The sequence below is a fragment of the Gigantopelta aegis genome, chromosome 3 (assembly GCF_016097555.1).
Source record: "Gigantopelta aegis isolate Gae_Host chromosome 3, Gae_host_genome, whole genome shotgun sequence".
In the NCBI taxonomy this organism is placed as follows: Eukaryota; Metazoa; Mollusca; class Gastropoda; order Neomphalida; family Peltospiridae; genus Gigantopelta; species Gigantopelta aegis.
In genome coordinates, this window is record NC_054701.1 from 25,340,640 (window position 1) to 25,392,853 (window position 52,214).

Genomic DNA, 52,214 nt, shown 5'->3' on the forward strand with positions numbered 1-52,214 from the left:
TAAATAAATCAATGTGTTCCAGACTGGAACAGACAGAGTGATGTCGTTAAACAAAACAAACTTTAAACCTTTACAAAATAAATATTATTTCATTTAATAATTACGTTATGCACACAATTGCTCAGTAAATAAAGTAATTGTTTTTGGGTCCAGCTTCCGTTTGCAATTTACAGTTTGCAAATGCACACCTTAAATCCTGAATAAAATGCTCTAACCTGGAAAATAATGCATGCGTATAAATTTCGCGACTTGTGATTGGGCGCGAACGACGCGAAATTAATACGCACGCGATTCTTTCTCGTTTTACAGTACTACTAAATATAAAATAAATACTCTGTTTTGTCCTATATTAAAACTACTTGAGGAAAGTCTAGGTCACAGCACAGTTAAGAAAGTTGTTGGACATCCATGACACTATATAGGCCTATAGCCTCTGTGTAGATAGCAAGCCCTATTTAGCCAAGCCTATATACATGGCCGCGGCTTATAATACACGTGTGTGCTAAGTAAACGTTATGGCAGCCTCCATTACTGTTGTATTTATGAGCTTCATCTTTGAACGCAATATTTAGCAAGATGTCGACTGGCCCGAACGCAAACAGATCCTTGAAAATGCGAAATCGGGTAAATACAAAGAAGTCTATCGGCAATAGAAATGAAAAGAGGGGGAAGCAGCTAGAATGATCGGAAAGCGACGAACACTGTTAAAAAGGTCTTGTATTAAAGGTCTTATATTATAGATTACAATTGTGTGTGTGTGTGTGCGTGCGCGTGCGTTTGTGTGTATGTTCGTGCGTGTGTGTGTATGTCGCGCGCGTGTGTCTGTGTGTGCGTGCGTGTTTATGTGCGCTGTTTGTGCGTGTTTATGTGCGTGTGTGTGCGTGCTGTGTGCGTGCTGTGTGTGTGCTGAGTGTGCGTGTGTGTTTGTCGCGCGTGCGTGCGTGCGCGCGCGCGTGTGTGTGTGTATATGTGATATTACTAGAGTGTTGTGTTATTTGTCAGACTGTGGTGGGAAGCTGTGCCTTAACGACGGGACGCTAGACGTTGGAACCTGCAGATGCCAGTGTACACCTCTGTATAGGGGCCCCATGTGTGAAAACAGTAATAAAGGTTTGTCTGTTTAACGACACCACTAGAGCACAACTATTAATTAACCATCGGCTAGTGGGTGTCAAACATTTGACTACATTTGAAGTATAACTCGTAGTCTTCAGAGAAAACGCACTACATGTTTCCATTAACAGCACTTTCCCACAGATAGGAAAACACATGTCACGGTCTTTGACCAGTTGTGGTGCACTAGTTGGAACGAGAAAACCCAATCAGTTGAATGGATCCACCAAGGTGGTTCGATTCTGCGACGCAAGCACCTCAAGCTATCGCTCAATCGATTCAGCAAAATCCCGCCCCTTATTAAATTATGAATATTTTTAACTTCTTAATTTAAGCGCTAGGTCAAATTTCGTATAAAAATATATCTTCTCCAAGGTGATATTTTACGTTTTTAAGCCCGGAACTTAAATACTGAAAGCCCTATATGTATCAAAGGCGATACCACCTATAGACAATATAATAACTGGATTTCTTGAATTTTCTTCAATACTTTTGTTCTGTATTGCCTATACCTTTTCCACCGTTCAACTTTAAAACGTGATGGTTCCTATGAATCACAGCATAAACATATTACATAGCTCACAGTCCGTATGTTTATTAAAATGTATTATATACTGAGAGGCCTGCCCCACCAGTAATTAAGACATTTAGTCAAGAATCCAGGAAAGCGATATTTATCCTCCCTGCATCCCTCTTCCTGGATTTCCTCCTGTCTTGGACGAAAACCCAGCCCACGCCGGAACCTTTTCCCATGACAGGTGTGCGCTACAGCATCTTGCTTCGAACGTGTGCACGTTAAATAATTTCCAATACAATCCAATCTTCTCTGATTTAATGTTTCCCCCATCTCAACCAGTGTCCAACGACTGGTGATTCAAAGGCCGCAGTATGTGCTGCCCTGTCTGTGGAACAGTACATAAAGTATGAAAGATGAATCCTTGCTGCTAATGAAAACATGTAGCGGGCTTCCTCTAATACTACATGTGAAATATAGCCAAAGGTTGCATATCCAATAGCCGATGGTTAATAAACAAATTGTATGGGTTAAACAGCAAATTGTACCCTCTTTTTATCTCTTGCCCTCGCCTTGCCTGTCTCTCGGTGTTTTTCTATATCTATATCTCCTCCCTCTCTCCCTTCTCGGTGTGTCTCATCTCTCCCTCTCTCTGTCTCTGTCTCTCTCTCTCTCTCTCTCTCTCTCTCTCTCTCTCTCTCTCTCTCTCTCTGTTTATCTCTCCGCTCTCTCTCTTCTCTCTCTCTATGTTTATATCTCCTCCCTCTTTGTTTATCTCTCCTCTCTCTCTCTCTCTCTCTCTCTCTCTCTCTCTCTCTCTCTCTGCTCTCTCTCTCTCTCTCTCTCTCTCTCTCTCTCTAATGTTCTCTCTCCCTCTCTCTTTTATCTCTCTAATCTCTGTTTATCTCTCTCTCTCTCTGTCGACTCCTCTCTCTTTTTCTCTGTTTATCTCTACTTCTCTCTATGTTTCTCTCTACTCTCCTCTCTCTTCTCTCTCTCCCGTCTCTCTTTCTCCTCTCCCTCTCTCTCCTCTCTCTCTCATCTCTCCTCTCCTCTCCCCTCTCCTCTCTCTAGTTCTTTTCTCTCTATCCTCCCTCTTTATCTCTCTCTCTCTCTCTCTCTCTCTCTCTCTCTCTCTGTGTTTATCTCTCCGTTCTCTCTCCCTCTCGTCTCTCTCTCTCTCTTTTCATCTCTATGTTTCCCTCTCCTCTCTCTCTCTCTCTCTCCTCTCTCTCTTCTCTCTCTCTCTCTCTCTTCTCTCTTTCTCTCTCTCTCTCTCTCTCTCTCTCATGGATTTTGTAATATGTGTTTTATTGTCAGTAGTGACGATGGTTGCGTGAAGACTGAAATATGTGCATTTAATATGCGTTTTCACCATCTGATATTTTCTTTGTCTCTGTGTTGTTGCGGTTTATTTTTCCAGAGTATTGTCCACGTCAAGATGCATACTACTGCAATAAATATCCAGTGTTTTTTTGTCTTCACTCCACTATACATGACTCTTGTCCTAAACACTGTGGTGTCTGTCCGAAAGGTAAGTACAAGCGAACAAACAGGGCGTGTAGCAAGGCGTCAGATGTATATGGCCTTTCTGTGACAAACGGTCTGGCGACACTACACAAACAGTCAATGACAAAGTTAAAACATCAAGTAACATAACATGATATATAACTACAAATATATATATATTGATTGTCTAATAAATGAACTTGTGGTTGATAATTCGAGTGGCCACTATGCTATCTTATGAAGAAACATACAAAAAAAACACGAATCTGTCCTTCCCACGTCTGGCTTAATCTTAAAATCTGAAACATGTCCATCACTATTGTGTGGTGTGTGTGTGTGTGTGTGTGTGAGAGAGAGAGAGAGAGAGAGAGAGAGAGAGAGAGAGAGAGAGAGAGAGAGAGAGAGAGAGAGAGAGAGAGAGAGAGAGAGTATGTATGTATAAATACCTGGCTAAATTACGAGTATTATGTAAAATGCCTGAAATTTTCAGAACTTATACGTAATACCTGAATGAATCAGACTTTACCATATATCATCTGAAAATGTATGGCATTATCGATAATCCCTGACCCAATATATTTCGCTTGGTTGTTAATATATTTCTCTTATCCTATCGAAAACACTTAACGTCATGATATTTTTGTTCCGTTAGAACTTTTGCAGAAAATATACTTGACAATGGATTTTAAAAAAAAGAAATGTGAATATAACTTACTTTTATTTATTTGACGACAGGACATTGCGTCACCATTATGTGTGTTCGTATTCTATCAGTTTTAGATAGTTTACCGTCATTGTACTTCATGTCCATTTTTATACATGTAGGTACAGTTGTTCATTTTGTGTTTCAAATACCATCAGAATGAATGAATGTTTAACGACACCCCAGGACGAAAAATACATCGGCTATTGGGTGTCAAACTATGGTAATGGAAACAAATAAGGTGATGATCAACATCAACAGAAAAATTGAAGATATAAATAAAAACAGTGTAAAGAAATGTGCAAAATACAAACACAAATATTACAGAGAGATACTGACTTTTACTCTAAACTTCAAAGTGTGCTGTATTGGCCATTCTCAAAGAGAATGTTACACCCCTGCACCACAGTGAGGTTACAGCACGCGCAGGGGTCAAATACCATCAGATGCATTGGCAATCATCAAACTGAAAAACGAAGAATCAACACTGACCTCAATCATTAGATCGTAATGACTTAGAAAGGAGATAATTGAATCATGAACTTGTTCATAAAAATATCAATATTTAAAATACAGTTAAAATATGACTTCACCGAATATCACTTTTATGGTTTATAAGGGGTGAAAAGTAGCCCAGTGATAAAGCTTTCACTTGATACGAAGTCGGTCTTGGATTGGATGTCAAACATTTGGAATTGGGACATACAGTCTTAGAGAGGAAACCCGCTACATTGTTTCATTAGTAGCAAGGAATATTTTTTTATGCACCATTCCAAAGACATAATAGCATATACCACGGCCTTTGATATACCAGTTGTGGTGCACTGGCTGTAACGAGAAATAGCTCAATGTGCCCACTGATGGGGATCGATCCTAAATCAACTGCGCATCAGGCGAGCGATTTACCACTGGGCTACTTTGCACCCCTTATAAACCATAAAAGTGATATTCGGTGAAGTCATATTTTAACTGTATTTGAGTTAAATTGAACATATTGAAAGCATATTTATATGTTTATGAACAAGTTCATGATTCAATTATCTCCTTTCTAAATCATTACGATCTAATTACTGAGGCCAGTGTTGATTCTTCGTTTTTCTAGTAATGCATAATCGAGGTTTGATCAAGTTTGACTGAATATTTTTGGTGTCACGTTAATTTTGATTAAACTGGATGCCAGTTTTTCTTTTCTGAACATTCCATTCTTAACCAATTTAAAAAAAACCAAGACAGCTGACAAATTATCCATTAAATATTACTCCATGTATCTGAATAAACTGATACGATGTTCAGCTTCCAGCAACGTGAACACTACTTTCTGGTCAAGCATTTATTTCATTAGGGTCAAATTCCGTTAAAAAAGGTGTCCTTTCCTGAACAACTAGATATAATAAAATGATGGCTAGGGTACAAGATTTAGTGGCTGACTATGCATACATAGACTACATAAATATGATTTAATGAACAGTGTGGCACATAGATTATCTGTTAATAGAAAGAAAGAAGTGTTTTATTTAACGACGCACTCAACACATTTTATTTACGGTTATATGGCGTCAGACATATGGTTAAGAACCACACAGATTTTGAGAGGAAACCCGCTGTCGCCACTACATGGGCTACTCTTCCGATTAGCAGCAAGGGATCTTTTATTTGCGCTTCCCACAGGCAGGATAGCACAAACCATGGCCTTTGTTGAACCAGTTATGGATCACTGGTCGGTGCAAGTGGTTTACACCTATCCATTGACCCTTGCGGAGCACTCACTCAAGGTTTGGAGTCGGTATCTGGATTAAAAATCCCATGCCTCGACTGGGATCCGAACCCAGTACCTACCAGCCTGTAGACCGATGGCCTGCCACGACGCCACCGAGGCCGGTTTTATCTGTTAATGATATTATACTTTAATTACGAAATGAACAACAGCCTCCAGAACCTATGGGTCGTTCAGCATTATTAATCAACATTTTCACAAATATAGAAGTATTGTGCAAAAAAAAATGCTTAATTTTAAATATGTTTGTTTTGTTTAACGACACCATTAGAGCACATTGATTTATTAATCATCGGCTATTGGATGTCAAACATTTGACATATTTTGACATATAGTCTTAGAGAGGAAACCATCTACATTTGTCCATTAGTAGCAAGACAGCTGTTATATCCACCATCCCACAGACAGAATAGCACATACCACGGCTTTTCATACACCAGTCGTGGTGCACTGGCTGGAACGAAAAATAAATTTTAAATAAGATACAGATCTTTTGAGTATGCACATTTGATTAAATATGATATTGTTTTTAACACAGTATATGCTGAAGGTGAACTTATTTATTAAATGTATTATTTCCAAGATTATATAGAGAGTAATACCGGTTATCTTACAAAGAGTTGTTTTAAAATGTATCTAACGAGCAAAAGCGAGTTTGATCAATTTTAAAACAGCGAGTTCTAACGGACACGAATGTATTATTCTCTTTCTTACATATCCTCAAAAACCAGGTTTAAAGCAAATTTTACCATCTTTTTCAACTAAAAGTTATTTACAGCCATTGGACTTCAAACTAACATATGCGTCACCAACAAATGATTGTCAGGTTAACTATACGTCACAGTATTATCGATTTGGATAGTGCTGTTTTTTCATTGTATGCATGTCATTGGTGACCTGGTCATTACCTAGGAGCGGCCAGTCGTATGTCTTGAAATTGTTAACACACGTACATGTGTAAACAAGTATGTGTTACCAAAAATAACGAATGATGTTCCCACCAATGAGTGTGTAAGAAATTGGTTTACATTACAGGGCATCAAGCACACGTAAACTGATTAAAGAATATCGTTTAAAACATAGTAAAATGGTTGTCCTTTTCTGATCAAACATGGCCGAGTTCATTACAATGACACGCATACAGATAATGTATATATCGCTTCATGACACTTATGTTGTTCTATCGCCACTCTTTCAGAATATCGGGAATTCTACACTGACAGTTTGAGATGTAGGTATTAATAAATATTCTTTTATACCAATGTACCAAATATATTATGATGAGTATTTTGTATCTCACAGACTGTCTATTGTACAAATTAAACTCACCAAAAGATGAGTAAATATTCCAAATAGACAAAATAGGTCATTGAGATAGAATAAAATGTTTGAAACAAATGGAACTTTTATATGTATTTAATTATACTGTGCTATCTGTTTTACTATAAATATGTCCATTGCTGTGTTTAAAATATAATCATTATAGTTCATTTAACATTTTATATATATATATATATATATATATATATATATATATATATATATATATATGTATATATATATATATATATATTGCAGATTGAATGACTTGACTCGACCAGAATCCAAATCCATTATACTCAATAAATTAGAAACGTTCAAGAAATAGGAAAATAATTTTGTTTTTCTTTGTTTTTGGTGTGACTGTGTACATATATGCTTGTTGATGTGTTTCACGGGCAATATCTAAAATGGTATGATAGATTACTGCTCAATTATTCCATTTTCTAATTCAGGGTCCTCGAATGGGGTCTCAAAATGGTAAAAGGAACAATTTGGGCTTGTCGAAGGCAAATTAGCTGAGCTCTCAAATGGAGCGAAATCTGTGTTGGTTTGAGGGCATGATCCTAGGAAAGTTCTGAAACAAAGTTAAAGTTTGTTTTGTTTAACTACACCACTAGAGCACATTGATTAATTAATCGTCGGCTGTTGGATGTCAAACATTTGGTAATTCTGACTCGTAGTCATCAGAGAAAACCCTTTACATTTTCCCTAATGCAGCCAGGGATCTTTCAAACGCACTTTCCCACAGATAGGAAACCACATACCACGGCCTTTGACCAGTTGTGGTTCACTGGTTGCAACGAGAAAACCTCACAATTAGGTGAATAGATTGAAATAAAGATGCCCAGAGAAATGTTTTGAGGAAAACTTAGTATATGTTGGATGATGAATTTAAAAAAACCCAAAAAGTCATTAAAATGGACCCTTCATATGGGCAAAGATTGGGTCACTGGATATTTGTTCTCACACCCACCCCTGCAGCCGCCAATGAAATTGTTTTGTTATATATTTGCTTCTTGGAGAGATTCTGAGGTGTATCTGCCCACGTACGTTAAATACAAAACATGCAAACTAATAAAAAGAAAGCTATAAAACAAAACATTTGTAAAAGTATTACTGAAAACTTGTTTACCGCATTTAAGTCTTTATCAACTAGAGCATGGTAAACACGATTTACAGTTTTGTCAATTAGATGTGGTAAATATTTAAAGCTTAGCAACTAAATGGCACTAAAGATCTAAAACCTCTCATCTAGCGATTTAGGTTTTTTTAGAAATCATTCATTTCAATTGCTGCATCCAAATTGATTTAGTCGAGCGTGTGACACCGCAGTGTATGAACGAAACTGCATAGTTTGTTCATTTTTCCGGAAGCTGTGACTATGTTAAGCGACAAAGCACGTACTTTCGGTTCAGTTGGACGTTTTAGTCCGAGTAAATTTGAACATATTTATCTTCTTTCTTGGTATAAACATAAAATAGCAAAAACAATCCATCCCAAATTAGCACAACCAAATGTTATACATATAAATAAAAAAAGAACGGACGTATTCAAACATTATATTGATCACGACCAGGTAAAAGTCATTTTAAAAATCCATTTTGACTGCTGTTGAAAGCAGCTTGTGTACACAGTTTCGAAATATACTCAAAGGCAAAAGTTATTGTGACATGAATTGTTTGGAATAATAAATTTGTGAATGGATTTATGGATATAAACCAGAGAAAATGTGCACGAAACAGCTCAAAGAAATGCAACCAAGCAGTTGTTGCAGCGATTGCATGGTTTATGCAAGAAACATGGAATATTCGGGAGAAATGCTGTCCAGTGGTCATCATAAAAGGCCAGACATTCAGTTGCAAATCATTGCCACTCTGTGAAGCCTTCAGAAGTCCAGAAGTCAGAAAAACACCATTAGTGAACTGTTTGATGCAATGTGGAAACTCTATATCTGAGGTCAAAGCAAGGATCAGCAAGGCAAGAGGGGCTCTTGCAGCACTGAGGAACATCTGGAAGACCAACAGGATCAGCAAAAGAACCAAGATTCGCCTGTTCAAGAGCAACGTCCTGAGTGTGCTGCTGTACGCAGCGGAATCATGAAAGTTCACCAAAGGCATCTATCAGATGCTGGAAGTTTTTCAGAACAAGTGCCTCAGTAGAATTCTGCGCATCTACTGGCCAAACAAAATCACCAACAAGGAACTCCAAGAAAGGAGAGGTATGCAGCCCATCTCTCTCGAGGTTAAACGCCGCAGATGGAAATGGATTGGACACGTCTGCAGAATGCCACTGACATCCATCACAAACGTGGATATGCACTGGACTCCTGGTGGCAAGAGAATGAGGGGGGAGACCCAAGGAGACCTGAAGAAGATCGGTGGAGCGGGAGATGAAGGCTCTTGAGTGGAGTTGGGGCCAGGTGATGAAGCTTGCAACGGAGAGACAGCATTGGCGTTCTTTGGTGTCGGCCTTATGTGTGACCGCACACGAAGAGGATTAAGTAAGTAAGTAAGTAAGTAAGTTGATGCAATGTCGTCGTGCCACGCCTCAGTGAAAATGACAGATGACGAGTCATAGGGATGCTTGAATCTGGGACCTCGCAGTGTGACGTCGCACGTCAATTCAACTTATGGCAACGATATCAACAAAACAACCAGGCCAGGGACCGGCCCCGTAGCGGCCAACCATCCATGACAACCCCTCGCCAAGACACAAGGATTCGAACAACGCATTTGCGAAACAGGTTCAAGCCAGCCTAGTGATGTGGCTTAATTTCATATAGCGGGTGCGCCCTTTTCATAGACTATTGCTCGTTTCCATACCTTAGGACATTTCTCTTTCCACGTTATAACGTTTCATACACGGCAGTAAAAACTTATCATCAATTATCTTTGTCTTTTATATGTCACAATAACTTTTGCCTTTTAGTACATGTTTGCTATATTGAAGATGTATGGAAGACATTAGTCATACTAAGTTGAGAAACATGTTTAAAAATAATATACTTGTTATAAATAAGACTTTTACCAGTTTTTCTTCAAATCTGATTTGTATAGTCACTGTCTGGTATTCATAAAAAAAAACTGAATAGTTAATTGTGATCCGATTGCGTGTTCTTGTTCTGTGTAAACGTCGTTAAGCCATGGTTTTTGGTCATCTAAACAAAGTTGGAAGGTGATATATAGGTATCGTTGTCTTTGAATATGGATATCTGTTACATTTTTTACCATAGAATGAATGGAGTAAAATGTGAATTGCCATTGATACCATTTATCTTACGAGTTGTTTAACGATATGAATATTATCTCAACGACACCAGTATTCTGTTTCTTAGAGAAATGTGACACACGGAATTGCCTGTATGCAAACTGACCACGCTTCCAAGTGACCAGTTTCATTCAGCATCGCCCTCGTTCTGGTATGCCGAAATTATCATCATGTCGTGAATACCGTATTTATACACGACATTACGGACCAACTGAAATTTAATAGGCACACAGGTCTCTGACCAGACAATTGGGATAGTCAACGAGCCAACATTTGATCTCGCAAGCAGTTAGACCACTTCTTCTCCCAGCTTTCGGACAGCACTTCAAGACTGGTGTAAACATCACACACGCTAAATACTTGCTGAATAGCGGAAGACGTCACACACGCTAAACACTTGATGAATAGAGGAAGACGTCACACATGCTAAACACTTGCTGAATAGCGGAAGACGTCATACACGCTAAACACTTGATGAATAGAGGAGGGTACTATTCACAGACGGGGTTATGTGTTCCCTGCATTTCAGCAACATCAGAATCAGTTTCTATCGTCCAGGTGTGAGATTTGTAGATGTCAAGGTCAAACAGGGTCAAATATAGCAGAGTAATATTAATTATTGATTATATGCGGTAGAATTTCTGTACACTATAGGGCTCCTCTGTACATTACCCATGGAAACCTGACGAAAAGTATCAGGTATAGCGACAAGATGTTTTAGCCTTTAGTTCTTTCGTCACGTCGCCAAATTAACCTTGGTGTTTATTTTGCACGACAATGCCAGACCCCAACATGCCAAGGTTGTAACATATTTCCTCATACTTAATGGTATCCAGCGTTTGAATCGGCCAGCATCCTCACCAGATGTGTCACCTATTAAACAAGTCTGGGACGAGTTGGGCCCAGGACTGAGAGACAATCAAAGGAAGTAGATGATCCCGAATTGGGACAATTCCACTAGGCAGAGGTGGTAGGCTACACAATAGGAGTTCGTTATTGAAATAGGGATGTTTTGTGGGACTCTGTTTTTATTACCGCAGGCTACTCACAATTGGTCTAACGTTTTCCTCACCTGTCTCCAGTGCTGATTTGTTTTCAGACCTGACCAAACGATAAAGGGACATTCCTGAGTTTGCTACATTGTAAGATGTTTCCGACTAATAAAATATTTCTGTGATTAAACTTACATATTAAATATATTTTCTTGTTTAGAATATCATTGTCTGTATATTCAATGTGTTTCTGGTCGTTTCAATATTTGTAAGAAGCCCAAACTGCATTTTGTCTTCAAATAATTTCGTACGTACAAAAAAATATATTTTAGGAAATAAAATGAAATTTAACCTAGTACAAATATTAGAACGATCAGAAACACGTTTAATATACAACCACTAATATATTATGCAGAAAAATATATTGGACATGTAATCACAATCGTTAAAATGTCTCCATTAGTCGATAACATCTTAAAAATTGCAGCAAACTCAGGAATGTCCCTTTAAGCTATGGATTTCGTACTATGGTAATATTTAAAAACAATAAGTGTCAGTTGGCAAGTTTCGAACATACCATATCACAATAGTAGCACAAGAATTCTTATAAATTTACGTTCCAAAATGTAAACATTCTGAAAATAAATTACAAATTGTTTTGCATAAATTGTTTAATTAAATTTAGTGGCTAAATTATTTGATTCACTTGAAAAAGCAAAAGCAAAATCTACCAAATGACTATACAGATACATTTGTACAGCTAACAAGTGACTATACAGTCATCTTGCAAGCAACTCTACAGATGCATTTGTACAGCTAACAAGTGACTATACAGTCATCTTGCAAGCAACTGTACAGATACATTTGTACAGATACCAAGTGACTATACAGTCATCTTGCAAGCAACTATACAGATACATTTGTACAGATACCAAGTGACTATACAGTCATCTTGCAAGCAACTATACAGATACATTTGTACAGATACCAAGTGACTATACAGTCATCTTGCAAGCAACTGTACAGATACATTTGTACAGCTACCAAGTGACTATACAGTCATCTTGCAAGCAACTGTACAGATACATTTGTACAGCTAACAAGTGACTATACAGTCATCTTGCAAGCAACTGTACAGATACATTTGTACAGCTAACAAGTGACTATACAGTCATCTTGCAAGCAACTGTACAGATACATTTGTACAGATACCAAGTGACTATACAGTCATCTTGCAAGCAACTGTACAGATACATTTGTACAGCTAACAAGTGACTATACAGTCATCTTGCAAGCAACTGTACAGATACATTTGTACAGCTACCAAGTGACTATACAGTCATCTTGCAAGCAACTGTACAGATACATTTGTACAGATAATAAGTGACTATACAGTCATCTTGCAAGCAACTGTACAGATACATTTGTACAGATACCAAGTGACTATACAGTCATCTTGCAAGCAACTGTACAGATACATTTGTACAGATACCAAGTGACTATACAGTCATCTTGCAAGCAACTGTACAGATACATTTGTACAGATACCAAGTGACTATACAGTCATCTTGCAAGCAACTGTACAGATACATTTGTACAGATACCAAGTGACTATACAGTCATCTTGCAAGCTACTGTACAGATACATTTGTACAGCTACCAAGTGACTATACAGTCATCTTGCAAGCAACTGTACAGATACATTTGTACAGCTACCAAGTGACTATACAGTCATCTTGCAAGCAACTGTACAGATGTACATTAAGTGTATACAGTCTAAGTAACTGTACAGTGATAATAAGTGACTATACAGTCATCTTGCAAGCAACTGTACAGATACATTTGTACAGATACCAAGTGACTATACAGTCATCTTGCAAGCTACTGTACAGATACATTTGTACAGCTAACAAGTGACTATACAGTCATCTTGCAAGCAACTGTACAGATACATTTGTACAGATACCAAGTGACTATACAGTCATCTTGCAAGCTACTGTACAGATACATTTGTACAGCTACCAAGTGACTATACAGTCATCTTGCAAGCAACTGTACAGATACATTTGTACAGATACCAAGTGACTATACAGTCATCTTGCAAGCAACTGTACAGATACATTTGTACAGCTATACAGTCAAGTGACAGCTAACAAGTGACTATACAGTCATCTTGCAAGCAACTGTACAGATACATTTGTACAGCTACCAAGTGACTATACAGTCATCTTGCAAGCAACTGTACAGATACATTTGTACAGCTACCAAGTGACTATACAGTCATCTTGCAAGCAACTGTACAGATACATTTGTACAGCTACCAAGTGACTATACAGTCATCTTGCAAGCAACTGTACAGATACATTTGTACAGATACCAAGTGACTATACAGTCATCTTACAAGCAACTGTACAGATACATTTGTACAGATAATAAGTGACAATGTCTCATTCAAACCAATCATTTATTTTATGCTTTTATAGAACAGAACCCAAACCAATTATCTTTTATGTCCATATCCACAAAAGGCAAAAACCATGTTTTTAGCACTACCTTATTCTGTCTCTCTAGAATTTTGTAGTATCACCCATAGCTGACAGACATAACGCGTTTGCTTACAACACTGGAATGTGGTGGGCTGTAAACTGTCTGAGAAGATTGAATCCTAGGTGCCATACCGCATGACAGGCTAATGACATATGCTAGCTCTAAGTGTTTACATCCAGCGAAGGTGTTTTATGTAAATTATCTCTGGCTGGGTGTTTTGGCTTGCAAAGAAATAACAACTCTGGCTGAGGTAGCGAGAATTGACTGTTTACGCATCACGATGACCGGTCCGTTTGTGATAATCTGAGATGGACTGCCGACAATGGGGGGTGGGGTGGGGGTGGGGGGGGGGGGGGGGGGGGGGGGGGGCTGGAAGTGTTTAGTTCTTAGACATCTGGAATGTGGTAAAATGTGTGTGTTGTTAACTAATTGCTGAATAACTGCTGGTTATGTAAATAGTTTAATACGAAGTGATTGCAGAGTTCATTTAGTTCTACAGAAGAAACGCGCAGTTAAAAAAATATTAACTGAACAGAGACAGAGAAACTAGTTAAACAGGAAAGTTGTTTTCCCTTATTTTAGTCTGAATTGAATAGTTACTATGTGTATTAGAGGAAAAAAATAATATGATTAAATTAATTTGCCGGGGGCAGGACATAGCCCAGTAGTAAAGTGCTGGCCTGGTGTACGGTCAGTCTAGGATCGATCCCTGTTAGTGTAATCATTGGACTATTTCTCGTTCCAGCCAGTGCTTCACAACTGGTGTTACAGACCATGATATGTAGGCCTACTATCCTGTCGGTGGGATGATGCATATATTAAAGACCCCTTGGTGCTAATAAAAAAATAGTTACCCATAGTTTCCTCTCTAAAATATATTTGTGGTCATTAATCACATGTCTGACACCACATACCTGTAGTTGTGTTGAGTGTGTCATTAAATGCATTAAACTGTATTTAATGGCATTCACTGGTGCATTAAAGACTGTGATATGTACTTTCCTGCCAATGGGGAAATGCATATAAATGATACCTTGTCGCTGTTTTGTTGGAGCAGCCACTATGCCGGTAACAATTTTCCTTTTGCATTTTACAGACCAGTGTCGAAATACCTCACAGAGAGGACATATGAACTATGGTTTAAACAACTTCCAGATCAGGTTGTCGGGGTCTAGATTGAAAATTAACGTTGCGGAAAGACACTGGCTTAAGATGTGATAATAATCCAGCACAGATTTCAAGATATCACTTGCCGGATTCGTTTCGAGTTGTGCTGTGTCGTAGCCAGCTTTGTTTTGTAGATCCACATAGTCACGATCACGGGACACACATACCTTCCCACCTGCATTATATTGAATTCTTAGGAGAACAAAAATAACAGTTGAAACTTGATACACAACTATTCACAAGCACCAAACGCCTAGAGTTTGAGGATTTAAAAAAAACACGGGGAGCCATCTCATACACCGTCAGAAGTGAACTTGTGTTCGTACACGGCAACCTGACAGCTTTACGTACGCTACCGGGATGAAATTTTTCGCCGTCACATGCTTTCCATTTTGGATCGACAAAGAGAACTCTTTCAGCAGGACAATGCCAGGCCGCCACATACGGTACGTGTAACAATGGATTTCCTACAGAATGAGAACATTAATGTGCTGCCATGGTCATCAAGATCGCCCGATCTCAACTCCATTGAACATCTATGGGACGAACTGGACAGACGTGTACGCCAGCGTGACCCGGAGCCTCAAACGCTTCCGCAACTGTCACATGCACTGCAGGGAGAATGGGCTAGGATTCCACGTGCCCAGATTCAGAGACTCATTCAGTATATGCCAAGGAGATGTCGCGCAGTGATTGCTGCTGCTGGTGGCAAAAAGGCCTCCACTGCTGTCAGTCCATAGCAGGAACATTGTCACATACTCATGTGATACTCATGTGATACGATCATAAATAACAAAATTATGCCACTTTGTATTAAAGAGATAATTCCATGATTATTTCGCCTATGCGTTTCTTTTTTGACAGAGTATATTATCCGTTGTATAATTATTGTTGCAGTTACACATCACATTTACCAATGTGAAGATACAAACGTTGCAATCCAGATTTCTTTTTATTGTATTGAATTGCATTGTGTTGTGATGTGTTGTATTGTGTGGTGGTGGTTGTATGTGCGTTATAATTAATAGGGCTTTTGTAGTCGAAGAAGAAATATTTCGACGAAATAAAATGTTGTTTTATATTCCTAGAAACACTGTTTGTAATATCTGAAGTTAGTTTTGCAAAGAAAACAAATAAACTGAAAACGAGCGGATTGCCCTTCCATCCCTCCAATAATAAAACCCCCCAAAAAGCAAACCATAACACATTAGAAAAAAGAAGAAAAAGAAATACAGATTGAAAAACCGTCATGCGGATTCTGCTTTCAAAAGGGAATGAGATCAGACAGAACAAACTGCATTTACGTTTTGAATTCTGAATTTAGGATAACACACACACACACACGCACACACACACGCACGCACGCACACGCACACAACTGGTATATCAGATATATTGGTATGTGCTATCTTGTCTGTGGGGTGGTGTATATAAAAGATCCCTTTTTACTAATGTAAAAATTACCAAATGTTTGATATCCAATAGCTGATGATTAATAAACCAATGTGCTCTAGTGATATCGTTAAACAAAACAAACTTCAACACACTAGTTAGCAGTTGGGACCTTTCGGGCTGCCTTGGTACATAAGTTTTAGAATTGGGACATCTTAGGCCGAGTACCGACCCAAGATGTCGCAATACGACTATTGAGTGACAAACAAAGGTAAGGACATCAATGCAATTATTTCGAATACAAAGTGTATAATTATGTAAAACACAGTGTAAGGAACTGTGGGGAAACGTACAATAGAATACAATACAAATAGCAAGGAAAATATTCTTAATAAACGGAACCCAGTGTTTTGGCTATGTAACGAAAGTATATTACAGCCTGGATATATAACAGTGGCGGATCCAGTGTTTTGGCTATGTAACGAAAGTATATTACAGCCTGGATATATAACAGTGGCGGAACCCAGTGTTTTGGCTATGTAACGAAAATATATTACAGCCTGGATATATAACAGTGGCGGAACCCAGTGTTTTGGCTATGTAACGAAAGTATATTACAGCCTGGATATATAACAGTGGCGGATCCAGTGTCAAATAGAACAGTGGTCACAACGAGGCTGTGAAGCTGGCCGATGGTGAAGGCTTGGTGTTAGTATTAAATATTGTAATTTTTTTTATATTATCACAACTGACAGAGGCGGATGCTGGATTTTTCTACGGAGAGCGATGCTTAAAAGGAGCATCTACTAAACACTATACAGAAGTACTCTAACATTTATTTAATTCATTTTAACTTATTTTCGTGATTATATCCAATAAAGTTTCAAGCACGCTGTCCTGGACACACACCTAAGCTACTTGGGCTGCCTGTCCAGGACAGTGGGTTTGTTGTTAGTTGTTAGTGGTTAGTGAGAGAGAAGAGGGTGTGTTCGTTTTACATATACCCACTGAGTTGTTAAAAGTCGCTCTGGGTGGGAGCCGGTACTGGGCTGCGAACCCGGTACCAGGGTTTCTGCCAGAGGGTAAAATGGGTATGGCGCCATACCCAAATTGTGCGGATTTTACTTTTGACAAAATTAATAATCTTATCATTAGTGGATGATTTTCTTAACCCTAACCCTAAACCTAACCCATTTTCTTTCTGGGGGAGGCGCCCATAACCCCTGTCGAGAGCGGTTGCATTTAGCACACACATTGTAAATATTCAATTCAGTAGCGCCATACCCCAAAAACAAAAAGCAAAGTTTGTTTTATTTAAAACGACGCCACTAGAGCATATTGATTTTTTTTATCTTATCATCGGCTAATGGACGTCAAACATATGGTCATTCTGACACTGTTTTTAGAGGAAACCCGCTGTCGCCACATATGCTACTCTTTTACGACAGGCAGCAACGGATCTTTTATTTGCGCTTCCCACAGACAGGATAGCACAAACCATGGCCTTTGTTGAACCAGTTATGGATCACTGGTCGGTGCAAGTGGTTTACACCTACCCATTGAGCTTTGCAGAACACTCACTCAGGGTTTGGAGTCGGTATCTGGATTAAAAATCCCATGCCTCGACTGGGATTTGAACCCAGTACCTACTAGCCCGTAGACCGATGGCCTAACCACGACACCAACGAGGTCGGTTATACACTTACAATGTTAGAAGAGTATTATCTATATGGTAATCTTCCAATGCCTACACACCCCAACTCAACGGTCCTGATAAACACTCAAACAAGCAACAAACAAACAAGCAAACAAACAATCAAGCTCTTACCTCTATTGGTCATATATCCATCGCAAGAGAACCGCACAGTAGTTATATGTCGCCATTTATACACATTTAACATAAATATGATTATTAAATGACAAACAACGATTCTGTTCGTACATTACTGAAGTTAAAACAACAGTCAGAAGAAGGTGCGTAGTATTGCTTTGGCATCCATAAGCATATTAAAACGCCAAAGCATTGTTGACGTCACGTCAAAGGACAGTTGACGTTTTTATGTAACGTTTCCGACTATTTTCGTAACTTAACGGAGAATGTCGAAATGTCACTCAAATGCACACCCCAGCACCTTCTCTTTTGATCAGGCGCCTGATGGAGAATAACGGTAGCGGAGGACAGCGTTCAGTAATAAGCATTGTTATATAATAATAATAATAATAATAATAATAATAATAATAATAATATAATTAATTATGCAAAAGAATATAAAATACATAATAAAGTAAATGGCGCTTTTTTCTGTCTGATTCAAAATCTAGCGTAACTTTTAATAATAATGATAATAATAATAATAATTGGAATAAACTGTTGACTCAAAGGACTGTTGACGTTGTTATGGTAACGTTTCCGACTATTTCTACTATAGACATTTCACGCGCGCGTGTGTGTGTGTGTGTGTGGGGGGGGGGGTTGGTGGGTGTGTGTGTCAAGGCGGGGGACATGTACCCCCCACGTTTCTTGATCCAGTAGCGATGGTTTATATATATATATATATATATATATATATATATATATATATATATATATATATATATATATATATATATATATATATATATATATATATGTGTGTGTGTGTGTGTGTGTGTGCGCGCGCGCTCCCCCCTCGTTATGGCACCTTCCTACACCACTGTACATTATTACTGCTTTATAATGTACAGACATTTTAAAATGACATGCAGTCAACAGAGTGTTCCGGACAAGAACAAGAAGGAAAGTCTCGTATATAAGGGCTCTTTAACCGCTGAACTCCTGTACGGCTCGTTTAACAACAAACTCTGTATATAACAACAGCGCTGGCAAGAAACAACCTTAGCCATTATACTTTATACTGACAATTGACTATAGAGAACCGTGTATGCTTACTGTATTGCACACACATAAAGCTGAAAGATTTCCTTCAAGGCCAAACACAGGACAGGGCACGACACCAGTGAGCGAGTTTTGATTTGTGGGTTAATGTATTTAATGTTGTTTGCAGTATTATCCTCTGTCACTTTGCCGACATGAATTCTAGTATATTTCAAAATGGCTGCCACACTGGAAGCGCTGTACTCTGTGGCTGTTATATTCTGCATGACGATAGGTAAGTTTACAACCGTTTCATTAGTGGAACATGTTTTTGTTTTGTAGTACTACAACTAGCAATACTACTATTAAGCGCTGTACTCTGTGGCTGTTATATTCTGCATGACGATAGGTAAGTTTACAACCGTTTCATTAGTGGAACATGTTTTTGTTTTGTAGTACTACAACTAGCAATACTACTATTAAGCGCTGTACTCTGTGGCTGTTATATTCTGCATGACGATAGGTAAGTTTACAACCGTTTCATTAGTGGAACATGTTTTTGTTTTGTAGTACTACAACTAGCAATACTACTATTAAGCGCTGTACTCTGTGGCTGTTATATTCTGCATGGCGATAGGTAAGTTTACAACCGTTTCATTAGTGGAACATGTTTTTGTTTTGTAATACTACAACTAGCAATACTACTATTAAGCGCTGTACTCTGTGGCTGTTATATTCTGCATGACGATAGGTAAGTTTACAACCGTTTCATTAGTGGAACATGTTTTTGTTTTGTAGTACTACAACTAGCAATACTACTAGTAGAATCACGCATAGCAACAGTATTAATGATATTAATGACAGTGGTAGTAGACATACATGTATATAATGTTCAAAATAAGTAAGGGATATTCAAGTATAACACAATATAACAGAGATGTATTAATTGTTATTGCAATATTAATTAATGGTAAAACACAAGCACTCATGTGACAAGGGATTGGCATTAAACATTATAGCCAGGATAGTGATGTAGGTCCAGAGGAGGCACAGATAGGCAACAGGTGTGGTGCTACTACCGATACTGCTGCTGCTGCTACTACTACTACTACTACTACTACTACTACTACTACTACTACTACTACTACTACTACTACTACTGCTACTGCTACTGCTACTGCTACTGCTACTGCTACTATTATTATTATTATTATTATTATTATTATTATTATGTTGGTGACGAAATGATCTACAACGGGTATCTCTTACATGGGTGTGAGTGTAATAAAGGTAGGTAACGATGTGGACACGTCACTATATTGGAAAGAAGGAAATCTTTTATTTAACGACGCAATCAACACATTTTAGTTATGGTTATATGGCATCGGACATATGATTACGGATCACACAGATATTGAGGAAGGAAACCCGCTGTCGCCACTTTATGGGCTACTCTTTTCGATTAGCAGCAAGGGATCCTTTATAAACACCATCCCGCAGACAGGATTGTACATACCACGGCCTTTGTTACACCAATTGTGGGGCACTGGCTGGAACGAGAAATAGCCCAAAGGGCCCACTGACACTATATTGGATAATATATACCACATGCATTCATCGTTTTTAATATATCAATCGAGCAATGGATAAAAATACTATCCTTACAAACAATGATATGTTGATTAGACCCCTCTGTACACTCACGTATGCATCAATGGATGGATGGATGGATAGATGGATGCATGGATGTTTGGATGGATGGATGGATGGATGGATGGATGAATGGATGGATGGATGGATAGATGGAAAGATGGATGGATGGGGCGATGTTGTTGTTGTTAATACTATTATTGTTATTGTTGTTAATGATGTCTATATTTCAGTGATCTCCGGCCTGCAATGTCGTCAAAACGCGACGACCACCATCGAGTGTAACACTGGCTGTTGTGGCGATCCGCCGGCTCAGCACTGCTGTGTTGATCGCATGTATGTTAGTGGTCGTACTTTATAACATTCCTTGTTTTCTAGGCTCACCCTATCAACAGTCACGACGGAGTTGGCCAACTTAATGGTTGCTTTGTAATTCTCCCCACTCCTAATTTGCGGCTGGTGCGCTCAGATTAACACCTAATTGATCGTAGTCGTTGTATACGACGAGACGTGAGTTGTAAGAGTGCTCAGACTGGATAGTCGTAGAAGTCGTGAGATGTTGGCCAACTTCATCGTGACAGATGGTAGCCTGACGCTAGCATAACAACTAATCGGTCGTAGGAGTTGTATACGACGAGAATCGAGTGCGCAGACTAGCAGCTGGACAGTCGTAGAAGTCGTGAGATCGGCGAGTTGGCCAACTCCGTCGTGACAGTTGATAGTGTGAACCTAGCATAACAATACCACACTCAGCTTGTATACAGCAACCAACCGGGGGGGGGGGGGGGGACAAGAAACGAAATATTTGAACAACACATAAACACATTTTTATCTTCGACTACTTCGTATATGAAGCCAAGTATTCTAGATTTGCAGGAATTTCGCTGCCTTCACACAGGCTACACACACCGACTGGGAGCAACGGTCCTTTAATATGGTTAAGGTTTACCGTAAGGCTCACATAGGCTGGATGCGACGCGTGCGTGCGATCCGAATGTTGCGACTGATGCGTCTGCTGCTTGCGTTTTGAGTATATAAACCATATACGATTAGTCCATTGCGGCTGGTCGCACCCGTTTTGCACACACAGACATCGCACGCATCCAGTTTAGACGATCTCATTGAAACTAATGCATTTCATTTGTTTTTACCGGACCGCACGCACGCGCCGAATCCAATCTGTATGAGCCTTTAAATTGTATTTGCATGCCTATATCTTCCCAAGGTTTTGGCACATTTAGTATGCACTTTCTACAGAGATAGGAGCGTCCTTACTACGTCATTTGATGTACCAGAGACATTGATTTATTGGTAACATTTGGACATATTAACATAATAGTCTTAGAGAGGAAACCTGCTACTTTTTCCCATGAATAACACACAAGTTTGTTTTGTTTAACGACACTGATAGAGCACATTGATTTATTAATCATCTGCTATTGGATGTACTGGCTGGAGTGAGAAGTAGCCCAAAAGCCCACCAACGAAAATCGATCCAAGACTGACCGCGCATCAAACGAGACCTTTACCACTAGGCTACGTCCCGCCTCTCCGTGAATAGCAAGGGTTCTTTTATATGCACTATCCCACAGACATGATAACACATACCACGGCATTTCATATAATAGTCGTAGTGCACTAGCCGGAACGAGAAATAGTCCAATGGGCCAGATTGACCGCTTTACCACTGGGCTACGTTGAAACCAACGCAATCAGCGACAGAGTGGTCCTTTATCTTGATTTGATTTTGTTGTAATCAGAACAGCTAATTTTACTGTTTTTGTAATCTTAAAAAAAAAGAATAATCATGAATGTTTAATGACACTCTAGTACAAAAAAAAAGTTAGTTTGTTTTGTTTAACGACACCACTGGAGCACATTGACTAATTAATCATCGGCTATTGGATGTCAAATATTTGGTAATTCTGACTCATAGTCATCAGAGAAACTCCTTTACATTTTTCCTAATGCAGCAAGGGATCTTTTAAAGCACATACCAAAACCTTTGACCAGTTGTGGTGCATTGGTTGGAACGCGAAACAAACAGTACAAAAATACATCGGCTATTGAGTGTCATACAAAAGCAAATATACGAACGCGTTAACAATGTTAAAGGAAGGAAGGAAGGAAATTGTTTATTTAACGACGCTCTCAACACATTTTATTTATGGTTATATGGCATCGGACATATGGTTAAGGACCACACAGATATTGAGAGAGGAAACCCGCTGTCGCGACTTTATGGGCTACTCTTTTTGATTAGCAGCAAGAGATCTTTTGTATGCACCATCCCACAGACAGGGTAGTACATACCACGGCCTTTGATATGCCAGTCGTGGTACACTGGCTGGAACGAGAAATAGCCCAATGGGCCCACTGACAGGGATCGATCCCAACCAACTGCGCATCAAGCGAGCGCTTTACCACAATGTTAAAGGAGTCTAATTCCCGCCATAATGATGTAAAAACATAGTTAATGGGCCAAAGCAGCGCTTGGTATCACCCTGGAGTCCAGTATCCTATGGTGTTTGCTTAAAACTCCTACACATGTAAAAACATAGTTAATGGGCCAAAGCAGCACTTGGTATCACCCTGGAGTCCAGTATCCCATGGTGTTTGTTTAAAACTCCTACACATGTAAAAACATAGTTATTGGGCCAAAGCAGCACTTGGTATCACCCTGGAGTCCAGTATCCCATGGTGTTTGCTTAAAACTCCTACATATGTAAAAACATAGTTAATGGGCCAAAGCAGCACTTCGTATCACCCTGGAGTCCAGTATCCTATGGTGTTTGCTTAAAACTTCTACACATGTAAAAACATAGTTAACGTGCCAAAGCAGCGCTTGGTATCACCCTGGAGTCCAGTATCCTATGGTGTTTGCTTAAAACTTCTACACATGTAAAAACATAGTTAACGGGCTAAAGCAGCGCTTGGTATCACCCTGGAGTCCAGTATCCCATGGTGTTTGTTTAAAACTCCTACACATGTAAAAACATAGTTAATGGGCCAAAGCAGTACTTGGTATCACCCTGGAGTCCAGTATCCCATGGTGTTTGTTTAAAACTCCTACACATGTAATTAATAAATTAACATGATAGATGTTTCCAAAGAGTAGCTTTTTCGTGTATCATGGCAATATGTTTCTTTTAAAAGTCGAAAACTAGGGCAATAGACAAAAGTTGTTCACTTTCTAGTGGTGGAATGTTAGTACCTGCAAAGTACTTATAGGTTTTCCTACTATTTTCTATTGGTTATGTAAATGTGACATTTTGCTATTGCGAAGGCATTTTATTTTTCGAAATAATTAAACACTGACCCATTTAATTACTCAAAGAGTATCTATCATACCATGAATGTCAAAACGTTAGCATCACCAATATTTCATGACCTTTTAACCCCTGTGACCTAATTATTAATCCAATTTGTATATATTTGCATATATCATTTTGTTGAGGCATCAAAATTGTTTGTGTATCCGTTTGTTAATCTATATTGTTTTAATGTTGAGATACCGCCAATTTTTATATATTTATATCCCGAAATCATTCCGCATAAATTGTGCATCATTCGTTATGTTTGAGAGGTTGTATTTCCAAACCCCTCCCGAAAAAAAGGCAATTGAATATATTTCGAAGCGGTACAGATTCTGAAACGTAATACATATACACAAACTTGTTTATTTTTATAAATACATTCGTTTCTTTTTCACTAATGTTTTTTTTTCTACAGAAAAGAGACTATGATTGCTATAGCTGTATTCATCGCGTCTATTGTTGGTCTGGCGGTGATTGGTACCGTTATCTGTGTGTGCATGTGGCGATTCTTTAACAAGAAGGACCGGCGGAAGCTTGAAAATGACCATGGGAAAACGTGCAACATTGTTACAATGTTCGCAGGTACGTCGCACAGATAATTCGATATACCATTGTTTCGATTTGCCACTTCCAGGCCCGCGAACTGCATACTTAGGTTCTTCCCCATGTGAAAGGTTAAACTGAAACGTAAATACTTTTCGGGGTATTGCTTAAAATACATTTTATATACTTTTTTATTTGCGTATATTGTAATAAATAAATAGTATTGCAATCTGTACTCATCATTTGGGTTGTAAGGAAGTATAGCCAAATCAAGAAGCCTTATAAATGGCTTTGTCTTGTCACTCAACTGTTAAATATATATATATATATATATATATATATATATATATATATATATATATATATATATATATATTATATTATTATTATTTTTTCTTGCGGGGGGGGGGGGGGGTACTTAGACCAACTCATCAAAAGGGCATCCCAATGAAAAAAACGTAAAAGTCACCCCCCATCCCCAGATCCGTCTCTGATTTTTATGTTATTGAAATAATTGAACATCTTATATATCATATCGTATGCGTGTAAACATATTTTGTAATAAATAAAGAGTAATTAATACATAATAGACTTTTGAGTTAACAACATCCACTGTATATAGCAGATAATGTCTCTTTTTTTCAGGTGAGATACAAGAAATAACTCCTCTCATTAAATTTGATCCACTGAGTCCAAGGATGAGCCAATGGCCTTACACTATACACCACCTGCCAATACCACATGACCCGATAGGCCACCCAAAGAACGGTGACGTCATAAACGGAAATGCACCCAATATCCCAACGAAAAATGAAGGCTCTCTTGGATATATTACGAATAGGGATTTTACATCGTCTCCAAAGGATTCGGTCCACACAAGTGATCGCGTTACCACGCCTACATGGGCGGTGACAGTTTCACCATCAAAAGGTTCCACTGGTTATAAGAATTCTTTACGAGAAAGTAAGCAGTCGGAATATGATGGTGTAAAACGCCACGCTGCGCCACGATCAAATAAGGTTTTCTACACGCCTGATAATAATAAAGAGGCCAAACGTGCTTGGACTTCGCCAGATTTAAGCAGCAGAAGTCAACTCTCAACTAAGAAAAACAAGAAACATGGACGGAAGGTTAAATTTGACGATCGTATGCTGAAGACAAATTAGAGATGTGTGCAGTGTGCCGAGACCCCCCCCCCCCCCCCCCCCCCCCCCCCCCCCCCCCCCCGATTATGAACATTTGGTATGTAATGCTTTAATATAATATCCTGTTTGTGATCAATGAATGAATTTGAACATATTAAATTACGTTATCACACATCATGTCAGTTTGAGACGTCATGGACGAATGTTGTTTTCTAAACCCGTGATACTGCAATAAAACAAATTAAAGGCGTGTTACTTAAAGAGACATTCCTGAGTTTGCTGCATTGTAAGATGTTTCCGAAAAATAAAATATTTCTACAATTAAACATACATATTAAATATATGTTCTTGTTTAGAATATCAGTGTCTGTATATTCAATGTGTTTCTGGTCTTAATATTTGTAAGAAGCCCAAACTGGATTTGTCTTCAAATAATTTCGTACGTACGAAAAAAATTATTTTAGGAAATAACATGAAATGTAACCTAGTACAAATAGTAGAGCGATCAGAAACATGTTTAATATACAACCACAAATATTTTATGCAGAAAAATGTATTTCATATGTAATTACAATCGTTAAAAAGTCTCTGTTAGTCGATAACATCTTAAAAATTGCAGCAAACTCAGGAATGTCCCTTTAAAGGTTCGTCGTATTCAACGCTTGGCTATTACTGCGTGTATTTCACGTTCTAGGCAAACTTGTGCATGTGCTGTAGTAATTTCGTATGTGTTCAATATAATCCGTAAAACAAATGCATGTTACGAATACTTTAACGCAGACTTTTACGGACGTATGTGAAGCTAGTTTCATTTAAAGTTTGTTTTGTTTAACGACACTACTAGAGCACATTGATTTAATAATCCTCGGCTACTGGATGCCAAACATTTGGCAATTTTGACATATTGTCTTAAAGAAGAAACCCGCTACATGTTTTCCATTAGTAGCAAGGGAGCTTTAATATGCACCATCCCACAGACAGGGTAGCACATACCACGGCCTTTGATATACTAGTCGTGGTGCACTGGCTGAAACGAGAAATAGCCCAAATGAGCCCACCGACGGGGATCGATCCCAAACCGACCGCGCATCAAGCGAGCGCTTTATCACTGGGATACATCCCGTCCCCCACACCACCCCCCAGTTTCTTTAAATGATATGAACGAATATAATTTGAAGCCTAACCTATGTGGTGGTAAATGGAGTCTTTGACCTCTTACTTTCAAGAGGGCGGGGCGTAGCCCAATGGTAAAGCGTTCGCCTGATGCGCGGTCGGTCTAAGCTCAACTCCCGTCGGTGGGCCTATTGTGCAGTGTCTCGTTCCAGCCAGTGCACCACGACTGGTATATCAATGGTCTTGTTATCATGCCAATGGGAAGGTCCCTACCTGCTAATGGAAAAATGTAACGTGTTTCCTCTGTAAGACTATATATAAAAAATACCAAATGTTTGACATCCAATAGCCGATGATTAATGAATCAAAGTGATCTAGTAATGCCAATAAATAAAACAAACTTTTTTCTTAATCTCTAGAGATGTACCCTAGATGTATTGCAGAGACAGACATACAGACAGATAGTTCGCAGTTACTATAAATTATGTTAGACTCTAAATGGCGTTGGCATATCAATAAATAAACTTTTCGTTGATATAAATTTTAAACATGTAAAGTTTTTTTTTAACGACACCAATAGAGCACATTGATGTGTTAATCCTCGGATATTGGATGTCAAATATTTGGTAATTCTGACATATAGTGTTAGATAGGAAACCCGCTACATTTTGCCATTAGTAGCAACACCATCTCACAGACGGAATAGCACATACCACGGCCCCTTTAATACCAGTTGTAGTGCACTGGCTGGAGAGAGAAATAGTTCACTGGGTCCGCCGACGGGCATCGATCCTAGACCGACTGCGCACCAGACAAGCGCTTAACTTGTCACAGGGCTACCTCCCGCCACTTGTTAATATTCATAATATTGACTGTTCCAAAGAGTTATCTCCCCGAATGTATCATTATCCACAAATCGGCCATGTGTCTTGCTTTCAGCCATGTTTCAGATCTCCCATCCACCTCCGAAATGACATGAGGTCAAAGTTAAAGCTGTATCCTAACCGGCCGCGAGCGACGCGAGCGAATATTTTAGAAATCATTGATTTCAGTTGCCGTATCCTAACTGGACGCGTGCGACGCGACACATTTATTCGTCGCGCCGTACGCGTGCGGTTGCAATACGCCGATTCAAATCAATGATTTCTAAAATAATCGTTCGCATCGCTCGCGGCCGGTTGGGATACAGCTTAAGTGTCTGATTACTCAAACCGTAATGATAAAATTGTAATAGTGTTGGTATAAAGTCCTCATATTAGTATCAACTAGTGGGAATTTTCTTATTAGCTTAGTCGGTAGAGAGCGGGAATCTGATCCTACGGATCCGTGGTTCAAATCATCTGTTATTATATCAAATACACATACGTTTGTAGTCGATTTGTGATGTTAATGAGCATGATCCATATTACTTGAATCTAGGTTTTCATTGGAAAGCCAGTTTGTTTTATTGTTATTCTATTTCAGCTGTTGGCAGAATTGTTATAATGTGTCTAACAATAATTATAATATAAATGTAATGTAATATGATATAGTGTAATTTAATGTGATGTAGTATAATGTAATGTAATGTGATATAGTGTAATGTAATGTGATGTAGTGTAATGTAATGTGATATAGTGTAATGTAATGTGATGTGATGTAGTGTAATGTAATGTGATATAGTTTAATGTAATGTGATATAGTGTAATGTAATGTGATATAGTGTAATGTAATGTGATGTAGTGTAGTGTAATGTAATGTAAAGTGATATAGTGTAATACAATGTGATGTAATGTAATGTGATATATTGTAATGTAATGTAATGTAATGTAATGTGATGTGATGTGATGTGATGTGATGTAATGTAATGTGATGTGATGTAGTGTAATGTAATGCAATGTGATATAGTGTAATGCAATGTGATGTAGTGTAATGTAATGTGATGTAGTGTAATGTAATGTGATGTAGTGTAATGTAATGTAATGTGATGTAATGTAATGTAATGTAATGTGATATAGTGTAATGTAATGTAATGTGATGTAGTGTAATGTAATGTGATAAGGTGTGACGTCACATGACGTAAGGTATGATACTATCGTAGCATACTAATATTATACCTCTATATATTCTACATAATATATTTTTCATTTGAAAACTGTAGTTGTGTATTATTTTAGTTTAGTGGTTTACTGTTATGATATTATATTTTAGTGGTTTACTGTTATGATATTATATTTGACTACCTGTCACGGGGATTCTATAATTCCCGTAACTGAATAAAACACGATTATCAAAATATCTCTCCTAACTGTATATCTATTAGATCTCTCTGTAACAGGCTGTTAAACCCTAGTATGGCTCGTCTCTAGGTATGATCAGAGATACGATCTTATATAAAGTATATATTATTATAGCACGTTAGTTCTCTAGAAAACACAACAAAAACACAATACACTTTGGAATCTGTATTAATCTACGCTGACAAATGTACAGCCGTAGTAGTAAATTAATAACAGCAATAATAACAACCCAGAACTGATCACTTAATTAGTTAATCTCTAGGTGTCTAGTTACACAATATGCGAATCACTTCACCGTTACACCACACCCACACGTGTGATAATTGAGAAACGCTTACAGGAATAGTTAATTAATAAAGGAATTACAACACCATTCCTAACTGGTTAATTTTTAATTAACTATTACTACTCGTTCAGTAACGTGTAATAATTTAGGTACGCTTCCAGGGGAACTTAATTAATAAAGGAATTACAGCTCTATTCCTAACGGGTTAATTTTTAATTAACCCTTAACTACTCTTTCAGTAATCTGTAACACAAAATTAATACTGGTACCTATCACAATAAAGACAATAACCTACAGTTTACCTAGGGTCTTCTAGGATGACTGGCTAAGCTTTATATTACCAAATACTCATATAATGTTAGAACAAAAAGTCTACGATTTACTTCGTCAGATGACCGAAGACACTGTCTAAAGAATATTGGTATAATACAGTATTAAAATATTTAAAGTCACATCAATCACATCAAGGTTATACACAGAGCAGAAATGATATTTACCAAGTACTAACGGACTACGTTCCCAGGAAGCTTCCTAATTCGTTCTGCTAGATATCTCTAAATTCTAGCTATTTATTATAAATCAGGATTTTGCCTGGGGATACAAGGCGGTACCTCACGTATCATCTCATATTCTACCTCGGTATATTTCTCTCTGATCGTCAGTCTGGCTGTCGCCAACCGCGAGCAATCTCCTGGCCATAAACAGCACTACCGGAGATATTACGTAACTACTAGCCACATGGCCTCCGCAGCTGGCTGAGGGTGTGTATTGGAATGTCCGATCGTGCGAAGTATTACGTAACAAGTTGCCCATCTGGGCTACGGGCAATAAACTGCACACGGCCCTCTAACACAATTAAAATCGCCACAGGCGAAACAAATTTAAGAGCATGTTCCGTGACACTACCGATATACGGTACCGTACAGTATTATTGTGATGTCATAATAGTTACTATTTAGAACAAGTTAAAAAATTGTTTAGCGACACCACTAGAGCACATTGATTAATTAATCATCGACTGCCGTATATGATATGAAACATTTGGTAATTGACACGTGTAGTCAGAAGAAACCCGTTATAATTTCCCACTAAGAACAAGATATCTTTTATGTCCTTTTCCACAGACAGGATAGCACATTCCACGGCCTTTGATATACCAGTCGTGGGGAACTTGTTCTATTTAGAAGAAAAGAGATCACATAACTATTTTAATAATATATATTGCCAATAGCGGGAAAGCACATAAAATGTTCGCTATTTATTCACTATTATTCACTACAGTGCATTAAAGTGAACGATTGAGAGCGGTCTCGAGTTGTCGTCATACTGAACGCGTACCCGGAAGTCATAGCATTTTATAGCAGAAACATTATACATTATTTATATATAGTTATAGGATATTAAACAAGCTTCCATTTCGTAACATGTTTATGTCCCGAGTAAAATAATGTTCAATTGTTACAAGCTTTAGCGTGTGACAACGGACATTATTTCATGAGGTGCATAAACATGATACGAAATTGTGGGGAGTTCAATATCTTATTTATTACCTATAGTCGATTTTAATTTATATTACTGAACTCGTTTGACTGACGTTCTGTGGTGTACCTGTAGTTGAAGTGCGTGAATCGTATGACATCGAAGTGTTATACTAGGTTCAGACTACCAATTGCCAGCAGAAAGTTGGCCAACTCGACGGTTATGTTGTAGTTTTTCCCAATCCCGACTTACGGCGGGTGCGCTCAGATTAACAAGTAATGGGTTATACGACGACAATCGAGTTATAAAAGCGCTCCTGAAACGACGTGTTCTTTCGCAGTATCCTGATGATCCATACACTGCCTTGACCACTTGACCGCTACGAGTGCCATATCATCATTCCAAACCTAGAAAACGAAACTATTAAAGCTGAAATCCCGTCTTCCCATCATAGAACAACTTGCACGAATTAATATGCAGATATTGTTGTACCACGTTTAGCCTTAGGTTGTTTTCCCATTGACAAAAAATGTGCAATAGATATGTATAACCGCATACTTTTTAAACAATACCTCTCACTAAGTCAAACGTCCTTATCGCACCTTATAGTCAGGAGCCCACATCGATCAATCGCGCAAAAGGGAGTTTTACATATCACCAAAAGATATACGCTTTTAAAATCAAAACATCACTAGTACCACCATTGGTAAGCAAAGGTGCTTTTTCAGAATGGATTGCCTGATATATAGTACACCATGTTTTGTAGCGGTCAAGTAAGCAAGCAAAAATGTAATTTTGGACAGGGACTGATCGATCAGTAATGCTAAGTCAGGTTTTATACAATAATAATTAGGGAGAACTAATTAATTTGTTGCATTACATTAGTAATTACATGTATGTGTATGTCTCGTTCCAGCCAGTGCTCTACGACTGGTATATCAAAGGCCGTGGTATGTGTTATTCTGTATGTGGGATAGTATATATAAAAGATCCCTTGTTACTAATGAAAACATGTATCGGGTTTCCTCTCTAAGACTATATGTTAAAATTATCAAATGTTTAATAAATTAATGTCCTCTAGTGGTTTCGTTAAACAAAACAAACTTTCACTTCCCAACCACTATGCGGTAGAACACCAGAATTGAGCTTTAAGCGTTGAATATTCAATACCTTCTGATCCACAATTCAAAACAGTATTGATCATCGGAACTCATGAATATGTAAATGAAACTTGAATATTCAAGACATGTCGCCTCCGAATGCACAATTCTAACAAAAATTATTGATCATCAGGACTCATGGCTATGTAAATGAAACTTGTCTACGTTGCATCAGTTAAACATGCAGTTGAAAAATAAATATACTTCTCAACAAAGGTCAAGCATCACTCAATATGTTTCTAATTTGTTCTATTTCAGTGATTAAAATGGAGTAAATTTACTGTTTATTGTTCAAATATCAGATCGGAAATGTGTGTATAAATCTGTCGACATGCCTCAAAATCATATCGGCCACACATTAAACAATTTGCTTCACTATTCAAGGGATCTTAATATACTGAATTTTACATGGATTAATTATATCCATGGAGTACGGACGAGTGGATGGAATAACATAGTGCTGAAAATATTACACCCTAGTATGGTGGTAGAGTTTCACACCTAAAACGAATCGCCATATTTGTCACAATAGGATTCCAGTGGCGTCTCTCTCGCTTTAGTTTCAGCACGTAAATCTTTGTAGTTAATCTACAAACGTGTAACACCTTTGGATCAAGCTATAACACAGTGAAAGAAGAGTCTGTGGCGTTAAAACTGAGAAATATCCTTAAAAAGAAACCAGAACCGCTACTTCTCAGAAGCACATACGTTATTTAAATAAATAAAAAATGCATTTTGTGGTATTAGAAACTCTATGATGGCCAGAAACACTGCAGTTCACTGAAATGAATAATCTAAACAATAACAGATAAGTAATGTTTGAATATTTCAGTGATCATAAACGACTCTAATAGCAAAACATATGCCGTAGTGTTTACAAACTAGGATCTGTCCCTTTAAAACACATATCTGATCATCCTTGTTTCAGCATGTTCTAGGCAGCACGCTCCGGACCTCCCAACAGACCTGGCTCCCTTTGGCAGATCACCATCTGTGTCTTCGGCAAACTTCACTTTGACCTTTTAAGAACTTTGTTTCTCTGTACTTTACAAAATCCGGGGTCATGTGTGGATTCTCTGCCAAGTATGTGTTAGAACTGTTTCGTTGTGAGCAGACAGGGGTCCTGAACCATCGATCCCCTCACTGGATGTGCGACAATGTATGTGTGTGTATATGTCCGTGTGTGTGTGTGTGTGCGCGCGTGTGTGTATGTCCGTGTGTGTGTGTGTGTGTGTGTGTGGCTGTGTGTGTGTATTTGTGTGTGTGTTTGTGTGTGTGTGTGTGTATGCGTGTGTATGTCCGTGTGTGTGTGTGTGGTTGTGTGTGTATTTTGTGTGTGTGTGTGTGTGTGTGTATGTGAGAGAGAGAGAGAGAGAGAGAGAGAGAGAGAGAGAGAGAGAGAGAGAGTGTGTGTGTTTGTTGGTGTGTGTGTTTGTTTATGTGTTTGTGTGTGTTTGTGTGTGTGTGTGCGTGTGTGTGTGTGTGCGTGAGTGTTTCTTTTTATATATGTGTGTGTATGTGTGTGTGCGCGTGTGTGTTTGTCTGTCTGTGTTGTTGTTTGCTCGTTTTTTTCTTTGTTTTTTGTTATTATTATTTTTTGTTATGAAAATTATTCGAAAAAAAATCCGCCGGGCGCCGTGGGATTTTCACAGGCCCCTCTTGGCCACCCTACGATAGCCTCACTGCCCCCTCACGGATCCCGGGCGCTTTGTACAACATCGGCCGGGCGCCCCGCTGGTTCCTCCCCCCCCCCCCCCCCCCCCCCCCACGCGGACCCCAACTGCTACCCCAAGATTATATATATACTCAAAGCGCGGACGCCGGGGGAAAGCCCGACATCAATCGCTAGTCGCCCGGCCGGGCTCCGCCAGGACATCTACCGTTTTGTTCTTTGATCAGGCACGCCTCGCCGATTCATCCATGGGCTCTAAATTCCCTGGTGTCTCTAATGCGATGCGAGAGATGTTTTTTTAGAAACCATTGATTTCAATCCCCGTATCATAACCGTAATCGTACGGCGCGACAGGTAAGTATGTCGCGTCGTACGCGTGCGGTTAAGCTGTATCCTAATCGGACGCGTGCGACGCGAGCGACGAGACAATATTTCTATCCTAACCAGACGCGACCATAACGACAGTCTTCTTTTTAAAATTGTTATCAACAGTTGAAACCGCCAAGTAAAAGTTGTTTGATTAGTTAATATATGTTTGTCGCTCGTGTCGCGCGACAAAATTTAAGCTGCATCCTAACCAGACGCGTGCGAGGCGACTGGTTCATGTAGTCGAGCGCTTGACACAATACTGATAGGAATTGTCCCTGTCTGTGGGAAGGTGCATATAAAAGATCCCTTGCTGCATTAGGAGAAATGTAACAGGTTCTCTCTGATGACTATGTGTCAGAATTACCAAATATTTGACGTCCAACAACCGACGATTAATTAATCAATGTGCTCTAGTCGTGTAGTTAAACAAAACAAACTTTAACTATTTTCAGAACTTTCCTAGGATCATGCCCTCAAACCAACACAGATTTTGCTCCATTTGGGAGCTCAGCTAATTTGCCTTCGACAAGCTCAAATGGTCCCTTTTACCATTTTGAGACCCTTGGAGGCCCCTGAATTAGAAAATGGAATAATTGAGCAGTAATCTATCATACCATTTTAGATATTGCCCGTGAAACACATCAACACGCATACATGTACACAGTCACACCAAAAACAAAGAAAAACAAAATTATTTTCCTATTTGTTGAACGTTTCTAATTTATTGACTATAATGGATCTGGATTCAAGTCGAATCAAGTCATTCAGTCTGCAATATATAAAATAAAATGAAATAAACTATAATGATTCTATTTTTAAAGACAGCAATGGACATATCTATAATAAAACAGATAGCACAGTATCAGACATCTCTTTGACCTATTTTGTCTATTTGGAGTATTTATTCATCTTTTCGTGGGTTATATTTGCACAACAGACAGTCTATGAGATAAAATTTTACATCACAATACATTTGGTACATTGCTATAAAAGAATATTTATTAATACCAACACCTCAAACTTTCAATGTCGATTTCCCGATATTCTGAAAGAGTGGTGATAGAACAACACAAGCGTCATGGACCGACATGTACATTGTCTGTATGCTTGTCATTGTATGAACACAGCAATTTTTTTATCAGAAAAGGACAACTATTTTACTGTGTTTTAAACGATATTCATTAATCTATGTATGTGTGCTTGCTGCCCTATAATGTAAACCAATTTCGTAGAAACCCGTTATTCGTTATTTGAATCCAATGAAATGAAAACAGCATGATCGAAATCGATAATACTGTGACGTATAGTTAACCTGACAATCATTTGTCTGTGACGCGTAAGTTAGCTACAAGGGCTGTAAATAACTTTTAGCCGAAAAAGATGTTAAAATTTGCGTAAAACCTAGTTTTTGAGGATATGTATGAAATAGAATAAAACATTCGTGTCCGTTAGATACCATTTATCTTACAACTCGTTGTTTAAAAACGTATCAAACTCGATTTCGCTCGTTAGATACATTTTAAAGCAACTCGTTGTAAGATAAATATTATTTAATGGCCACTCATGTATTATTCTCTATAATATCTTGGAAATAATACATTTTATAAATGTGACTGGAGTTCACCTTCAGCGTATAATGTGTTAAAAACAATATCATATTAATCAAATGTGCATACTCAAAAGGTCTGCATCTTATTTAAAATTAATTTTTTCATTCCAGCCAGTGCACCACGACTGGTGTATAAAAAGCCGTGGTTTGTGCTATTCTATCTGTGGAATGGTGGATATAACAACTGTCTTGTTACTAATGGAAAACGTAGATGGTTTCCTCTCTACAACTACATGTCAAAATATGTCAAATGTTTGACATCCAAAAGCCGATGATTAATAAATCAATGTGCTCTAGTGATGTCTTTAAACAAAACAAACGTATTTAAAATTAAGAATTGTTTCCAAAATACTTCTTGTATATTTGTGAAAATGTTGATAAATAATGCTGAACGACCCATAGGCTGTGGAGGCTGTTGTAAACCATATTGTTCAGGAAAGGACATTTCGTAGTTAAAGTCTAATATCATCAATAGATAATCTATGTGCCACACTGTTCATTAAATCACATTTATGTAGTCTATGTATGCATAGTTAGCCACTAAATCTTGTACTCTAACCATCATTTTATTATCTCTAGTTGTTCTGGAAAGGACATCTTTTTAAACAGAATTTGACCCTAATGAAATAAATGTTTGGCCAGAAAATAGTGTTCATGTTGCTGGAGGCTGAACTTTGTATCAGTTTATTCAGATACATGGAGTAATATTTTAACGGACATTTTGTCAGCTGTCTTGCCGTTTAAATTGGTTAGAAATGGAATGCTTAGAAAAGAAAAAACTCTTTTTACGGAAAGTCATCCAGTTTAATCAAATTAACATTACACCAAACATATTTGGTTAAACTTGATCAAACGTCGATTATGCATTACTAGGGATACAAAGTGGCGGGGCATATACCGTTGGTAAAGCGCTCGCCTGATGCTCAGTTGGTGTATGATAGATCAACATCAGTAGGCACATTGAGCTATTTCTCGTTCCAGCCAGTGCACCACAACTGGTATATCAATGGCCGTGGTATAGCCTATCATGTCTATGGGATGGTGCATATAAAATATCCTGTCTAAGACTGTATGTCAAAATTCCAAATGTTTGACATCCAATCCCAGACCGACTACGTATCAAGCGAGAGTTTTACCACTGAGCTACTTCCCACCCCTTAAAAAGACAAAAAGTGATATTCGGTGAAAAGTTATATTTTAAATGTATTTTTTGTTAAATTGAAAATATTGAAAGCATATTGATATGTTTATGAACAAGTTCATGATTCAATTATCTTCTTTCTAAGTCATTACGATCTAATGATTGAGGTCAGTGTTGAATCTTCGTTTTTCAGTTTGATGATTGCCAATGCATTTGATCGTATTTGAAAAACAAAATGAAATTTAAACAACTGTACCTACATGTATAAAAATGGACATGAAGTACAATGACAGTAAACTATCTAAAATTGATAGAATACGAACACACATAATGGTGACGCAATGTGCTGTCGTTAAATTAAATAATTAAATAAAAGTAAGTTATATTCACATTTCTTTTAAAAAGTCCATGGTCAAGCACATTTTCTGCAAAGGTTCCAACGGAACAAATATATCACGACGTTACGTGTTTTCGATAGGATAAGAGAAAGATATTAACAAACAAGCGAAATATATCGGATCAGAGATTATCTATAATACCATAAAAAGTCTGATTCATTCCGGTATTACGTATAATTTCTGAAAATTTCAGGTATTTTACGTAATACCCGAAATTTAGTCAGTTACTTATATATATTCTCTGAAATTATTTCATCTATTATTGGCATTGTATTTAGATACACACTATCAGGGTATAAGCTATCGTTAGCCAAATGCGATTTAAGGTTGAATTTGGTGAATATATTACTAATTCACCAAAAAGCTCATTCGAAAACTGTGTATCGTTAATGTGTACACTCACACACACACACACACGCACGCACGCATACACACGTGCGCGAACACACACACACGCACACACACACACACACACACACACACACACACACACACACAAGCCAGACGTGGGAAGGACAGATATTTGGTTTTTGCATATTTCTTCTTCAGATATCATAGTGGCCTTATATGTCGCACTACTCGAATTATCAACGACAAGTTCGTTTAGTAGACAATCAATATATATATTTGTAGGTCTATATTATGTTATGTTACTCGATGCTTTAATTTTGTCAGTGGGCACTATCATAAACTATTTGTGTAGTGTCGCTAGACCTTTTGTCACAGAAAGGTCCTATATATTTGACGCCCTTGCTACACGCCCTGTTTGTTCGCTTGTACTTACGTTTCGGACAGACACCACACTGTTTAGGACAAGAGTCATGTATAGTGGGATGAAGACAAAAAAGCATTGGATATTTATTGCAGTAGTATGCATCTTGACGTGGACAATACTCTGGAAAAATAAACCGCAACAACATAGAGACAAAGAAAATATCAAATGGTGAAAACGCATATTAAATGAGCATATTTCAGTCTTCACGCAACCATCGTCACTACTGACAATAAAAGCCATATTACAAAATCCATATATAGGGTTTTCAGTATTCAAGTTCCGGGCTTAATAACGTACAATATCACCCCTTGGAGGAGACACATTTGTATACGAAATTAGACCTGGCACTTTTTATTAACAAGTTAAAAATAGTCATACTGTAATAAGGGGCGGGATTTAACTCAGTCGGTTGAGCGCTCGCCTTGGTGGATCCATTCAACTGATTGGGTTTTCTCGTTCCAACTAGTGCACCACAACTGGTCAAAGACCGTGACATGTGCTTTCCTATCAGTGGGAAAGTGCTGTTAATGGAAACATGTAGTGTGTTTTCTCTGAAGACTACGAGTTATACTTCAAATGTAGTCAAATGTTTGACACCCACTAGCCAATGGTTAATTAATAGTTGTGCTCTAGTGGTGTCGTTAAACAAACAAACTTTTACTTACTGTTTTCACACACGGGGCCCCTATACAGAGGTGTACACTGGCATCTGCAGGTTCCAACGTGTAGCGTCCCGTCGTTAAGACACAGCTTCCCACCACAGTCTGACAAGTAACACAACGCTCTAGTAATAATCACACGTACACACAACACATGCGCACACACACAGCACTCACAAACACTCACACACACACAGCACATATACACACGCACGCAAACACGCGCGCGCAACAAACACACACATACACACAGACGCACATACACACCCACGCACATACACACAAACGCACGCGCGCGCGCACACACACACAATTGTAATCTATAATATAAGACCTTTAATACAAAACCTTTTTAACAGTGTTCGTCGCTTTCCGGTCGTTCTAGCTGCTTCTCCTCTTTTCATTTCTATTGCCAATAGACTTCTTTTTATTTACCCGATTTCGCATTTTCAAGGATCTGTTTGCGTTCGGGCCAGTCGACATCGTGCTAAATATTGCGTTCAAATATGAATCCCATAAATACAACAGTAATGGAGGCTGCCATAACGTTTACTTAACACACACGTGTATTATAAGCCGCGGCCATGTATATAGGCTTGGCTAAATAGGGATTGATATCTACACAGAGACTATAGGCCTATATAGTGTCATGGATGTCCAACAACTTTCTTAAAACTACATTCATTTTTATTATTTAAGCATATAGAACAGAAAATCCAATTACGTTTGGTGCATATATGACGCCGCACTCCGTTGGTTTCACTACGCTGGTTTATCCAGGTCAAAAACAAAGCCAGTATTTTGAAAGTGGGACACTTTTGACGGGCTCGTACCGATCTTGGTTTTCATTAGCTTATCACAAGTATAAAATTCCCCAACAAGAAATCACGTGAGATTTCGCAATTTTGGAACAAATTTAACTGTCTTGATTGAGGGGTCGTCTCATATCTCCAAAACATATTTATATCCATAGAGATATGGTACAACGCCTTTCCAGGGGTCGGTGAGTGGGAGATCTGCCAGTGTTGGCCAGCTGTTGGCATACGCGTTACATGTGAGGGGGTGTTACTAATTACGTAACGCTCCAGGGGTAGAGGAAGAGGGTACTGTGTTCGATTTACGTAACATTTTTCAAGACTATATGTTATTTTTATTCATTACTTAGACCTAAAAAGGTGGGGGGTTTTAATGCGCGGTCAGTCTAGGATCGATCCCCATCGGTTTGTATACAAAAAGACCATGGTATGTGATATCCTGTCTGTGGGATGGTACATATAAACGATCCCTTGCTAAAAAATAAAATGTAGCGGGTTTTCAAGGCGCGTGTGCGGGGATTTCAGCGGGGTTGGGGTTATAGACTGTGTTAAGTGAAGGTTATATGGGGCCATGCTCCCCCAAAAAATACATTTCAATTTTGTTTAAGCTTGGGCAAGTAAGGGTTTCGACCTCCTATACCCTCCCCATGCACATGCACCCGATTCCTCTCTAAGATTATATGTCAAAATTACCAAATGTTAGACATCCAACAGCAGATGGAAGGAAGGATAGGATATGTTTTATTTAACGACGTTCTCAACACATTTTATTTACGGTTGTATGGGGTCGGATGATTATAATTAAATCAATATGCTTTATCTTTGATGTCGTTAAACAACCCCGCACCCCAACTTTACCCTTTCCAATACAAAATAATATTTATTTGAATTTGTCAATTTTGACACGTAAAATTAAGAAGTGAAAACGTTCATTGTCTACTTTAGTATATTTTATTTTAAAAATACATACATGATTAATGTGTTACTAGTATACAAACTAAACTTTGAAAGTTCTACTAACACTTTATAAAATATCAATTCTGAAATAGGAAGGTACGACTGTCGATAATACGTTGTCAAGATCAAACCGGTTTTAACTAAAGACTCTAGTACCGTATCCTCAACCGAACGTTCTTCGTAGCGCGCAAGATTTCTGTTTTAATTTTTTGACACGAACCCAACAATTTGAAATCGGCAAACGCACGTATTATCTGAAACTGACAACAGGCTGTCGTTTGTGCTTCGCCGAGCTATAGCGGTACAGGCGACGAATCAAGCGTATACGTTTGACGATATCCGTTCATAGCGAACACACACGACTTGTTAAAAAGTGTATTTGAGCTTGCATTTCACATTTGTACATGATATTATAATATGGTAACCAGAGAATGTAACTTTAACTGTGCTGTGACCTGGACTTTCCTCAAGTAGTTTTAATATAGGACAAAACAGAGTATTTATTTTATATTTAGTAGTACTGTAAACCGAGAAAGAATCGCGTGCGTATTAATTTCGCGTCGTTCGCGCCCAAGTCGCGAAAATTATACGCACGCATTATTTTCCATGTTAGAGAATTTTTTTCAGGATTTAGGGTGTGCATTTACAAACTAAATTGCAAGCGGAAGCTGGACCAAAAAACCAATTACTTTATTTACTGAGCAATTGTGTGCATAACGTAATTATTATGAAATAATATTTATTTTGTAAAGGTTTAAAATTTGTTTTGTTCAACGACACCACTGGAACACATTGATTTATTAATCGTCGGTTATGGGATGTCAAACATTTGGTAATTTTGACTATAGTCTTAGAAAGGAACCCCGCTACAGTTTTCCTTTAGTAGTAATGGCTCTTTTATATGCACCATCCCACAAACAGGAAAGCATATACCACGGCCTTTGTATACCAGACCAGTCGTGGTGCACTGTCTGGAACGAAAAATAGCCCGATGGGCCAACCGATCCGAATTGTAAAGGTAGATCTCTTCCTAGCGTAACGTAAGGCCACTGCACCCCATCTATACATCTAGTTAATCATAACACGCGAGTGAATGACTGAGGGGATAATAGACCTACTAGAATAGACCACTTCGGAGTTCCGATTATTTCCGGCTTAGCGCAATGAATTCTGGGAGAGGTAACGGGTCAGTGTTCCTACTTTTGACTAAAATACACTTATAGCATTTATATAGGTAGACTATCTAACACACACAAACACAAACACACACACACACACACACACACACACACACAGAGAGAGACCACACCTACACACACCTACACACACACATCTACACACAGACAAACACAAACACACACACACACATACATACACACACATTCACACATATACGCATACACACACTCATACACACAGACACACACACATACACACACGTACACACATACACACACATATACATACACACACAAATACACACACATACAGACACACACAAACACACACATACATACACACACAAATACGCACACAACATATGCACACACACCTACAGATACACCTACACACAAACGAACACACACACACACACAGAGAGAGAGAGAGAGAGAGAGAGAGAGAGAGAGAGAGAGAGAGAGAGACCCACACACACACATACATACATACACACACATGCATACATACACAGACACACATACATACACACATACACACACATACACACACATACACATACACACACATACACATACACACATACGTGCGCACACACACACATGCGTGCACCTGAGTTGGCTTTTTTACATTTTCACGGTCCGTGCAATATGGTTTGCAGGTCTTACATTTGGTTAGTTCCGGACAGTCCTTTGAAGCCTAAGGTGTCCTTCAGCCACCTCTGATTCATTGTCTTTTCCCAAGCCAAGTCTGTTGGTGACGGCAAGATTGGTCATGCAATGAAAGCCTGTCCTATACGTGGTTTGCCTAGTACACAACCGTCTGACATGTTGAAGCAAGGCAGCTTGAGTTGGTGGAATTTTCTATCTGGCGATTCCCATATGCAAATATATTTAACTGGTTGAATTTACTTTGGATATTTATCAGGTTTTGCTATAAAACACAACAACAAAGCATTCTATTCTGTCCATGTCCTTTCTCTGCTAAATGGTTTGGTTAAATAATTAAGTAGTCAAAGATGTGGCATGGATTTCCAGACATTACAGGCAGTCTTCTCGTTTATCTCACTGAAGGCGAAGACTGTTCCTCATCCGGAGATTGCATCAAGTAGAAATAATCACCATGCCCTTTGTCTTCCCAGTTTATTCCCGATGGTTTGATTTTGTATGTATCACATTTTTACCATGAGCAACAGCCACCATCGATTCACATCCCTGAAGTATGCTCGCTGTTTCAACAGCTAAGACAACTATGTCTGTGTCGGAAGCAAATAGTATGCACAAAAAATGTCCCTTCCGTTCATTATGAAACAGACAGTGAATGTTGATATTGTATAGGACATATACTAAAACGACCGTCTGAAATCACATGTCAGACTGTGGCATGGTTGTAGACAGCCCCTTTTGAGTCACAAAAGAAACAACCATTCCATCAAGATGTTTCCTTACAAATGCATTGCTGGCATTGGTGGCTGCCCCTCTACAAGTGGCAAACATATTATAACATACGAGGGAATTGTGTTGTCCGATAAAGAATGTGTTCATCCATGCCCATATCAGGCTGACCACCGCATGCCCCTCAATATATTCTATGCATATCAGCAAAGCTACAGATGGATCATATAGCTGCTACTAACACAGAGGTAGCTGTCTTAGCTATTGTCTTAACAATGGGTGCACCACGAGATGTGAACAATGCGTGTCTTTTATCCATGGTGAAATATGCAGTACATACCTCCTCGCATCATCACGATCAAATTGGTATGGCAAAGGGAATGGTGATTAGTTCGTCTCCAATTTGATAAAAGAAAAATGACCTGTACATGTCGTGCCCTGTATTTCTGTGTTGGACAGTATACCTCGATGAATGTCATAAGTATATTTTAGTTGTACTGATATTTATGGGTTATAGTTTGGTTGATATATTGCATATAGTTTTTTAAACCACAAATGTTAACATTGTTGCCTGTGGGATTTTATTTGGTATAGTACAACCTATAACGGTATCTTAGTCGTCCATCTTGACAGAAAGATCGAGATAGTAAGTCGATTGATCGAGAAAAATTAATTTGATATGATATCCTTTCCCAGCCCCCGTAGAGTTGTCTTTGAACAAACATTCCTTTTCTTGCCAAAAGAGAATTCGTCCACCTTATCTTGTTTCTCAGATTGGGAAGTGGCTCGGCTAACACGAGACAGCACAGACACAAACCGATACTTACTTGGTTCTCTGTTTCTCAGATTGGGAAGTGGCTTGACTAACATGAGACAGCACAGACACAAACCGATACTTACTTGGTTCTCTGTTTCTCAGATTGGGAAGTGGCTTGACTAACACGAGACAGCACAGACACACACCGATACTTACATGGGTCTCTATTTCTCAGACTGGGAAGTGGCTTGACTAACACGACACAGCACAGTCACAAACCGATACTTATCTGGTTCTCTGTTTCTCAGATTGGGAAGTGGCTTGACTAACATGAGACAGCACAGACACAAACCGATACTTACCTGGTTCTCTGTTTCTCAGATTGGGAAGTGGCTTGACTAACACGAGACAGCACAGACACAAACCGATACTTACCTTGTTCTCTGTTTCTCAGATTGGGAAGTGGCTCGGCTAACATGAGACAGCACAGACACAAACCGATACTTACCTGGTTCTCTGTTTCTCAGATTGGGAAGTGGCTTGACTAAAACGAGACAGCACAGACACAAAACAATGCCAGTCTTCAACAGGTTGTCCATCGTCGGCTTCTCCTGTGGCAAACAAGCAGTAACACCCACGCGTCGAAATCGTCCGTTAAATACTAATAATGAACACAATTTGCATATCGCGAAATCAGCCCACGACGACAAACCGTAATGGGCGTATTAACTACTGCATATATTCAACAGCCTCAAATAAAGGAAATTTGGTGGTGGTGTTATTAACAATCGTTCCTTTCCGGTAGGTGGGGTTTTTTGGGGGGTTTTGGGGTTTGTTTGTTTGGGTTTTTTTTTTTTGTTTGTTTGTTTGTTTGGGTTTGTTTAGTTAGTTTGGGGTTTTTTTTGGGTTTTTTTTTTTTTTTTTTTTTGGGGGGGGGGGGGGTGTTATCACAATTCAAGTCGGTATCTTATTACAATTAAAACATTCCCGGTGTGGAGCTCGTCGCGGTAAGACGTGTTTGTTTCGCTTGTGCATACTGCACGTGCTTTCGTGTGCTCGATTTGAGAATCCTACATTTTGTTTTGCTTTTGTCAGCGAAATGTTTTTTTACTGGGATGTATGCGGCCATCGGAACTGACTGAACGCGCTTCTCGTTTCGACAGCCTGCACAACCAAGTTGGATTCTTTTTTACACGTCATTTCTCCGGCTGTCTTATGTCGACCAGTTTTTCCGTTAGTCGATGACGGCCATTCTGCAGAACGCCACGGTTATTCGCGTTTAGTCTCTACATGTCCGAGCATGTCCTAGCAGCACTGGAAGATTGTCTGCCCCACTTTAAGAATAAATAGGAAGCGGAGCGGGCTCGCCCCCTACTACTCTTTTCTAGACTTTACTTTGTTTTATACTGATACCATCTCGAATCCTCCGGCCCGTCCGCACCACTATACCAACCCATGACGATTGGACTATATCTTAGTCTGACACTCTCTCTCGTTCAGACAGATCCGGCTTCTCAAGATCTGTATTTCAGTACAGCACTAAACCTTCAACGTCTAATCTAGGGGTTTTCTTGACGGGATGCAACCCATCTCGTCCCTATAAGCTGTGCACCCTAACTGCCTTAACGAGGCCACTCAAGTGGACATATAGATCGGACTTTAAACTTTTAGAACTTCATTCAAACTTTATGTCGAAATTACTTTCTTTTTTAATATAATTAAATAGTCCGATCCTCTCTTCTTTCGGTTATCCATTTTTGGGCTGTCCTTCTAAAATGCTCCAACTTATAAAAATATTGGGCCGAGCAGTCAATTCTTTGTATTTTTGGCTTGTAACTTTTTATTATTATTATTTTTTTTTAAATTCTATAAACTGTTTCACTAATTGCTATTTTCAAAATGCTGCCCATTCCCAACTGTAATTCCCACACCTGGTGACTTAAAGACACACACACGTAGCATACAGGATCCCCACCCCCAACACTGATGCTGAGAATATTAAGTCATTATTTCATAAAAGTACAGTCATGTTGATTTTTCCTTCCTCAGACAGTGCATTTTATAATACTGGTATGTCTTTCATGTGCCTGTTAAGGTGTTCATAATCTAGGGGTCAGTCAAGTGCATGCATTTTAATCGAATTCTTTAAAGGAGTTCAGGTACTCTGACTGTCCTTGTTGTCTCTACATATATACCTGAGCACACACACCCAAATGACAGTAAATAACATCAGGGGTTTTATTTAAAAACAGTTTTGTTTTGTTCAATATGACATATTGTATTTGTACAACATATATGCCTTATGAGGTGTACATTATATTAGGTTGCACTGTAGAAACAAGTTTCAGTGGAGTTGTCAGTTTATGTCAGATACACCAGATCCTGGTTGTCATAAAAATACATAGTGGGACACTTTTTGAAACATGTATGTTATCAGTATAGGTAGTATTATACCAAATAACTTCCGGCTGGGAAAAAGTCCTGTGATTGGTGATAAATGTGAGTGTGCTGGTTGTAAAAAAAAAAATATAGTTTCACCTGGGTCAAAAAATGTATGCAATTTTATTTCATCTAGTACCAATGCGTTAAGTAGCCTTTGCTTGAAACATGTATGGGGTACCTTTAAAAAAGTACTCCGATTTTGTGCGGAACTAGGTTACTCATAAACGCTACTCTTTATTTCTGAAATAAGCAGCTTCGCCTCGATTTTTTTCTGATTCACTTTAAGGGTGACGAGTGGTAGTATTTATATCCGTGGTGTTTATGTCGATTGATACGCTGCAGGTAGGAGTTTTAGCCACATATGTTACTATTGTCGTCTATGGGATTTGTTTTGGTAGTGTACACCTTGTAGTTCAGTCAATATACAATATAGAGTAATAAATGACCCCTTATATTAACGCTACTAGTCTATACTATATATTCGTATAATTTTGGTCAGTAGAGATCAAAAGATCACCATTTTGAACCGGCGCCTAAAATCTGGGTAATATTTTGGTCAAACGTCTCTCTCATTTCTGTAAAATGTGGTTTATTAAATCTTTTAAACTATCCGCGTATACGTCTGGGTACGTCGAAGAGAGAAACAACATATTTAGTTAACTGGTTCCGATATAAAATATATAATGGCAAAATGTTCATGATATGAAAGTTTGAATTTCCAATATATAAGGTAGGGGAACATAATGCCATACAATTCTGATAGTTTTAATGATATGATTATATATTACCACTCATATTGAAGGTAATAATATGAAGTAAATATTGATGTACAGTTCTATTTGGATGGTTGATTAATTAGGTCAGCAGAGGTCAAAAGGTCATCATTTGTTACCGAAGCTTAAAATTGGGCCATTATCTTTGGTCAGACTTCTCTCTTATTTCTAGAAAATATTGTTTATCACGTTTTCAAAACAGTTTTTGTATACTTCTAGGTAAATAAGAGGAAAACACCCGACTTGGTTAACTGGTTTCGACCTAAAATATATAATGGCTTGTTTTTCTTGTGCTATTGCGATTTATCGGAATGTCAGATGCTCTCATATTGAAGTTAGTAGCATGAAGTAATCATTGATGTGTATTTTACATGGGTGATTGATTAAGTAGGTTAACGGAGGTCAAAAGGTCACAATTTGTTTTTACTTCCATCTAAAATCTGGTTTATTTTCTTTGAACATACTTATCTTTTCTATCAAATATGTTTTGTTTTATCGAGTCTTTTAAAATGTTTTTGTTATACTTCTAGTTAAATAGATGACTAAAACAACAGGTTTAGTAAACTGGTATTGACATAAAATATATAATGGCACGAATTTTGTGATATTGCGGTTTGTCGAAAGTTTAAATTTGTTAGGTATGTGGAAACATAATGCCTTATAAATCTAAACATTTTAATGGTAGGATTATATATATATATATATATATATATATATATATATATATATATATATATTACCACACAAATAGAAGGTAGTAGAATGTAATCATTTATGTGCATTGCTACATGATGGTGGATCAATTATGTCAGCACAGATCAAGAGGTCATAGAAAATACTTAAATGGTATGCAATGAACATCTTGGTTCAAATATGTTCCACATTATAAGGTTGCTGTAAGTTAGAGTTTGTCTTTAAGGAATTTGACTGCTAGAGATAGCAAAGCTAGGAAATCGAATCCATTGCATTATCCATGTTGATGATAAAACATCCGATACATTGTTGCAATTCAATGCTGAACGTTGGGATAGTACATCACGTGCAGTCGAAATATAAGACAATAAATGAAAACCTTTAAATGTTTTATGCAGATTGTGATGGATTCTATCCCAGGTGCTACTATAAAATCAGTACTGTCCCAAATGATACTGATAAGCCAATGCCAAGTGCAACTCAGTAATAAAAAATAAAAAATTATGTTCTGAAATTGACAAATTAACAAGTGCAAGTGGTATATATATGTTAAAAATCGTTTGGGACATCACTTGCCCTGTGGGAATGCTATAACGATTATCATCTGACTAGTTGTCATCAAAAGGATACATGGTCTCTTTTATCCAGGCTAACAACTTTCAATATCCGAGTGACTTTTGGCCCTTTCGTCTCCTTATACGAATAATTGACCATTACCAGACTGTATACTGGGATGGGTGTTGTCCATCAGAAGGTTCAACTGCTATAGTGTTATGTACCTGGCATATGTGGTCTATCAGTAGACCATTGATACATTATTTCAAGACTGTGGGTGAAACGGTCCACAACATTCATTAGTCATGTCTGCTGTGCTAAAAACCAAGTAGAGTACATCATCCTAAATTGAGCTGTGCATACATGGGTGCCCGATCTCAACTTCTTGCAGGAAACATTATATACTTTGGAAAAGTCCTTATGGTTACCTCTCTAACCAGTAGCCTCTAGAACACTCTGTGTATGATTTTCATTTAATAGAATTATTATAGAGTCACTTTGGGAAATATTTTAATCAGTATAAACACATACACTTCTTGGTAGCACTTTCACTTTTCTTATTACACATAGATAACTTTTTTTCAGGGGCAAGATTCAATCCTGGATATCCTGTTAATGCCAATACGTCAGTTACACGAAAAGCCTTCAGTGGTCTCGTGGTATATATTCTTGCGTAAAATAAACTCGTGCAATAAATAGGTTGCGAAAACAACGTATGTGAAGTTCTGTATTTATTACATACTTTCTTTAATGTTTTACAAAAACGGTTTTTAATTTAGCGTCATAACAACACTTTGTTAAATCTATGATCAAAAGTCCTTTCATGGATTCATTTAACGTTAAGAATCATACTCTGCGGCAGCCTTGTGTAATGGTTCAAATACAATATGACGTCATTTGTAAATCATATATGACGTAAGTAAATAAAAGACACTAACTGCTGTAAAAAGAAAAAGGGAATTCCTCATTTAAAAGTTCCGGTCCAGATTGCACATATGTTCGATACAGAATAAATTTATTACACGGTTTCAAAAGGCCTTTATCACTATGGTAAGAATGAATAGGTATGTAATAAATAATCATATCATTAAAATGGCCTTAATGTTTTAAAATATTTTTTATTTATTGTCACATAATAACATGGCACTTGATAATCAAATAGAAAATAACCCAAAATAGTCATCACAAATAGAGAAATGTTATCAGATATGACATCGAATATTCAGACTTGTTAAAACATATTCACAAAGAAACATGATACCTAGACTGAGTGTGTTAAAATTATGCATGTATTTTTAAATATTTGTCTGGAAATAGTTGATGATTGGCATAATTTATGTGGACGTTTTTCGATGATCTAGTAGTTGTTGCATAAATTATAATAATGAATTCCTTTTTTTTTTTCTGTGGGATTTGTTTTGTTTTTGTTTTTTTTAACCAAACTTCGCCCCTTTCTTCTGGGATAGATAGATAGGCAACTAGTTTAACGTTTTCATATATCACTAGGGTTTCGAACACGCCCATCCTGAGTCCGACCTCCGATAGGATTGGTGGCCTGACTCGGGATGGGGGGAAAACTCCATTTCGTTGACGAAAACAACAACAATTTTCCCCCCATCCCGAGTCAGGCCACCAATCCTATCGGAGGTCGGACTCAGGATGGGCGTGTTCGAAACCCTAGTGATATATGAAAACGTTAAACTAGTTGCCTATCTATCTATCCCAGAAGAAAGGGGCGAAGTTTAGTAAAACAAAAATATAAAAAAATAGGCGAAGTCGACATTTATCGGTACATTTCGTAACGTTTCGTCAGTTTCCGCGTTTAATCGGAAAAATTCCGAATTTTACACCCGGTTCTAATCGTAATATTTCCGATATAAAATGCTACTTCTGGTAATAACCAAGCAGGAGGACACCTCGGATTCGGCATCACTGATGGGCGGACTAGTGAAACCAGAACTGAAACAACTGCCTGATGGAAGCGCTTACGAGCTACACACCATCAAATCTACAGCCGGCAAGACGGGGTTGGTACTAACTCAGCGCCGAGAAGGAGTCTACCGACAAGCGGTCCTGGTTAGAGAGATGGATAGCCACACCATCCACAGGATCATCAAGGCCCTTTTCGGCAACGACTACCGGAGTGTCATAACCATCCTCGCCGACCAGAGATGGAAGCACTTCATCCCCGCCTTTGCCGGTTCTCCGCTCATCGGTTCGCCGTAGGTCAACCTCCAACGGCATTAACGAGGCCAATCACGTGGACATATATATCGGACTTTAAACATTTAGACCTTCGTTCAAAATTTTATGTCGAAATTACTTCTTTTTTTTAAATATTATTAAATAGTCCGATCCTGTCTTCTTTCTCTTATTTATTTTTGGACTGTCCTTCTAAAATGCTCTAAATTATATAAATATTCGGCCGAGCAGTCAATTCTTTTTATTTTTGGCTTGTAATTTTTTTTTTTTTTTTAATTCTGTTAACTTTTTACCAATTGCTATTTTTAAAATTCTGCCCATTTTCAACACTACCCCCCCCCCCCCCCCCCCCACCACCACCACCACCACCACCCACATCCCGAGTCCGGCCACCGATCTTATCGGAGGTCGGACTCGGGATGGGCGTGTTCGAAACCCAAGTGGTATATGGGCACGTTAAACTAGTTATTATTATCATCTGGTAATAAAGTTTAAAAAAAACAGTTACATGTCATAAAAAATGTGACATTATTAACTAGTTGCTAATAACTTGGCGATTTGAATTGACTTTCGGCAAAGAAAATGCTTATTTCGCTGACAAGATTAAAGGTAGAGTAAACTCAAACAAGAGATTTATGTGTTGGAAAGATGCACACCCGGACCACCAACACATACTGACACTTTAACAAATGAAAAACGCGTAATTTTAGAGTTAATAAAAAAAACTAAAAACATGATTATTCCTGCTAACTGGGGGCAGCCATTTTGTTTCGTTTTTGTGACGTCCGGTGGTATAGCTTGGGGAGAAGTGACGTCAGCTCCGTCCATCTGCTCTATGCACAGTGTGAACAAACGCTCTAATTTACGACAAGGCGCTTCGCTTTCATCAACCTGACTTGTAAAACAACATAAATGGCTTGATAGAATAATAAACTATTTAACTAAATATATTTCAATTTGCATCAATAGAACGAAATGGAGTTGTAGTATTTTTTCTTTTTTAAAACACACCCCCCCCCACAAAAAAGAAAAAAGAAGCCTATTATTGGGCCTATTGGTATGCTACGTTCGAGCAAAAACGACCACTCACGATACCCAAGTGATAATTTTGTTTTCTTTGTGACTACGTAATTGGTCAGTTTTGTGATTTTAGATGGGAAAGTCTACTTAATCAAGGGTTTTACAGAATTACTTACAGTAATAAAGCAGGACGACTGATCGATTACCATTGGACGGGTGTCCGTGCGGTTAACACACAATACCTTGTGATCTTAATAAAAGAGGCACGTATTTTTAGTTGGACTAGACACAATGTCTGGGGACCGTCTAAATATACACCTGCCAATCAGGAACCACAGGTACAGGCCACGGAAAGAAAAGACCAACTAACTAAGAAAACACTCCGATTATTATTTCAGTACGTGGGTTAATTTATGTACAAACCATAATACAGTTATTTCAACACTTTGACAATGGTGGTTTATTTTGTATTAAAAATAATATATAATTGTTGCTGGCTTACTGGGATGACTATTATTACAGAATATTGCGATGCATCCGCAAAAATCAGGTATGTTTTGATTCTTCAGTTCGAAGACTAATTCCTGACGTCACATTTAACTGTGTTATTTATTAACTATACGATTATACTTGTTGATATTAAGCAATAATGTGCATTATATATCGCTGAATATGCATAC

At 38.2% G+C, this 52,214-nt stretch overlaps 2 protein-coding genes across 4 annotated transcripts; one reads left to right on the forward strand and one right to left on the reverse strand.

The window, feature by feature from the left end:
* The first annotated feature begins 19,219 nt into the window (after positions 1 to 19,219).
* On the forward strand, positions 19,220 to 26,131 carry LOC121389515. Of its 2 annotated transcripts, none has more exons than XM_041521171.1 (4): positions 19,220 to 19,450; positions 21,039 to 21,141; positions 24,538 to 24,704; positions 25,311 to 26,131. In XM_041521171.1, the coding sequence occupies exons 1-4, from the start codon at positions 19,393 to 19,395 to the stop codon at positions 25,829 to 25,831; spliced, it is 849 nt and encodes a 282-aa protein (XP_041377105.1). In that variant the 5' UTR covers positions 19,220 to 19,392; the 3' UTR covers positions 25,832 to 26,131. The 2 variants fall into 2 exon arrangements, with proteins under 2 accessions (XP_041377105.1, XP_041377113.1); XM_041521179.1 differs by lacking the exon at positions 19,220 to 19,450 and adding an exon at positions 19,871 to 19,906.
* An 8,737-nt stretch (positions 26,132 to 34,868) lies between these two features.
* On the reverse strand, positions 34,869 to 44,488 carry LOC121389527 (cysteine-rich venom protein Mr30-like). Of its 2 annotated transcripts, none has more exons than XM_041521193.1 (4): positions 44,358 to 44,488; positions 38,757 to 38,855; positions 38,101 to 38,211; positions 34,869 to 34,937 (listed from the first exon to the last, which is right to left on the reverse strand). In XM_041521193.1, the coding sequence occupies exons 1-4, from the start codon at positions 44,446 to 44,448 to the stop codon at positions 34,933 to 34,935; spliced, it is 306 nt and encodes a 101-aa protein (XP_041377127.1). In that variant the 5' UTR covers positions 44,449 to 44,488; the 3' UTR covers positions 34,869 to 34,932. The 2 variants fall into 2 exon arrangements, with proteins under 2 accessions (XP_041377127.1, XP_041377135.1); XM_041521201.1 differs by lacking the exon at positions 44,358 to 44,488 and adding an exon at positions 44,139 to 44,196.
* Between the last annotated feature and the right edge of the window lie 7,726 nt (positions 44,489 to 52,214).

Coding starts and splice junctions, on each gene's coding strand:
- LOC121389527 (XM_041521193.1), bottom strand. CDS start 44,448: ATGGACAACCTGTTGAAGACTGGCATTGTTTTGTGTCTGTGCTGTCTC. Junction 38,856..44,357: donor TCTGAGAAACAGAGAACCAG/GTAAGTATCGGT, acceptor GTTACTTGTCAG/ACTGTGGTGGGAAGCTGTGT. Junction 38,212..38,756: donor GGGCCCCGTGTGTGAAAACA/GTAAGTAAAAGT, acceptor TTATTTTTCCAG/AGTATTGTCCACGTCAAGAT.
- LOC121389515 (XM_041521171.1), top strand. CDS start 19,393: ATGGCTGCCACACTGGAAGCGCTGTACTCTGTGGCTGTTATATTCTGC. Junction 19,451..21,038: donor TATATTCTGCATGACGATAG/GTAAGTTTACAA, acceptor TCTATATTTCAG/TGATCTCCGGCCTGCAATGT. Junction 21,142..24,537: donor CACTGCTGTGTTGATCGCAT/GTATGTTAGTGG, acceptor TTTTTTCTACAG/AAAAGAGACTATGATTGCTA.